Raw genomic sequence first — 72,089 nt, 5'->3', positions numbered from 1 at the left:
GTTTATAACCTTAAAACACGTACACATATGAAAATGGCTTATCTAAATTGTTTTTGATAAGTAATGTTATCCTACATTTATATAACCAATATTTGTGTAGCAATAATAATATTTAAGTTGTCACTATAATCTATTGTAATTAATTGATCCTTTGTTGATTAACAATTATAACATTTTTTTAATAAATAAAATAGCCTAAAATCATAGAGCCAAATTGATTATTACTATTTGGTTTTGGTTTCGTTACGTAACTTCAACAGTTTGTTCTAGTTCCAAATTTTCTGATACCATTCATCCCAATTCTACCCCGAAATCAGACTAATTTTGGTCCATAAACACCAATAATTGTCTACTAGTGTTGTACCCAGTCAAGCTCCCTACATTTTAAATAGGGTTATTTCACTTAAAACCCATATATTTTTATTAAAATTTTATTTTGAACCCACTTTCAATTGTAATGGTCATGGTTGTTTGGTTTTGGTTTTTAGAAAACACTTTCAGAAAATTTTTCTTTTTATTTTTCGTATTTTATTTTGTTTTCAATGAATTTTTTAAATATTTTAAATAATTTTTTTTTAAATTTTTTTTAGACACGTCTAACATAAATACACTTAAAAATATATAATATTTGTAAAAAAAAATCTTTAAAAAATTCACTAAATACCAAGAATACAAAAAAATTACAAAAATTCAATATATTTTTCATTTTTTTGTGTATTTATTAATTTTTTTAAATATTTTTTCACAAATATTTTACTATTTAAATACATTTAAGTAAGGTGCATCTAAAAAATTATTTAAAATTTTAAAAATATTCACTAAAAAAATATGAAAAACAAAAAACTCAATTTTTAAAAAATTGAATTTAAAAAATTCAAACCAAACATATTATTTTGTCGGAAAAAAAAAAAAAAAACTTTTATGGTTTTGTTACGAGGTGAATACCCTCTATAACTTTTTGGTATGCACATAGTAGCTTTTCTTTTAACTTAGTTTTGTACCCACGATGAGCCCACAAATCAGAATTACACAGTTCAGTTACTTTAGTGGATTGGACAGAAACTAAACTTTTTTTATTCAGTAACGCTAGATATCATGAAAAGTCTTTCATGAAAATGATCATGAAAGATTTGTGACCTTTGGATTACACTTACAATAAAGTACCACACACTAATTAAGGTAATCTAAGGGTCACAAATTTTTCATAATCATTTTCATGAAAAAATTTTCATGATCCCTAACATTTCTCTTTTTTATTATTTTGTAGGAAAGTGATTCGTAGCTCGAATTTGAGCCCCTGAATCCCCCCCGAATTCAAAAACGACGTCGTTTTCGTCGTTTTTGATTTTTTTTTTCAGAAGAAGAAAATCAGAAGAAGAGAAGGAAGAAGAAGAAGAAGAAGCAGAAGAACTGGACTGGAGGGGCCAACAAAATCGGGCTGGAGGCGGGGGCTGCTGTTGGGATCGAGGATCCCGCCCAAGACCTTATAGAAATCATACCAAGCAGAAAAACACACCCACACAGAAGGAGACACCATATTTAACGTGGTTCGGCGTTAAAGCCTACGTCCACAGGAGAATAACCGGTTATCACTATACCAATTGAGAGATTACAAAAAGATTACAATAGAGGAGGAGCTCATACTCTCTTCACTCAGCCACTCTCCTGTCTCCCTCGCTCACACCGAGAGAGACGGTCTCTCCGCCTCACATCTCTCACTCTTTGGTTTGTTCTCTCGGTTTGCTCACTCTCAACTCTCCTCTCAACCTCTCTATATATACACATTACAGATGAAGGTGGAGAGGCTGGCCTTGCACATGGCCAGTTCATTTCTTCTCCTTTCGGTGGCCGTCTTCCTTGATATGGTTGGTCGCCTCCATTCTTGACATGGTTGGTGGCCTCCTTCCTTGACTTGTGTGTGTTCCCATGGAGAAGAAAAAACATCACCCCCTTCACATGGGGTGATATAAACAAATCATCCCCTCAACCCATGTGAGGTGATCTACTGCACACACTGCTACTAATCTTGTCACGCCCAAATTCAACATAGTCTGCATCTCCTTACTGAGACGCTTACATCCCCTGAAGCTAGAGATAATACACTAGAGATACAAGAGGAGGAGGGAAATCCTACATCCTCAACTCAACTCACACCACTCTCTGATTTGGAGAGAGCCTCTGCTCCTATCTCCCACAGATCTCTTCCACGCTTCTTGTCTCAGATGTCTTCAGCAGCTATGCTTGAACTTGCGTAACCAAGATATCCTACACCCCCTGATTGGATATCCTGCACCCCCTGCTGGGATGCCCTTGACTGTCATGCCTTATCTCACAGGACCAGTCATAGGAGCAATAGAAAACTCGTTGTTTATCCCATCAATGTCCTCGGTCTTCTTTGCTTGGAGCTTTTCCTCTAAATTATCAGCGTTTGCCCTCTGCACTTTTGAACAACCTCCCAGCGTTTCCACACACTTATTGTTCATGCCTTTTGCAATCCCTGATCTCCAGTTCAGCGATACACGTTACCTGCGTATCTATCACTTGTACTACCAGATGATGGTTGACAGTAGCTCTTTCTTCCAAAGCAACTTCAACAGATCTATACAAGTCACCAACTATGCAACACCTAGCATAGTACCTGCGCCCATACTTCTTGAGTGCTCATCGTGGCTCCATCTCTCCTCCTGTGCTCGAGCTCGCCTGAGAGATCCGCAACTGCTCTGTTTCATTAAGACATGTGTTCGCTGCCACAAAATCAAAACTGATACGATAACCCAGGTATCCAACAATTCAGTCAGAACTGAATGCCAGCTGCTGTACAAAACACAAGTGATTTTTCAAAAAAAACACAGCAGATTCCATTGCTCAAAATCACATTGAGCCAATGCAAAGAACATGCAGAACCAATCGAGCTAGCTCTTCGATTTTCTGCAACTCAAGCTCCACTATAGTGCCAAGTTCCGATTTCCATAGGCGCCAAACAAGTTGTCCTTGACAACTCCAAACAAAACATGGTGAGCAACCCGCTTGAACCAATCCTGAGGAGACTAAACAAAAGAGGCTTCAAATTCTCCGTCAAAGCAACTTCAAAAAAACGGTACCAAAAAACATCATGTCCGATCAACCATCGAACATAATACTGCTCTCTTTAAGCTCGAATTAATCAAGAGAGCCAAACAAGTTCTACGAGAACTAAGGCAAGTTCTCCACCAAACAAAACTGGACTGTGGATGCAGTTAGGCTCTAACCAGTTTGGAAGTATCGGAACAAACTTCATATGAACTGATAAAATGCCAAGAGCCAAAAAATTCTGAAGTGTCGAGCAAACTCTAGATTTCTCCAACTGCAATTCCAACCGACAGACATAAGATGATGCACCATCTTCACAGCTACCAAAAACCGCCCAAAGGCGCGTGCCCCGTAAATGCACAACTCCAACAGTCCCCGCTGACTCCACCGAGTCTGCAAACGATCTATCCCGTCCAAATCCAACGGCAGATTAAGGGATGAATCCCAACACATGAGATTCACAAAACCACCATCTTCACGTTTCTCCGCAGCAATCTCTTCCAATCTTCAATGAACACCAATGGTCAAACCGCTTCTAGAGAAGCAAACACCCGGAGTCTGAATCGTCACCTAGACTACCAATAGCTGATGTCTTCGAATATGGAACAGATTGCGAAAATGAAAATCCACAAGAAGAAACAATCAAGTCTCACAAACCGGAGACACCCTTGGATCTAATCAGACACGATCATAGATCCCAATTGTGATGATGAATCTCAATAAACCACGACTCTAAAAATCGCCAATAATCTGTGAAAGACTGCCAACAACAATGCCTCTAATAGACATTGAACAAAAAATGCCAAAGCTCCACCAAGATCTAAAGTAGATTGTCACACCTTCTTCAAATCGACAAATGCGGAAACCAAGGCTCCACCAGATGCGAGTCTTCCAACAACGATCCATGAAGAATCTCCAACGCCTCCACAGAGGCCAATGCCAATAAAGTACTACTAATTGGACTTATTACATATGCCAAATCTCCTTAGTACACACTGCCAATGCTCGTTCTCTCTATCCCCTAGAGAAAAACCCAATGAACTCTGAAGTTCTGTAACTAATCCAAGAGTCTCCAAATGAACTGATAACTTTTGCAACTGACTCTAAAAGGTCTTCAATTGGCTTCCAATTGGCTTCAACTGGGTGAACAAAATTTTTCACCCCCATCACCCACATGGATGATAAAACACCGTTGTACAAATATGCCTCCATTCCACCGAGTATCCGAAGTGAATCTACACATCCTACTTGGAATGTCTTCAACTGCCACACATCATCTTGCATGTCTCGCACCTCTATCACCACGTACTTGCATCCTCCAATAGAATGCTCACCGTTTCCCTATTGAGGTGACTCCACCCAAACTCTCTGGGTGCCCATCGCGACTTCACTGCCACAAACCAGATTCAGGACAAAGAAAGAGATTTGCCTCTCCTTGGGTGTGCACTGCATCGTCTTATCCCTTTCAATTTCTTTGTCTAGAGCTTTTTTTTTTTTTCTGTGAACTAGTTGATGCTACCAGGCCAAAATCCGGCACACTGCACCTTTGTACGATTCTGCTGCGTACTCTTGCACTGTTGTATACCTGCACCTTGTATGACATTCCTGCGAACTCATCTGTGCTATTGTGACTACGTGCTCCTACACCTTATGTGTGCACTACTGCAGCTGTTGCTCTTCTACGCTTACATATTACCAGTACTTCTTGTATTATGTTTGACATTAGCTCCAACTGCCACAACATTCCCCTGAGCCTGCACTGGTTGCCAATCATCTATCTGATGAAGTGGACTTTTGATTGAACTAGATCTTCCGATCACATCAACAACCAGGAAAGTTCCCAGGAAAGACTGGTGGGGTCACAATCGGTCCCACTTAAGAACCAGTCTCCTTAGACAGTGTCTTTTTGACAGAACTTTCCTAGACATTGTTGATCTTGAGATAATCATATGCAATTCTTCTGATCTCCCTTGACCAATCCTGATCTCCATTGATTTTTCATTTGATTAAGCTTGATCTCCTTTGGTCTTCAATGATCTATCTCGATTTGTATCTGGTTGTCTAATCTGGTTAGAATCTGCCCATTCTAACCTCTTCAGTGAATCCGCAGCGTTCTACAATATCCGGCAACCTTCCTTCGTCTATTGAAGATGACAAACTCCCATATTTTGACAATCTTTCAAAACCGTTCAGAATTTCACTATTCTGACCTCGCGGTTGCGTCCGGAACGGTCCGTTTAGCTAGGACCAACCATCGCTGCACTTCCGGGGACCTCACTGAAAAATATCCCTGAAAGTTGGGCTACACCACAATTTTTTGAAAATTTTGGGCCAAATTGCAATTTTTAGAAGTTTAGGGAATATTCGGTGTACCAACAGAATATTCTGTCCGCTGTAACTGATGCCGTCTGCCACTTTAATCTGCCTTCTTTTTACAGAATATCCGATTCCAAAATCTGACCGTACGGATGTGTCCAGAATAGTCCAAATAGTTGGAAACCACTATTGGATCACCAAAAATAGACTCCAAATGGCTTAGTTCAAGCCAAAACATTTTGTACGCCTCAGATTTGCAGTTGCACCATAGCCGCAGCACACTGGATCACTCCTCATGAGGCTGCACCTTAGCCGCGAAGCACTGGATCCTTCCTCAGGCGGCTGCACTTTTGCCGCGTCACACTAGATCCCACCTCTGATCGATGACGTGGCAGATGACTGTGCTGCCATGTGGCGCTGACTGGTTGATGTGTCGATGACGTGGGACGCCACGTGTCGATGACTGGACACCATGTGTCGATGTCGTGGATGACACGTGGCAGTGGTGCTGACATGCTACTGCTGACGTGGCTGTTGGCGCGGTGCCACGTGGCTGGCGCGTGTCCCACACGGTTAATCCTTAGTCACCTTCTTCCTCGCGTCGCGCTTGTGGCGCGTGCACGAGACTGAAACAATGCACCGTATGTCTGCACGGTGTGTGAAGGCATGTGCCGAGACTAGGCCTCACGCGCCATTTTCAGGAGGCGCGTGAAGGTGTGTCCTTGCTCCTCTAGGGCTCTTCTTTGTATGTTTGGACTCCTCTCATCGAGCCCTTGCTCCTGGTATGCTCAAAATCTGATTTTGAGCAATCTGATTTCTGGGCTGTTTCAAACAACACACTGTTTTTGTTCTGAAATGTCACCGACGAGGCTTGATACCAATTGTTGGGATCGGGAATCCCACCCAAGACCTTATAGAAATCATACCAAGCAGAAAAACACACCCACACAGAATGAGACACCATATTTAACGTGGTTTGGCGTTAAAGCCTACGTCCACGAGATAGTAACCGGTTATCACTATACCAATGGAGAGATTATAGAAAGATTACAATAGAGGGGGAGCTCACACTCTCCTCACTCAGCCACTCTCCCGTCTCCCTCGCTCACACCGAGAGAGACGGTCTCTCCGCCTCACATCTCTCACTCTTTGGTTTGTTCTCTCAGTTTGCTCACTCTCAACTCTCCTCTCAACCTCTCTATATATACACATTACAGATGAAGGTGGAGAGGCTAGCCTTGCACGTGGCCAGCTCATTTCTTCTCATTTCGGTGGCCGTCTTCCTTGACATGGTTGGTGGCCTCCATTCTTGACTTGGTTGGTGGCCTCCTTCCTTGACTTGTGTGTGTTCCCATGGAGAAGAAAAAACATCACCCCCTTCACATGGGGTGATATCAACAGCTGCGAGGTAGAGGCGGAGGCGACGGCGGGGCTGCGACGAGGCGACAGTGGGGCGACGATCGGCCGGAGGGGCTGCCATCTCTTCCCCTCTCTTCCTCCTCTTCCCCTCTCTTCTCTTTCTCTCTTCTCTTCTATCTGATTCGGGGGATTCGGGCGGGGGGAGGGGGGGGCTCAAATTCGGGGAAAAAAACATTTCCCTATTTTGTATTGATTAAATGACGTGAAATTAAATTGATTTGACTCAAACTCAAAATTTTAAAAATGAAAGTGACAATTAGAACATAGGGAATTATTACAATATGGAAAGTTATTTTAAAGAGAATAATATGTATAAAACCAATGAGCATTAGGTTCATAACATTGTATTCTTCTACTAATCTACAAACATAGCTTTTTCTTAGTGATGGAGTCCATTCTAATGATGCCAAAACTTCCTCAAATATATCCCACAATTTGTCACTTCTGACTGGACAATTATCTCATCATATGAATTTCAGGTTGGAAGGAACATCAAATGTGAGAGTTCCATGAGAGTGCAAGGAACAGATCAATCTCTGAAAATCTGAAGGCAAAACCATAACCAAACCAGAGAAATATCTCACAAGGCGAACAATATGTCGGACAATCTACCACAAGAAGTGGTGTTTGATATCTTAGCAAGACTACCTGTGAAGTCACTATTACAAATGAGGTGTGTATGCAAATCATGGAACTCTCTAATCAACAGTCCCAATTTCATCACATCACACACAAACCAAACTCTTGCAAACAACAACAATGAATTACTAATACTTAGGCACCACACTGATGACAAAGATCAGTTCACACTCCACTGCAAAAACAACGCAGTCAATGAGTGTACGACATTTGATTGCCCATTTACAAACTGGACAAAGTACTATTTGAGGGTAGTGGGTTTGTGTAACAGATTAGTGTGCTTGTCGTCTCATGATCAGACTACCATTTTATGGAACCCATCAATCAAGAGATGTTTGAATCTATGCCTCATGTTACATGTAAGTCTCATGGTTCTTATATGTTTGATCTTGGGTTTGGCTTTGGCTTTGATCCCCTAAGTAATGATTTTAAGGTGGTGATACTTGTGTATTTTCACGAGCGCTTTGGTTACAGGCTTCCAGCAGAGGTCGATGTTTATATGCTTAGCATACGGGCTTGGAGAACAATTGATACTGTTCCCCCTCATATAACTTGATGCAATGTGTTTCGCATGTTTTTGTGAACCAGGCTTGCCACTGGATTGGTTTTGAGGCAATGACGAAGGAATAAGGTGCTATTTGATATTGTCATTCGACATTGGTAGTGAAGTGTTCCATGAGATAAAGCTGCCAAATTGTTTTGCTAATGTGTTTAGACGAATTGCATCAATTGCGGTGTATGAGGAATCGATTTGTTTGTTCCATTATGATACAGATTGTGGATATCTAAGTAAGAATTGTGATATATGGGTGATGAAATAGTATGGTGTGGTTGAGTCATGGACTAAATTGTTCACAGTTGATTTCGGGATATGCAAGGTTGTAGGATTTCTAAATAACGGTGAATTTTTGGCAGAAGATAGAGAGAGGAAGTTGGTTACTTATGATTTCAAGATCGGGCAAATGGAATCCATGGGTTGAAGCGATCGTTTCATTTGGAGGATTACATGGAAAGCCTACTTCTACTTAAAGAAGGAAATGAAGTTTTCAAGGAGAAGGAAAAATCTAGTAATGTCCTTGACAAGGGTATAGCAGAAAGGTCGGAGTTGAGGAGATGCATTAATCAACAAGGAAGTCAGTCACGTGGTAGGTTCTTTGGTAGTGCAATGCCTGGCCCTCTCAGAAAAATTGGACTTCCTCGACCTTCTCACAGAAACTTGATTGATCGTCCACTTGAATTGGAAAGAAACCTATCCCAATCAACAATGCTAGAGGAAGCAGAGAATGATAGGAAGTTGTAAAAGTAATTTACTAATCGGTTGTTTAGGCAATTGGACGTGGTAGGTTCTTTCAATTTTCTACGTAGAGATGTAATTGTCTTGTGCTGCGCTGATATGTTTGCCTTTTGAGATTCATTATCAATGTAAAACTTCAGCTATGAGAAGATTTGTTTGTTAGATCGTGGTTTATCAGATCATTATTTAATGTTTTAAAGTCTTGATTTCAAAGTTTTTATAATTCAAAATAAGGTGTGATTCCGATTTGAAACATTGTAAATTTCAATTTCGTGTCATACTTAGCACTGGAAGTGGACATCTTCTCTGTTGAACTCTAGCCATTTTTAATTGATTTAGTAGTTGTATGATCAATTGCATAAGACAAATTAAAGCCTTAGACTATTAATTTGGTGTCACTTTAACCTCAATGTTTGAAGTGGTTCAGAAACAGAAGTCAAATGCAAAATCTATTGCATTCTTGACAATTTCTATGTGCGTATTGCTTTGCAATCCAATTAACACTTCGTTTGTTTTTATGGAAAACATTTTTCAAAAAAAATTATTTGGCATAAAATGTTTTTTACTGTTTGGTTATGACTGAATTTGATGGTGCCAGTGGTTGTTGCGGTAGCGGCGGAGGTGGTGATGGTAATAATGGGGAGGCAGTTGCAGGATGGTGATGGTAGTGTACTAGTGTTAGTGGCAGAGAGGTGGTAGGTTGGTGGTGGTGTAGAGTTGGTAAAAATGAATTTCAAAAAAATTAAGCAGGTAAATGTAATTCATCCAAAATTAAAAGGTGTCTAAGGTTAACGTGAGCTTGTAACATTTACCATAAATAATCCACACTCAACACTGTGTTTGGTATAGGTTAACTTTCTGAAAATTAAGTTTTTTCTTATTTTCGTGTATTTTTGTTTTTAATGAATTTTTTTAATAATTTATATCTCATTTGTTAACATTTTCAGCTTACAAAAAGGTAAGAAGCATTTTTTCGTTTAATTTTTGTTAAAAAACAAAAACAGAAAACTTGTTTGGTGTACAAAAAAAATATTTTGAAATCAAATAAAAATAAAAATAGAGAAATATATTTGATGTGTTGCTGGATTTGATGGTTGGAGATGGACGGTGGACGGATTTGGTGACCGATAGTGACGGGTAGCTGAAAGTTTCCGCTGGACTTAGTGGTTAGATGTCGTAGAGGACATGATATTACCCGTGAAATTTTATGTTTACACATTTTGCTATAATTTCCCCTGCCATTACAATTACTACTTATTACTTAATACATCACATTGTTCAAAAGTTCAAATTCAAATTACAGAAACATCATATTGTCCAAATAATTCTACTTTCACAGCCTTGAAACCGTAAGAAAATTAATCATAGCTCAAAGAACATTCTCACTCCATGAAATTCCAACATGCACAAAAGTTGTCTTTCTTTGACGGTGTCGCAATAACCCCTATAGAAAACATACAAAGAAATTTGTGAACATATGGTTGGGAAGAAATAAATTAAAGGACATATTTTTTTAATTTCATTGAAAGGGTAAAGGGGCCAAACCCCTTGAACACAGGCATAGGGATTTGTAAGTCGGTCTCAAAAAAGCCTCAAGTCATATGTTTTATCTTACGCCCATCCAACATTCTTTGTTGTCTTTGTGAAATGAAATACATATAGTAATAATGCCATAAAGTTAGGGATTCTCTATATCCAAAATCTCATATTCCTGTACTTAATGAACAATCAACCGTATGATGTGCCAAGAATCTTGAAATAAAGAAATTTAAAGGCACGATTGTGCGATTGAGAGTGCTTTGAATACACGGGAATAGGAATTTTGGGTAAGACAATCTGTGCCATTCCATCAGTACAAGCCAGAGTTGCATGATTTTATCTAAAAATAGATCACAAAAACATTATAAATAAACAATACAATAAATCTAAAAACGTACCTACAAGTATAAACTTATTGCAAAACAATGCCTTATCAACTTCAGTTTCCTTGCCTCCTCCTTTTCTCTCTTCTCGGCTTCCTTTGCTTCCTTCCAAAAGTCTCAATGAACCATTCGTGATACTTTGTGGTTATTGTGTGCCCAATAACCATCCCGACCATTATCCCACTCACATATCCCATGCATATGATAATCCAATCAATTGCACTTGGGAACACTGAATCATTATCTTGTTTTGAGTTCAATGGTGGTGATGGTGATGGTGGTGGTGCCTCTGACATTCCACATTTTGTTGACAAAGGCTCTCCGCACAATCCTGAATTCCCCTCATAAGAATTGTTCTCGAACGTGTTGAATTGCTTCCCTTGTGGAATGGGTCCAGTGAGATGGTTATTTGAGACATTTAAGAAAGCAAGGAAAGTGAGAAGCACTAGTTGCTGGGGAAGCTCCCCTGAGAGCTTGTTTTGAGAAAGGTCCAATGATTCAAGCTTTGTTAGGTTCGCTAAGTATGATGGGATGCCACCACTAAGGTCATTGTTGGAAAGGTTGAGTAGCTGGAGCCCCTTGAGGTTTCCAATAGATTCTGGAATCTCCCCTTTGAATTTGTTGCTTGAGAAATCAATGGCAATGAAGATATTCAAGATCTTCTCATACTCTCTATTTACACCTTTGTTTGTAATGGTCATTGTGTAGTAATAGCTTTCTCGGCCCAATATGTTGTTCTGTGCTGGGAAATTTGTGAGTGCACGCATATATGTCATATTGTCCATGTCAAAAAATTTCATTGCGTTCCAATTTCGAAAGTAATTTACTGGAAGGTCACCTGTAAAGCCATTATGAGAGAGGTCAATGATGCGCAAATTTGGTAACACCAACTTAGTTTCACGACTTCCTATTGCACCATAGAATTTGTTGGATTGCAAGATGAGAACTTGCAACTTTGTAAGAACTTCCAACCAAAAGGGAAAAGTATCTTCAATAAGATTATTTGAGAGATCAAGAATCTCAAGCACAGTACAACTAGCCAATGATCTTGGCACCTTCCCTTGTAATTGATTACGACTGAAGTCAATCATCTTCAATGTGTTTCCTTTATTGTACGGGTGAGGAATAGGACCATGAAAGTTGTTGCCTTTGAGATTCAGGATTGATAGAGAATCACTGAAATTGCTCAAACATGGAGGAATAGTTCCAGACAAGTTGTTATTAGACAAATCAAGTGTGTGAAGAAAACTCAATCGACATAACAATGGTGGGATTTTTCCTGTCAATCTGTTGTATGAGACTCTGTAAGTTTGGGTGGATAATGGTGGAATTGGCAATGGTCCTTGCAACATGTTATGGCTAAGGGTTACCATGATTAAATTAACCCACGGAAGCATATCTGGATGCTGCTCAAAGCCTGTTAGAAAGTTTTCCTTAAGGTCTAAAAGCCTCAGAGTTTCTTTACTTGTGTTGGAAAACCATGATGGAATTTGGCCATGAATATTGTTTTCATGAAGATACAGAACCTCAAGTTCGTGTTGGAAGTGTATAAAATCTGGGAACTCCCTCAAGTTGCATGAACCTAGTAGTAACATCTGAAACTTTGGAAGAGTAGTATTAGTAGTGTTTTTGGGCAGCGATTTTATTTGGCTACCAGACAAATTGAGCTCAGTAAGATTTTTAAGCTTAAAAAAAATTTCAAGCTCAGAGACGCTGAGATTATTGTAAGAAAGATAAACAGCTTTAAGATTCTTTAGCTCAGAGAATGAGCCTGGGATTGGGCCTTGCAATAGATTATACGAAAGGAACAGATCGGTTAGTTGTGTTAGGTTACCAAGTGAAGCTGGAATGGACCCTGAGAAATAGCATTCAGTGAAATCTAAAGTCTTCAAGAAATTAAGATTTCCAATCGAGTCTGGTAGCTTGCCAGAAAAATTGGTGACAGCAAGTTCTAGATCCTGAAGGGGGCTATTTAGGTGAAATATGGGCAAATGGCCAGTGAGATTTTCATTATAACACAAATTGAGAACTTGAAGCTTTGGTAGATGGAATATGCTTACTGGGAATTCACCACGCAGCCCACAATCTTCTAGAACGAGAGTTGTCAAGGAAGTTAAGTTGGTCAATGTATGAGGTACTTCCGAAGATATGATCACCTTACTTAGATGAAGCTCTTTGAGGTTAGTCAAGTTTTGAAGTAAGCTTCTCAGACCAAACTTTTCAAGTTTCAATAGTCTTGCTTTTGATGAGTGAATACTGTCAGCAAAACTAACATCATAAAGAGGATCAAAATTGTAAGAAAGATCAAGCAAAACCAATTTTGACAATTTTGAGATCTCTGGAGGGATTTGACATGAAAATAGAGATAGGGAAAGGTTAAGACTTGTTAACCTTGAGAGATGGCCAATTTCTGATGGGATACAAGAGTAATTGAAGTCATTGTCGGCGAGGTTAAGTCTTTGAAGGTGAACTAGGCTGAAGAGGCTGCTACTTGAATTCAGAAAACCATAGAGGAAACTGCTGCTGAGGTCAAGGCCAATCACATGACCTGTGTCCTGGTCACACTCGACACCATCCCATGAGCAGCAATTGCTACTTTCTTTTTTGTGCTTCCATGATGCAACCTTCGGATAAGAAGAAGGATCACTAGAAGCGGATTTGTCAATTGAAAAGGTTTGCTTGAATTGCAACAGGGCCGAGGTCTCATCAGCACTGGGTAGTGGCTGCACGAAAGAGTTAGAATCAGAGCCAGATGTTATTATAAGATGAAAGCAAGAGACTAGGAAGAGTAAACGCATGAACACAAAGGGATACAAAGAGGAACCCATATTCCGTTAACTATATAGATCTCCCTAGAAGTATTGGATGAGCAAGAGAATGGTAATTAGTAGGAGCTTTTATAGACAAGATTTTGAGTGTTGGATTTGCTAAGATAGATCATAAGCTTGCACATTCTTGAAAATAGACCTCTTCACCGAGTCTTTAGTAGTGTCCTTCAAATTCCACTTCTATTCTACAACGAAGACTAACATTGTGTTTAGTTGGGGGATTTGGAAAAGGAAAGGGAAAAGGCGTGTGAATTTAGGTGAAATGTAGGTATATTTTATTTACATTTCGCTTGCTTTTTTCATTTTTCTTTCCCTTTCCCTTTCCAAATCTCTTCCCAAATCCAAACAAACACAGCGTAAGGGACTGAAAAAGGAGATGATGTGTGATAATTACATGTTCATAATAGTCTTCACAAGACTCATTCAAATTTTGAATACCATTCAAGATGGAAACTGCAAAAGGGACTGTTATAAATGCATTTCGTTTGTGGTTGTGTTGGTTTTAGCTTTCACTGTTTTGAGTTATGTTAGTAGTTGTATAAGCTTTGAATGAGTCGACTACAATCAAGATTGGTTAAGTGTTCTTTGGTTTTGAAAATTGGGTGATTGGGAGTGGAGTATTTCAACTTTATGATTTCATTTTTCATTACCTTTTGACTTCTCTCACTTGGGCTGGTTGGGTGGGTGGGTGGGTGGAGTGTTAGCATCACTCACTTGTGCTGGTTGGGTGCTGGGTAGAGTGTTAGGGAATCTGGTGAGCCCACATACAGGCAATAATACTGGCCCAATATATCAGAGATAAACTTTAGAACCCACACGTACATAATACTAGAATCCACATATAGGCGCTGTTTGGGAAGGAATTTTTTTGGTTTTTTTTTACTAAAAGACAAATTGGTTATAAAATCAAAAAAAATAAATCCAAACAAAATATCACATCAAACCCCATAATCATTTCACTTTTTCTCTCACAAGTATCACATCCAATCACAAAAAAACTCAACTATCTTCCCAAACACAATTTTTTTTTTTTCTCCAATAATATCCTACAACTAAAAAAACCTACAAAAAAATCCACTTCCCAAACATCCACACATTGTTTGAAACTCCTACTTACTTAAAAACTTAAGCCGTAAGAGGAGAGTTCATGCAATATATTAAGACTCTTCTCTTTTTGTTCTTTATTCGATATGAGATTCTACCATGAAGATACTCCAATATAGAGAAACATGACTTATGGAATGCAATGTCAGGTACATAGGTCATGCATACAACATATATACAAGATGCATATTATATATATATATATATATATATATATATCTTAGTGTTATTAAAGGCGATAGGCGCACTAAAGCGCCAAGGTTTCCTAGGACCTAGGCGCAAGGCGAGATCCAAACGAGGCTCATGTTTACGATAAAAAATAGATAATTTAATATAAGAAAATAATTCAAGATTCAACATAAGTAAAATGTAATATTAAATATTTTAAATATAAATACTAACAAACTCCAATATTTTATTATAGACAAATAATTCAAGGTTGCACATAAACACAATCATCTAATTCATAAGTTATAAACATTTGAAAATAGCGACAAAATCGATGTGTCTTACAAGATAAACATAGAAAAGGAGAAGGAAATTGAGGAGATGAAGAAGAGTAATGACAACTATTAGTTTGGTCAAAGAGAAAGTTCTATCCAACCAGCGTCTTTGTATAATTAGGGCTAAAAAAGTATCGGGTCGCAATGTATGCTTAATGGTTTATCCCTTGTAGTAGCATGTAACAAAAAGACAACGAGATTACGTGAAATCAAGGGTATATAATAAATAAACATTTTAAAAGAAGCGCAAAAATTGTGCGCCTTGGGCCTAGGCCCAAAGTGCAAGCTTCATGTGCCTTTATGGGGCTTGTTTTACATTGCCTGGCCTAAGATGTTCCGAAGTGCATTGATTGCACCTTGATGAGCCTTGGGCTAGGCACACGCCTAGGCGAGCCTCTAATAACACTATATCTAAGTTATATATCTAAGTTATGATAATTGGACTAGTAAATTATCAATTCAAAATTGGTTCATCCTATTAAGGTGTTTGGTTATATCCTAAAGTGACGGTGTTGTCCCTTGGTATTGGTGGGCAAGGCCGTCACCTGAGACCTCAATTTTTTTGATGAAATTTAGGATCCCAAAAGATTTGGCCCTTGTACTAGGTCCTTTTTTTTTTTTTTTTTTTTTTTTGCTTTACTTATTAGGCTTCAAATAAAAATTACTTGAAAATTTATCTAGAAAAGTGATGTGGAACCCATATTTAATTAATGTATGATACAATCCGCATTTGAAATGTATTTTATCCACACAATGTTTTTTTAGAATAATTTTCTCTGTAAATTTTTGTAGGTCCCTAGTATTGTTTAAAAATTATGCAAAGCAAAGGGTCTCAAAATGTCATTGGGTTGCAGTTGCATCTAAGGACAGAAGTGTTGGAAATGGTTATAAAATTCTGGGTAAAATCAGAATTTTTTCCTAAGTTTGGTCTATTTTTTAGGTGGGTTCCATGCATCGATTTTCACGGGTTAAAGTGGTAACGCGTTCTATGCCGCGTTGTGATTCACGTGGTATATTTGGTTGCTCAAAACCATTACCGAGCGAATAGAAAATTGAAGCCAAAATATGCTCCATGGAAATGGAGTTTTGGTGGAAATTCCTTAAGGTTGTAAAATGGCTTGTCCCACATTGATTTGGTGGGAAGTTTTGAATGGGTTTATAAGGCTTGGGTTTGGTACTTGGGATGTGCCTCAAGGGGTACCCAAGTGTTTTAGAGGGAGAGGTTATGGGCAAAATGGGTTAGACACATTGGATCCAAAAATCATCACACGCGCGCCCCCGCCGTCCGCTTGGGCGGGCTGGGCTTGGGTGCATGGTGTGAGGTTGGGTTGGGCTTGGGCTTGTTCGGCCCAATACTAATCTTTTTGGGCCAAAAACATTTGAATTTTATTTTATAAAATAATATAAAATTCAGAATTCAAATTAAACCAGAAATAAACTGGTTTGGTTTTACTGTACATCCAAACAAGGCCGTTCCCGAAATAAACTAGTCTGGTTTTTAACGTACATCCAAACAGGGCCCTTCCCATTTTTGTATCTGTTTAAATTATGAACCTAACAGATTCAAATCTGTTTGAATTCAAAACCAACAGGTTTCATACCTGTTCAATTCAAAACCAGTAGCCACCTTTATATCTATGAATAGACTAGCCTCCCATTTGGATTTCACTTCGAATTTTCGTACTCCATCTTCTGCTATAAATCTCTGTATTTTGCTGCATTTAATTTTTAAAAGAAAGAGTGTAAACACTTAGTGTGTTCGTAAGGCAAACAATTTGTAGTGCTACTATTGTTTGTAGTAGATCATTTCATCCTGAGAGATAGACGTCCAAATTCTGAAAGCACCGTGGAGAGGACGAATCTGTCTTAAGGACACAGTGTCAAACACTAAACTTGATTAGATTATAATTCGAATAAATTAAATCAAGTAAGTTATTTAATTTATTTTCAGTGTTATTGTTATTTATTTAAATCAGATTTTAATTTTGTTTTTGTAACAAAATAAAATCTGTTTTTATTTATTTATTTTTATTTCAAGTTTGATTTTTGTAATCAAACAAATTCTCTCCTTTCCTTTAGTTCTTTATATTCTGGTTGTTGTTTAGTACACAACAGAATTTAATTTTTTTAAATACAGTGAAGATTGACCAACAATCTTAAGACATAATTTTTTTTTGATATCTTCATTGTATTTAATTTTCTGTGATTTCATAAGACATATTTTGGTTGGAAAAATAAATAGTGGTTTATGCTATTTGACAGATAGTAGTAATATACTGTCTCTTTTCTTTGACAACTTGTAGTAATATACTGGTGTCATTAACAATTGCAGAATATTAATTTGTGTTACAGAAAATTATTGTGATATTTTATTTTTCTAGTTTTAGTAACAAGGAAAATAAAATTATTTTGTGTTATAATTTATTTTCTTGTTTTAATAACTAGAAAATTAATTTGTGTTTTACTTTTTTCTGATTTTTGTAATAAGAGATTATGGCTACTACAACTGAAATTGCATCTGGTAGTGGTACTCCTATTGTTACACCAACACCAGTTCAGAACCATGTTTCATGTACCAATCAATCATGGATAAAAATCGAAAAAATTTAACGGTACCGAGTTTAAGAGATGGCAACAGAAGATGCTATTCTATCTTACAACTCTTAATTTGGCCCGGTTTCTCCATGAAGAGGCTCCAGCACTTAAAGAGGATGAAAGTGATCGGCAAGTTGTTGCCGCTGTAGATGCTTGGAAACATTCAGATTTCCTGTGCAGAAACTACATCCTCAATGGCCTTGACAACATGCTGTATAATGTATACAGTCCTTTGAAGTTAGCAAAAGAATTGTGGGATTCTTTGGATAAGAAATACAAGACAGAGGATGCCGGCACGAAGAAATTTGTCGTCGGTAAATTTCTGGATTTTGTTATGGTAGACTCCCAAACGGTAATATCTCAAGTTCAAAGTTTTCAGATAATTTTGCATGATATTCATTCAGAAGGTATGTCTCTTAGCGAGTCTTTCCAAGTCCCTGCTTTAGTGGAAATGTTACCACCGGCTTGGAAAGATTTCAAAAATTATTTAAAACATAAACGCAAAGAGATGACTATGGATGAGTTGATTGTAAGATTACGAATTGAGGAAGATAACCGAAAGGCTGAAAAGAGGAATGAGAAAAATCCCATTGAGTCCAAGGCTAATGTGGTTGAACAAGTTCATAAACCACATAACAAAAAGAGGAAGTTCACGGGAGATGGTCCTAAACAAGGCGATGGCAACAAGAAGTTCAAAGGAAAATACTATAATTGTGACAAGACTGGACATCGAGCTTCTGACTGCCACCGCCCTAAGAAGGATCATGGAAGTACAAGTAAGAAGATCACCAATCAGGCCAATATAACAGAATTGGATTATATCTCTAACGGAGTGAATGACATCAACCTCTCTGCTGTGGTGTCTGAGGCTAACTTGGTTGGAAATCCCAAAGAGTGGTGGGTTGATACTAGAGCAACTCGTCACATATGTGCGGACAAGAAGATGTTCACTACCTACAATGAGGCTGCAAATGGTGAACAACTTTTCATGAAAAATTCTTCTACTTCTACTATGGCTAGACAAGGAAAAGTAATCTTGAAGATGACATCAGGGAAAAAACTGACCCTCAACAACGTACTGCATGTTCCTGACATTCGGAAGAATTTAGTTTCTGGTTCTTTGTTAAGTAAAAATGGTTTTAGGCTTGTATTTGAGTCTGATAAATTTGTATTAACAAAGAGTGGTATGTATGTTGGTAAGGGATACATGAGTGATGGTCTCTTTAAGTTGAATGTAATGACAGTTGTACCAAAAGTTGCTATGAATAAGAATAACACATCTTTTGTTTATATTCTTGAGTCAAATTTATGGCATGGTAGATTAGGACATGTGAATTATGATGCTTTGCGTAACTTAATTGGTTTGGATTATATACCAAAGTTTGAAATTAATCCTAATCATAAATGTGAAGTTTGTGTAGAAGCGAAACTAACTAAGGCTCCATTTAAATTGGTTGAAAGGAAAACCGAACCTCTAGAATTAATTCATACTGATGTATGTGATTTAAAATTTATTCAAACTAGAGGAAGCAAAAAGTATTTCACAACTTTTATCGATGATTGCACAAGATATTGTTATGTTTATTTACTTAGAAGTAAAGATGAACCCTTAGAAATGTGTAAACTCTACAAAACAGAAGTTGAAAATCAACTTGGTAAAACCATTAAAATGGTTAGAAGTGATAGGGGTGGTGAATATGATGCACCATTAAATGAATTTTGTGCACAACATGGCATTATTCACCAAACTACAGCACCTTATTCTCCACAACAAAATGGAATTGCTGAAAGGAAGAATAGAACCCTAAAAGAAATGATGAATGCCATGTTACTAAGTTCAGGCTTACCACAGAACTTTTGGGGGGAAGCAATATTGTCTGCTAATTATGTTCTTAATAGAATACCCCACAAGAAAACCACAAGCATTCCTTATGGATTGTGGAAAGGTCGACCACCTTCCTATAAATACTTAAAAATGTGGGGGTGTTTGGCAAAAGTTGAAGTTCCTGTTCCTAAAAAGACTAAGATTGGACCAAAAACAGTAGACTGTGTGTTTATTGGTTATGCTCAGAATAGTAGTACATATCGGTTTCTGACTTATAAATCAGAAATACCTGATATAAATGTGAACACTATTATAGAGTCAAGGAATGCTGTGTTTTTTGAACATGTCTTTCCTTATAAGAAAGGACATGAATTAAGTTCACAGAAAAGAACTTATGATTGTACACAAAGTCAAGAGACTAATGACAATCAAACACAAGAGACTAGTAATGGTCTCGACCAACAGGATTTAACTGATGATGCACTAAGACGAAGTAAGAGAGCGAAAACATCAAAATCCTTTGGTCCAGATTTCCTAACATACCTGTTAGAAAATGAACCTCAAAGCTTTAAGGTAGCAATGACAGGTCCTGAAGCACCTTTGTGGAAAGAGGCTGTTAATAATGAAATTGAATCCATTATGCAAAATCATACTTCGGAATTGGTGGATCTTCCACCAGGTTCTAGACCTCTTGGATATAAATGGATATTCAAGAGAAAAATGAAAGCAGATAGTTCAATTGACAAGTATAAAGCAAGACTTGTAGTTAAAGGTTACAGACAAAAGAAAGGTCTGGACTATTTTGACACATATTCCCCTGTGACAAGAATAACATCCATTCGCATGCTTATTTCTATAGCAGCGTTGTTTAATTTAGAAATACATCAAATGGATGTTAAGACAGCTTTCTTAAACGGTGATCTAAATGAAGAGATCTATATGGAGCAACCCGAAGGGTTTGTAGTATCGGGGCAAGAAAAAAAAGTTTGTCGACTTGTAAAATCCCTTTATGGATTAAAACAAGCACCTAAACAATGACATGAAAAATTTGATCATGCAATGCTTACTAATGGGTTTAAGATAAACGAATGTGACAAATGCGTCTATGTTAAAAACACTGACCAAAGATATGTCGTAGTTTGTCTTTATGTGGATGACATGTTTATCATTGGAAGCAGTCAAAGCATGATCAAATCAACTAAGCAAATGCTTAACAAAAGATTTGATATGAAAGATATGGGGGTCGCAGATGTTATATTAGGAATGAAAATTACTAAAACATCTGACGGATATGCATTATCTCAATCACATTATATTGAGAAAATTCTTGATAAATTTATCAAGGATGATATGAATTTTACTAGAACACCTGTAGACGTCAATCTTTATTTATCAAAAAATAAAGGTGATGCAGTGTCTCAGTTAAAATACTCCCAAATTATTGGAAGCCTAATGTACCTAATGAATTGTACTCGTCCTAATATAGCTTATGCTATCAGTAAATTGAGTAGGTACACTAGTAACCCCGGAGAAGACCATTGGAAAGCGATCATTTGGGTTCTTAGATATCTAAGATTCACCCGTGATCATGGTTTGAAGTTTACTCGATATCTAGTAGTACTTGAAGGTTATTGTGATGCAAATTGGATATCGGATACTAAAGATTCAAAATCCACAAGTGGATATGTCTTTACTCTAGGAGGCGCTGCTGTTTCTTAGAAATCCACGAAACAAACATGCATCGCATGATCCACCATGGAATCCGAGTTCATTGCTTTGGACAAGGCAGGAGAAGAAGCATAATGGCTTCGTCACTTTTTAGAAGACATTCCAATGTGGCCAAAACCTGTGCCAGCTATTTGCATTCATTGTGATAGTCAATCTGCAATAGGCAGGGCACATAATCATATGTATAACGGTAAGTCACGACATATTCGTCGTCGACATAATACCGTTAGGCAGTTGTTGTCAAATGGAATAATCTCAATAGATTATATAAAATCTAAAGAGAATATTGCAGATCCGTTAACAAAAGGTTTGACAAAAGAGCTAGTGCATAGTTCATCAAAGGGGATGGGATTAAAGCCTATTACATAAGAGTCGTCATAATAGTAACCCTACTTATATGACTGGAGATCCCAAGAACTAAGTTCAAAGGGACAACTAAGTTATGTATGGCTCGCCAGAAATCACCAAAGGATTAAGTTCCTACTTATTCCTATGGTGAGAGTGATATCTGCAACATATGTTGTATGCAGGGGTATAAGGATAAGCTTTGCTTTTAATGATTACTTATATCTTGATTAAGGCATAAAATCAAGGCGAGTATAAGGAGATACTCACAATAAGAATCACCTATATGAGTGTCGAACTGGGGCCGGTTCTATGAGAATGCAAAATGCTAAATTCTCTAGAAACACTCATGAAAACCAAGCGCGTTCAAGGCCAAAATGAACACAACAGTGAGAACCACAATGTGTTAAAAGATATTTTGTGTGAAATCTGTTGTCTTGGCTTACACAAACGGCTGAACAATTCAAGGCATCGCGTCCATTTGTTAGCCAGTAAGTCCGATAGGTTATCACTAGGGAAGGTTCAAGGCTGAAAGCTACCCATCCTGATGCAAGATATTTTCGACTTATACTCTTTCGATAAAGTCTGCATATTGTTGCATTTAAATTGTCATCAAATTTCGTTCATGTGGGGGATTATTGGAAATGGTTATAAAATTCTGGGTAAAACTAGAATTTTTTTCCTAAGTTTGGTCTATTTTTCAGGTGGGCCCCGTGCGTCGATATTCACGGGTTAAAGTGGTAACGCGTTCTATGCCGCGTTGTGATTCACGTGGTATATTTGGTTGCTCAAAACCATTACTGAGTGAATGGGAAATTGAAGCCAAAGTATGCTCCATGGAAATGGAGTTTTGGTAGAAATTCCTTAAGGTTGTAAAATGGCTTGTCCCACATTGATTTGATGGGAAGTTTTGAATAGGTTTATAAGGCTTGGGTTTGGTACTTGGGGTGCGCCCTAAGGGGTACCCAAGTGTTTTAGAGGGAGAGGTTATGGGCAAAATGGGCTAGACACATTGGACCCAAAAATCACCACACGCGCGCGCCGCCGCCACCGTCCGGTCGGGCGGGCTGGGCTGGACTTGGTGCGGATGCGTGGTGTGAGGTTGGGTTGGGCTTGTTTGGCCCAATACTAATCTTTTTGGGCCAAAAACGTTTAAATTTAATTTTATTTTGTATAAAATAAAATTCAGAATTCAAATTAAACCGGAAATAAACTGGTTTGGTTTTACTGTACATCCAAATAGAGCCCTTCTCGAAATAAACTAGGTTTCATACCTGTTCAATTCAAAACCAGCAGCCACCTTTACATCTGTAAATAGACCAGCCTCCCATTTGGATTTTACTCCGAATTTTCGTACTCCATCCTCTGCTATAAATCTCTGCATTTTGCTGCATTTAATTTCTAAAAGAAAGAGTGTAAACACTTAGTGTGTTCGTAAGGCAAACAATTTGTAGTGCTGCTATTGTTTGTAGTAGATTATTTCATCTTGGGAGATAGACGTCCAAATTCTGAAAGTACCGTGGAGAGGACGAATCTGTCTTAAGGACACAGTGTCAAACACTGGACTTGATCAGATTATAATTCGAACAAATTAAATCAAGTAAGTTATTTAATTTATTTTCAGTGTTATTGTTATTTATTTAAATCAGATTTTAATTTTATTTTTGTAACAAAATAAAATCTATTTTTATTTATTTATTTTTATTTCAAGTTTGATTTTTGTAATCAAACAAATTCTCTCATTTCCTTTATTTCTTTATATTCTGATTGTTGTTTAGTACATAACAGAATTTAATTTATTTAAATATAGTGAAGATTGACCAACAAGAAGTTTTCCAAAGTTCAGGCTGATCGTATCTTACCTTTAGTTAACATGTCACAGAAAAGATTGAATAAATTAACAATATTATTGATGGGTCATTTCACACACCAAATATAAATACTAAACTATACCCAATTCTTTAGAATAACAGTAAGTCCATATATTGATCCACATGGACAAACGAGACATTAAACTAATTTAATTGTTAAATTCCTAAATTAATTTTGATGAAAAAGATGGTTGTTTATAACCTAATAATAATTAAATTAAACAAAGCGATTAAACTAGCGATTAAAACTGAAATTGGAATTCCTGATAACTTCTTTGACTTCTCACCATGATTAACTAGCATTGTCACAACAGGAAAGAGGGGAAGGCGTAATTGCAGCCACCACACTAGTACTCGTTTGAGTATTAGTTTGATCAGTTTCAGTAGTCATGAATTCTAAATTATAAAACAAAATTATAATTAGAATTTTGTACTACACAGAAAATTTAAACCAAAACCACAGAATTAAATTTGTAAAATAAAAGAAACAAGAATTGTAACTTTTATTTTCAATTAATTTGAAAATAAAATAAAATTTTATTTAACCAAATTAATTCCACACAGAAAATTAAATTTCTGTAACACTTCAATAATTAAAATAATGAAACATAATTTTAATTAATGAACATTCAGAAATAATTTGTAAAAACCAAAATTAATTTCTGATAAAATTTCACAAATAAATATTCTGAATTGTTAATGATACCAGTATATTACTACTAGTTGTCAAAGAAAATAGACAGTACATTACTACTATCTGTCAAACAGTATATTACTACTATTTGTTTTCTAACCGGAATATTATTTTGTAAAATCACAAAATAATTTCTGTAAGAAGAAGAAAGAAGAAAGGAAACAAACGAAAAATTCTGTTTAAACAAAATAATTCGAATCTGTCTTAAGATTGTTGAAACAATATTCTGTGTAAAATAAATAAATTGAAACAAATCAAACAAATAAATAAATTACGTACCGAATTTATTTTACCGAACCGAATAAATATTTAAAGATTAAGTTGAGTGTGTGACACTCTGTCCTTAAGACAGATTCGCCCCGCTACGGTGCTTACGGTTAAGTAGCGTCTATCTCCCAGGATACAATGATCTTCACAAATTGTAGTAGCACTCCAAACAACTTGTACGGTGAACAAAGCCTTGTGTTCTATACTCTCTTTATTTTTCTTAAAAAAAAAACTAATATGAAGAGTATTTGTAACAACCCAGATTTTTAATTATTCTGTAGAATTTATACTAATATTATTTAATCTCAGTTCGAAAAATATATAATTTATTATATATTATTATGTGTAATTTTGTAGAATAATATAATTATTATGAATTTAGGGTTCAAGTATATATAAATAAATAATAATAATATGGGTGTGGTAGTAAAATAAATAAATAATTTTTTGTTAGTATACAATAGAGTGTAATTTAATTAGGAATTAATTTATTTATATAATTATATTAAAATATTGGGTCAAATGATAATTATCTTAAATGTCTATTAAGGATAAGAATGAATTTATATAATTATGAATTATATCTTAGTGAAAGTGATGCGTAGCCACGTGTTGGCCCACGGATGGCCTCACCTCCCAATAAATAGGGAGGCGCTCACTTGGAGAAAAAGAAAGAAAAGAAGAAAGGAAAGAAAGAAGAGAGAAAGGAAAGGAAAGAAAGAGAGAAAGAATGAAAAAATGATGGAAGTTAAGAGAGTCTTTGATAGTGGAAAGAAAGAGTGAGGTATTAAAGTTAAGGTGAGTTATATTATACTTTGAGTCATCAAAATGTATTTTACGTATGTTTTGACTTATCATATTTATTTTATACAAGTTATATTTTATAAATTATTATAAACTATATTAATATTTCAGTTACATGGATTATTTTCTGAACCCTATTTGCTTAAAAGGAAACCCATGTATATGTTTATTTATATTTTAAAGAATATTTGGCTATGATCTTATATACAATTATGTTTTGTAAGTACCACCATGGGAGTCCCACGCATTGGGGGATTTAAATAACTATTGGCTTCTATTTGGTTACTTTGTGACCCTCTATCTGTCATGGATCCATTGACCTCTGTTCTGTGCAGAGCAAAGTGCTGTGCGGAGCTAAGTGCTACACTATTGTGGGAGCCATCTCTAGAATCCGTACGAGCCACCTCTTGAATCCGTACCTCTATTCTGACTGTCACTTCTGTGACCTCTGTTCTGTTCTGTTCTGTACCGTGGTTATGGTCATTCACTTACATAATTTATGTATTTCAGTTTCTGATACTTAAATGATTTATTTACCAAACTGAGTTATGTAAATGTTTTGGCCTAATTAACTATCCATGATTACTTCGTGTCTCTTATACTCTTGGTATAATATTTCTTACTATGTCATGTGCTTATAGTTGTTTACAAATTTTCAGGAAACAACGCACTTCAGAAATAGCTTTTGGAAAGTCTTAGACGCGGGGCTGCGGAATAGACACACACACAGCACTTTTATTGATATTTTTCTATGTAAATATCGGCCTTTTTGGTCAGTATAATTTTGTAATAAAAAATAGAAGCTCCAATGATTATTTTGGTACCCTCATTTAAATATTACTTCCGCTCGCGTTTATTGATTTGTTTAAGAATTGGTCATAGGTAACTTCAGTTACTGGCCATCACGATGCTTAACCCTTGGGTACGGGAAGCGGGTCGTGACAATATTTATGCAAAGAGCAAAACTGGACAACAAAGTGAAACTTTTAGATTATTTTTTGGATGATCAAACTGCTGGAACAATGCTGGTATTTATAGGCAAAATAATCTGCCCGAGCAAATTTTGAATAAACAGATGCAATCCAAAATTCAACAGATCTGCTGGATAGATTGATCTGTTTGAACTGTGCAGTTTCTATTTGTGTAACTGCAACAGTTATGAGTAGTTTCCAGCAGTTAACCTATTGGAAATTTCGGACTGAAGGAGATAAAAATGGATAGAAAATTAATTCAATTTTTGGCACAAATTAGAATTTAATTTTATTAAGAATTTTGGAAAAATTCAAATAATTTTTTGTCCAAAAAATTAATATAAGAACTGACCCGACCAACACTCGCGCCAAGCCAGATGGATGGTGGCGGCGGCACGTGTGGTAGTGGTTTAGGCTAAGGTTTACTTTGTCCATAATTCCTCCCTTCTATAAACTTGGGGTGCCCATTAGGGCCCAACCCAAGCGTTGCAATATAAAGCTTATATACATACATAAGTTTTCTTCAAGTTTCAATGTAGGACATGTAACGCCCTCAAATTAAACCCATAATACACACAATAACATGCATTAATAAAAGAAACGAATCATTTGAGTTATTCATCAGAGTACTTTTATTGAAAGTCATTACATATAACATCAAAATAAATGCCCTAAGGGCTTACATCTTTCCAAGCTATCACTTGGACACAAAAGAATGAGTACTAGCTCATTTACAAGTTAAGCCCTTGGCTTGAATGTTTACATGTAATCTCAAGAAAAACAAATAACTAAAGACAAGTCTTCAGAATCCAAAAATTTAATCCTTCCAAGCTAAGTCCTTGGAGGTAGCTTATCACCTGAACCTGAAAAATGATGTTCCCATAAAGGGTGAGCCACAGCCCAGTAGAAAAATGCTAAACCAAATATAAGCAATGAATAAAGCTATGGCATTCAATAGATGGTTAACCAAGATAATCAATTACATCATTATACAGTTTCATGACACTAATGTCTACGACACGTTTCACTTTTATTTATTATCAACATGGCTCAGAACCTGGCCAAACTTACAACAGTGAACTATATATGTTATATCCACATTACTTCCAATATCAACAAACAAATGAGACTCAGGCCCATATCAAAACACTTCATACTTCCCGTTTGATACACATTTTAGTGCTGCATCAACAACATGTAAAAACACTTCAATAAAATAAGCACACATAATAGTGATGCTAATGGAGTCCATCCCCTATCTCCTCCCAAACAAAAATCCGGTTTAGAGGTCCATCCCCTATCCTCCCCTAAACCGTGGAGTACATCCCCTATCTCCTCCCACACAATATGCAAATGCAATGCTCAATCCATACACGTATTTTCTGTATTAATTCAATAGTCAAAATTAATGACTTAATCAATGTGATTAGTTTCAGTTATTGCTAGTCCACATGCAATGTCTACAACAATCACGACTATCCTCCACCGATAGCCCAAAACAGTTATTTCTAGACTGGAAATAAATATATCAACAATTCAATAGGCGAGTGATTTAAATTATCCAATTACACCATTTAATCAATGAATTCCTCAATTTCATTAATTTAACCAAATTCCCCAATTTCCTTAAATTAATTATAGAAATTAATTTATTAATACAACTAGGGTTTTTCCCAAAATTACCAAAGTATCCCCAACATATCAAAATACCAAAACTTAGAACAAAACTTATAGAATGGAGTAGGAAATCCCTACCTCGAAGAAAATAACCCGAATGGAGAAGACGAAGATGAAGACCCAAATTCCAAAGTGCTCCAAAACACCAAACGTTCAGATTAAATGGAAGCCCTCGACTCACACTATCTTTTTAATAAAGGATCTGGGGTAGAAACTCACTAAAAGGTGATGAAACCTAAGAGAGAAGGTGAGTAGAGGGAGAGAGAACTCGGAACTAGGGTTTTAGGATCAAAAGAATGTAAAAAAAACGTTTTAAAAACCGCTGCTGCGTATTTAATCCCGACAGGCTCGCTCGAGCGAGCGACCAGACACAAGAAAACTCGCTCGAGCGAAGAAAAGCTCGCTCGAGCCACAAACTCGATGCTTCAGGTCTGCAACCCAGAAGCTCGCTCGAGCGACTAAATTCTCGCTCGAGCGAAGAACTCGAAAACATACACCTCTCTCGCTCGAGCGAAGGAAATCTCGCTCGAGCCAATAAACATAACTCTCAGGTCTAGAGTCCAGACGCAGTCTCTCGCTCGAGCGACCAAACCCTGGGTCGAGCGAAGGACCAAAAACAACAGCTCGCTCGAGCGACCAACTACTCGCTCGAGCGAAGGTCCAAAAATCTGGACAGCAACACTTGGTTTCCAACCCAACCAATCCTGAAACAAACCTGCCCAACACATCCTATCACTCCAAATGAGAAAATAAAGGACGACAACAACAATTATACAATGACAGAATCTACGGAACCTAAGTCCGGATACAATAATCAAATGGAAAAAGACCGGGGTCGCTATAACCTCCCCCCCTTAAAAGAATTTCGTCCCCGAAATTAGGCAGAAGTTTTTTAAAAAAAACAGGTTGTTTTTTTTTTTTTTTAAAAAAAAAAAAAGACAATTCAATTGTAAACAACTTGACCCAATACTAGTCATTTCATCTCTTATCAAGAAGTATCTCATAATGTGTATATAAAACAACATATATTACTCTCCACATCCGTATTAAGCATTGTTCCTTTCAATTTCAACAGTTTTCAATATCATATTCAATTTCATACCAGAACTCTAATTCAACAATATATTCACCATATTCAAGTTACTAAACTTCCATTATGAGGCAAGTTCCAAAATATTTTCACTAACCAAACATTCTCAATGTTTAACAACTTAAGACATATATAAAGCTCTTAAGTTCAACAATATTACAAAATCTAAATACAAGATTACAAATTGATAAACATGTCCGGGTATTTCTCGCGGACTTCCAACTCACGTTCCCAAGTGGCTTCCTCCACTCCGTGATGCTTCCACAGAACTTTCACCAAAGGGATGGTTTTGCCTCGCAAAACTTGGTCTCGCCTATCCAAGACCCGAACCGGTCTCTCCTCATATGAGACATCCTCGTCAACCACTAAATCGGTCCAATCCAACACATGTGATGGATCCGGCTCATACTTCCGAAGCATACTCACATGAAACACGTCATGTACTCCGGACAACTGCGGTGGTAAAGCTAAACGATAAGCAGCCTCGCCAATCCTCTCAAGGATCTCAAAAGGACCAATGAACCGAGGGGACAACTTCCCGCTCTTCCCAAACCTCATCAATCCCCGTCTGGGTGATATCTTCAGAAAGACATGATCACTCACCTCAAACGCCAAAGGTCTCCTCCTACGGTCAGCATAAGATTTCTGACGACTCTGGGCTGTAACAAGCCTCTTACGGATAAGCTCAACTTTCTCCGTCGTTTCTCTGACCAACTCCGGACCCAACAGAGGTGCATCACCCACTTCGGCCCAACAAACAGGAGATCTACACGGTCGGCCATACAAGGCCTCAAATGGTGCCATACCGATACTAGACTGGAAACTGTTGTTGTAGGCAAACTCCACCAACGGCAAGTGCCTCTCCCACGACCCACTAAAGTCTAGAACACAACCCCGAAGCATATCCTCAAGGATCTGAATAGTACGCTCGGACTGCCCGTCAGTCTGAGGATGATAAGCCGTGCTAAAGGTCAACTTAGTGCCTAAGGCACTCTACAAACTCTGCCACAACCTGGCAGTAAAACGAGGGTCTCTATCTGAGACGATCGTCACTGGGACCCCGTGCAATCTCACTATGTCCCGAATATATAAGTTGGCCAGATGATCGACTGAATCTCTAACACGCATAGGAATAAAGTGCGCCGACTTAGTCAACCGGTCTACAACCACCCAAACAGCATCACTACCCCGCTGAGTCCTCGGAAGACCTACAACGAAATCCATAGTGACATGCTCCCACTTCCACTCAGCAATAGGCAAGGGTTGTAACAAACCCGCTGGCCTCTGATGCTCGGCCTTCACTTGCTGACAAGTAAGGCACTTAGACACGAAAGCTACCACATCTCTCTTCATACCCCGCCACCAGAACTGGCGACCTAAATCTCGATATATCTTAGTGCCTCCCGGATGCACCGCAAGGCGTGAATGATGAAACTCTCGGAGTACCTCCTCTCGGCAAGACTCCGGCACAAACAGACGGTCTCGGTATCTCACACTCAGGTCGGAATGCACCGTCAAACCTTTCTCAACCTTCCCAGCGGAAATCTTCTCACGGAGAGATTCTACCTCAAGGTCACCTCTCTGAGCCTCTAACACTCGAGTCACAAGTGTAGGTTGTGCAACAACAGAAAACAAGGCCGCAGCCTCAACGGATTCGCCCAGAAGTAAATCAAACTCCCCAAGTGCACCCAACATCTCCCATTCTCGGATGGCTATACTAGCTATGTCACGAACAGGTTTCCTGCTAAGGGCATCGGCCACCACATTAGCCTTTCCCGGATGATAATGTAACTCAAAGTCATAATCCTCAATAAACTCCATCTACCTCCTCTGCCTCAAATTCAAGTCTTTCTGTGTAAACAAATATTTCAGACTCTTATGATCCGAGAATACCTCGAACCTCTTACCATAAAGATAATGCCTCCAAATCTTCAAGGCAAATATTACAGCTGCTAACTTTAAATCATGCGTAGGGTAATTCTTCTCGTGAATTTTCAACTGACGTGAGCCATAGGCAACTACTTTTCCTTCTTGCATCAACACACAACCCAGACCCTCTCGTGAGGCGTCACAATAGACTGCATAACCCAACCCTTTCTCTGGAATAATCAAGACTGGAGCGGTGGTCAGTCTAACTTTCAACTCCTGGAACGACTTTTCACAAGTCTCACTCCAAACAAATTTGACTCCCTTCCGAGTCAATCTAGTCAAAAGCGAAGCTAACCTGGAGAAATCCTTCACAAACCGGCGATAATACCCAGCTAATCCCAGAAAACTGCATATCTCAAACACACTCTTAGGCTGTGCCCAATCTTGCACTGCCTCCGTCTTGGATGTATCAACAGACACCCCTACCCCAGAAACTACATGGCCTAAGAACTTCACCTCTTCTAGCCAGAACTCACACTTCCCAAACTTAGCATAAAGCTTATGAGCTCTAAGTAACTCAAGCACCACTCTCAAGTGTTCCTTGTGCTCTTCCTCAGAAGGTGAATAAATAAGAATGTCGTCCACGAAGACGACTACAAAACGATCTAAAAATTCCCGGAATATCCGGTTCATCAAATCCATAAAAACTGCCGGTGCATTGGTGAGCCCAAATGGCATCACCAAAAACTCATAATGGCCATACCGCGTACGGAATGCCGTCTTCGGAGTATCCTCCTCCCTGACTCTCAACTGATGATAACCCGATCTCAAGTCTATCTTCGAGAAACAACGGGTTCCCTTCATCTGATCGAACAGATCATCTATACGAGGCATAGGTTACTTATTATTAACCGTAGCCCGATTCAATTTCCGGTAATCTATACAAAGTCTCAAAGCACCACCTTTCTTTTTAACAAAGAGGGCCGGTGCTCCCCATGGCGAAACACTAGGACGTATAAAGCCCTTATCTAGCAACTCCTGGAGTTAGATCTTCAACTCAACTAACTCAGCTGGGGCAAAACGATAAGGTGCCATAGAAATCGGCGCCGTGCCGGGCACTAAGTCAATAGAGAACTCAATCTCTCTGCGAGGTGGCAAACCAACAAGGTCCTCGGGAAAGACGTTGGAGTACTCACAAACCACACTTGGCAACACAGTCTGGGTCTCATTACACTCACTACTCTCAAAGCTAGCAAGTAGACCACTAAGCTCACTCCGCCCTCGTAGATCATACCCCGGTGGCAAAACACTACCAACCCGGTCCCCCAGAAAATCAAAACACTCCCCGCTCACGGTACAACATGTGACCCTCTGGCGGTAGCAATCAATAACTGCCTGGTATGACGATAACCAGTCCATACTCAAAATAACATCGAAGCCCTTCATGGGCATAACTACAAAAGGAAACGGAAGTCTATGATAGTCAACCTCTATATCACAACCCCTAACACCTTGTTTCAAAATCAATTCACCCCCAAGAGGTGACACTACACAAATAGGAGATGCTAACTGTGCTAACTCTAACTCCAAAACAGATGCAAATGCAGCAGACACAAAGGAATGAGATGCACCCGTATCAATCAAAACACTAGCAACCGAGTTGCAAAACAAGAAGGTACCTCTCACAACTGATGGTGCCGGCACAAGATCCTGTGCGGTAACAGCGTACACGCGCCCAGACGACCTCTGATCAACCTGCTCACCCCTAGGAGCATAAGATTGCTGCACCGACTGAGACGATGAAGCCCCCTGATTGGCCCTCGAGGCCTGACCCGACTGAGCTGGCTGCTGACCCTGAATCTGCCTCAAACCAGATGCACCAGATGTGCCACCCAACTGCGGGCAATACCTCTTCATATGCCCTGGCTGACCACACTAATAACACGAGAGTGGTTGGCCTCTACCCTGACTCTGGCTCTGAGATCGAGCCGAAGATGATGCTGCTCTCTGCACTCCTCCCCTCTGGGGACAAACTGGAGACTTGTGGCCCAGCTGGCCACACTTAAAACAGGTAATGTCTCCCTGACTGCCTTTCCCCGAACTAGCACTCGGCACAGGAAAAGTCGATCTAGAAAAGCTACTCTGAGACTGCTGAGGATTAAAACCCTTCTGTCTCCTACCATCATTCTGACCATCCTGACTCCTCTTGGAGCCCTTCTGTCCTTCCTCCTCCTCCTGCATCATGATTTCCATATGGGCTGCAGCATCAACCATACGCCCATAATCCCGAATCATAGTTTCCCCAACTCTCAGCTTGAGGCCACGCCTCAACTTCTTCTCAAACTCGATACAACGGCGTTCCTTAGACGCCACCAACTCAGGTGCAAACCTGGACAAACTAGTAAATGCAGCCTCAAACTCGGCCACTAAAGAACTCGACTGCTTAAGCTGGCAGAACTGGTCTCTCAGCTTCTCCCTAACTGCTGGAGATAAGAACCTCTCCTGGAAAGCATTCACAAAAGCCTCCCATGTACCTCCTATCCGACCCTTAGTGAACTTCCACCACTGACCCGCATTCCCCTTCAGCTGGAAAGATGCCAAGGTCACTTTCAACCCCTCGTCTTCGATGCCAAGCATCTCAAACGTCTTCGTTGTCTGTTCGAGCCATTCATCTGCTTTGAGCGGCTCTTTAGGATCACCCACAAATTCATCCGGGTTAGACCGGAAGAACTCCCTCTTCAGAAAGGAAGGTCCTGCATCCGCAACAACAACCCGAGCTTGATTCTCAGCTCTGAGAATGCCTACTGACTCCCTGAATGCCCCTGCTATCTCTCGGGCTAGAGCGCCCATAGCCTGCTGGCCTACTGGCTCGGCCACATTGGCCTGGCCAATTCCCTCCTAAACTGCCGGAATCTCCTCTGGCACAGGCACCTCCTGCCTACTCGGCCTACCACGCCTACCGCGTCCTCGTCCTCGTCCTGACATCCTAATAAAGGAAACAAAGATGTTAGCACATTAATAAATGTGCCGAAGTTAAACACTCGCGGCCTAAAGCATTGGACAACAATAATTCATTCTACGTAAGCACATAATCACATAAGCACCTACGAATTTCATTCTTGGATGATGATAGTCCCGAAGCGTTACTATAGTTCTGGTTGGAAGCAGCATTGATCAAGTGCCTTTCCAACAAGACTACTAGAAACTCAAGGGTCCAATCAACATCCTAGGAACTACATTCCATACCCACATAGTCACATAAACATGTTGTAAAAAATATATTGATATAGAGAAAGGAGAGAATAAATTGTATGTATTATTGATTGATATATATTGATGTACATTACAATGATTCATGATTCCTATATATAGAAGAGGGTGAGTGTGTAGTAGGTAAGGAGTAGGTGAAGTGGAGGTGGTAGTGGTGTAGTGGGTTAGGTTTAGTGGAGTAGGTGAGGTGGTAGTGGTGTAGTGGGTTAGGTTTAGTGGAGTAGGTTTAAGTGGGTGAAGGTTTAGTGGAGTAGGTAGATTTTAACAGCCCCCCGCAAACTCAAGGGGGATAGGAACTAACCAACTTGAGTTTGGAGAGAGTAACAAAACAAGAAAATACATAAAAATAAAAGAGGATAGGAGACACTGTATGGTCGTGTCAGACCATTGGTGAAGACACTGGATGGTGGTGTCATAACGTTGTAGAGGACACTGTATGGGGGTGTCATAACGTTGTAGAGGACACTGTATGGTGGTGTCATAACGGTGTAGAGGACACTGGATGGCGGTGTCAGACCGATGTAGAAGACAGTTTATGGGGTCATGTCGGACCGTTGTAGCAGACAATGTTGTGACAGTTTACGGAGTCTTGCTGGACCCTTGTAGAAACTAACCGGAATCAATGTCGGGACAGTTTACAGAGTCTTGTCGGACCCATGAAGGAGCTAACCGGAATCAATGTCGGGACAGTTTACTGAGTCTTGTCGGACCCATGAAGGAGCTAACCGGAATCAATGTCGGGACAGTTTACAGAGTCTTGTCGGACCCATAAAGGAGTCGCACCCTCAAAAGGTGTGCCCAATCTTTCAAAAGGCGTGCCATCAAAAGGCGTGCCCAATCCATAAAAAGGCGTGCCATCAAAAGTTGCGCCCTCAAAAGGCGCGCCCACTTCATCAAAAGTCGTGCCCGACAGAAAGCGTCGAGCCATCAAAAGGTGAGCCGGAGACGCGGCGAGGCACGTGAGCGACAGAGCGGCATGTCGGCCGCGTCGTCTGTGTCAATATAAACCAATGCGGAGGCAGAGGAAACCAAACCAGACTGAAACCTCTGAACTTGTTATTCTGAAACAATCTGTAAATACTCTGTATCCAACCCTTATCGGAAACACTCAGCAACCCAAAAAACATGGCCTCTTCTTCCCGTTCAGCTACCCAGAATATGGCCTCTTCATCCCGTGGTCTACTCACTCTCTTTCCCGACCTCAATGAGTCAACAAGAGAGAGAACTGGTGCGGTGGCCAGTGAACCTCAACCAAACACCTCTGTGTTTGCTCCGTTGAACTTTCCGATGCGGTCGGTGGAGCATAAAATGGCAGTGCAAACTGATATTGAGGCCAATCAGTATACTCTGAAGTCATGTGTGGAAACCATGACTGCGGTCACAAACTTGTCACACCGGCTGCAGAGCAGGACAAATGAGGTGCAACAGTTAAACTCCCAGCTGGCTCTGCTCCAACGCATGTATAAGGATGCGCGAGCAGAGATAAGTGTGCTGAAGGCAGAAAACAAGGAGCTGAAGCGGAAGGCCACCGTGATGTTCCGATTCGGAGGTCCGCCATATGCTGCAGTGGAGGAGCAGGGAATAGTGATCGTGCCCAGTGGAGTGGGAAACACGGAGGCAACACCGTCAAGGGCCGCCCAGGACGGAGGCAAGAAGAAAAGACCGGCGGAATAGGCGAAGAAGTGAGGTCGGTGGGTGGCCGTCTTGGTGTTGTGTTTTGGTTTGTTGTTGTTGTTGTTGGTTTTTTTTTTTTTTTTTTTTTTTTTGGTGTAAAATTGTGATCGGGGTTGATCCCTAATATAAATAAAACAAAGTTGTTGTGCAAATCTGTATTGTTGGTTTTTTTTTGTTTTTTTTTTGTTTTTTTGTTAATATATATATATATATAGGAAAAAACGAAAATGATAAATACGGGGATAAGAAGAAAAAGAAAAATAACTTGTCAAAAGGTTGAGGGACATGCCATGTGGGTGGATTTTTTTTTTTTTTTTTTTTTTTTTGATTACGAAAAAAGGAAGATAAAATAAAATAAATAAAAGGAAAGTGGGGTGCAAAAGGTGATTAAAAGAAATAAATAAAGAAAGAGGGTGATGATGGATATGGGTATAGATGTAATAAAGGAATGAAAAGAAAGAAATAAATAAAGAAAGAAAAGAAGAAAAGAAAATGGGTTTGGACTATGTGCTGCTGTGTGTGTCCCCTCCATGTGCTGTCTCCTCCTGTCATCATACGAAATGGTGGGAAAGTTGACAAATTGGTGGGTGTCATTTATAATAATGGAAATAAAGGTGAGGTAGTGGATGTGTTTGGGAACTGCGTGGAAAGAGAGTGCAGAAATTTAGTGGTCGCCTATTCAGATATTAGAATACGAACCACTAGTTCTCACAACATCAAAAGACCAGCAGTGGCCTCTCATTCATTTGCAGCTGCATCATCTGATGGAGTGTTCTCTCCTTCACCATCTGACGGACCACAAGGCGATTTCCGGTATCGGGTTTGCTGTTGTGTTGGCTGCAGTTTAGGTTGAAGTGCCTTGAGTGGTCCTTTGGGCTTCTCTCCACCTTGCTTCCCCAGAGCCCAATTAGCAGAGTCAAAGTAAGCACGTTCATGGTCCTTACAAATAAGTGGTGGTTTCTTGGGCCCATACTTGCTCTTAACAGCTTCCTCCTCCTGTTGGGGTGATGGCATGGCCTTTTCAGAGTCCTCTGGGACATCTTCATCCACACCTTCATGCTCTTTGACATCTTCCTCCTTGCCTGACATAGTGTTCTTGCATCAATCCAATGTACAGCAGCGGTAAAAACAAGCTCTCGAGAGAAAGGAGAGAGAGCTTAGAGATCTCTTCTTGCAGAGTTACGGCTGTGGAGAGTGGAAGGTATGTGTAGAAAATAAGCGGAATAGATTGAGGTCCGGCGGACGGCTAAGGTGAGGTTGCCGCCCGCCGGTGAAGCGAAAAATACTAGGTTCTAAACCTGCTCTGATACCATGTAAAAAATATATTGATATAGAGAAAGGAGAGAATAAATTGTATGTATTATTGATTGATATATATTGATGTACATTACAATGATTCATGATTCCTATATATAGAAGAGGGTGAGTGTGTAGTAGGTAAGGAGTAGGTGAAGTGGAGGTGGTAGTGGTGTAGTGGGTTAGGTTTAGTGGAGTAGGTGAGGTGGTAGTGGTGTAGTGGGTTAGGTTTAGTGGAGTAGGTTTAAGTGGGTGAAGGTTTAGTGGAGTAGGTAGATTTTAACACATGTTATCATGTAAGCATATAACATTACACTAAATCTCTATCAAACGAGACGAACCCATTGTGATACTAATCACTTCCCACGTACCGAAAGTATTCAAACCCGGTACGCTCTGATACCAAGTTGTAACGCCCTCAAATTAAACCCATAATACACACAATAACATGCATTAATAAAAGAAACGAATCATTTGAGTTATTCATCAGAGTACTTTTATTGAAAGTCATTACATGTAACATCAAAATAAATGCCCTAAGGGCTTACATCTTTCCAAGCTATCACTTGGACACAAAAGAATGAGTACTAGCTCATTTACAAGTTAAGCCCTTGGCTTGAATGTTTACATGTAATCTCAAGAAAAACAAATAACTAAAGACAAGTCTTCAGAATCCAAAAATTTAATCCTTCCAAGCTAAGTCCTTGGAGGTAGCTTATCACCTGAACCTGAAAAATGATGTTCCCATAAAGGGTGAGCCACAGCCCAGTAGAAAAATGCTAAACCAAATATAAGCAATGAATAAAGCTATGGCATTCAATAGATGGTTAACCAAGATAATCAATTACATCATTATACAGTTTCATGACACTAATGTCTACGACACGTTTCACTTTTATTTATTATCAACATGGCTCAGAACCTGGCCAAACTTACAACAGTGAACTATATATGTTATATCCACATTACTTCCAATATCAACAAACAAATGAGACTCAGGCCCATATCAAAACACTTCATACTTCCCGTTTGATACACATTTTAGTGCTGCATCAACAACATGTAAAAGCACTTCAATAAAATAAGCACACATAATAGTGATGCTAATGGAGTCCATCCCCTATCTCCTCCCAAACAAAAATCCGGTTTAGAGGTCCATCCCCTATCTTCCCCTAAACCGTGGAGTACATCCCCTATCTCCTCCCACACAATATGCAAATGCAATGCTCAATCAATACACGTATTTTCTGTATTAATTCAATAGTCAAAATTAATGACTTAATCAATGTGATTAGTTTCAGTTATTGCTAGTCCACATGCAATGTCTACAACAATCACGACTATCCTCCACCGATAGCCCAAAACAGTTATTTCTAGACTGGAAATAAATATATCAACAATTCAATAGGCGAGTGATTTAAATTATCCAATTACACCATTTAATCAATGAATTCCTCAATTTCATTAATTTAACCAAATTCCCCAATTTCCTTAAATTAATTATAGAAATTAATTTATTAATACAACTAGGGTTTTTCCCAAAATTACCAAAGTATCCCCAACATATCAAAATACCAAAACTTAGAACAAAACTTATAGAATGGAGTAGGAAATCCCTACCTCGAAGAAAATAACCCGAATGGAGAAGACGAAGATGAAGACCCAAATTCCAAAGTGCTCCAAAACACCAAACGTTCAGATTAAATGGAAGCCCTCGACTCACACTATCTTTTTAATAAAGGATCTGGGGTAGAAACTCACTAAAAGGTGATGAAACCTAAGAGAGAAGGTGAGTAGAGGGAGAGAGAACTCGGAACTAGGGTTTTAGGATCAAAAGAATGTAAAAAAAACGTTTTAAAAACCGCTGCTGCGTATTTAATCCCGACAGGCTCGCTCGAGCGAAGACTTAGTCGCTCGAGCGACCAGACACAAGAAAACTCGCTCGAGCGAAGAAAAGCTCGCTTGAGCCACAAACTCGATGCTTCAGGTCTGCAACCCAGAAGCTCGCTCGAGCGACTAAATTCTCGCTCGAGCGAAGAACTCGAAAACATACACCTCTCTCGCTCGAGCGAAGGAAATCTCGCTCGAGCCAATAAACACAACTCTCAGGTCTAGAGTCCAGACGCAGTCTCTTGCTCGAGCGACCAAACCCTGGGTCGAGCGAAGGACCAAAAACAACAGCTCGCTCGAGCGACCAACTACTCGCTCGAGCGAAGGTCCAAAAATCTGGACAGCAACACTTGGTTTCCAACCCAACCAATCCTGAAACAAACCTGCCCAACACATCCTATCACTCCAAATGAGAAAATAAAGGACGACAACAACAATTATACAATGACAGAATCTACGGAACCTAAGTCCGGATACAATAATCAAATGGAAAAAGACCGGGGTCGCTATAGGACAACTCATTTTAAGGAAACCCAAATTTACTTTTTTAATTGTCCATTCCACAAACCCGAAAACGACGTCAACTTCCCATTCAAGCATAAATGGTTTTGATGAATCGCCTTCACCGTGTGACTTGTCACGTGGCAAGGAACATGTCACCTTTTCGGACTCAACCCAAAAGACATTTGGGGCCCACTCAATTTTAGGCTCAAAGTTGGCTCAAAATAAGCCTTATAAAACCAAATTTTCCAACAATAATCAAACAGGAAACCTGTCCTACAAGATTGTATGGATTAAATATGATGCAAAACTTGAAGGGAAAATTGTAGTTAAATGGTAACAACTCAATATGGTGCAAGTGTGTCTCCGGTGCAAGTAAAACAACTCAATAATTGCACTTTCATAGAAGTGCGATGCAAGTGGACCTATGTCAGGTGCAAGTGAAAGTTGTGGCATGGGACAACTTGCTCTGACTTGCAGCTCCATGAAAATTTTGAGTTGTTTCCATTTAAATGCAATTTTCCCACAAGTTTGCTAGAATGCAACAGCATTGTTTACCCATCCATTTCCGACATTTGGAGATCCATGAAGCAAGCATCGAAGTTGTGGGGTGGCTTAAGCTTTTCTAAAGCAGCCTTTCCACTATCTACAGAGGTAACAATTGCTTCATACATCTTTAGAACACCTTCAGCCACTTTCTGTTAATAACATTGTCATCCGCCACCATGATTCTCTTGTTTCTTAGAAGGTTTCCAGTCAAGGGTTTTCCTCTATTTCGTTGCCTCTTCTTCCCAATTCCAAGCACTTCTTTAAAGCAGAAAATTAGCATATTTAATCGAAGAGGCTTCATTAGCACATTATCTACTAAACCTGCTAATTTGAGTTCATTGCACTCGGTACTGCTTATGGAGGTTCTTAAGAGAAATATCTTTGGCAGTCTTTCTGGGACTTCTTTCTTCCATTTGATCTGAGCTCTTCGAGTAGACGATGGAATGGAAGACTCGCATCCATCCCCCGAACATCTTTGTCAATAACAATCATGGCTATATGTGATGGTACACTGGGCATTATTATAACCAACAAAGTCATTAGCATGATCAAAAACAAACTGCGTGATTAACATTTTGAAAAACTATTCATAATTCCATAATCCAAAGATCAACTACATTTTATTAAAATTACTTTTCTGATAATAAAACAATACTTTTACTAATCACATGGATATTCTTCAGTATTTAACAATCAGTTTGTTTCGGCAGAATTTTTTTTCTCTATTTTCTGACATTTGGTATGACACAAAAAAAAAAAGGAAGAAGGAATTCAACGAAAAATGTTTTTTAAAAAACACCTAAATCATTTTAAATTATAATCAAAGTCGTTACAATGGACCGTAATCACATTTTAAAATATAACTGTGGGGATATATTTTCTGAATACCAACACGTGGCATGGTGACGCCGACGTGTCAGCCGAGGTGCCACGTGCCTTGGTAGTTTATGCCGAGGTAATCACGGAGAAGCCGAGGTCATCTCCGAAGATATCGGAATCCGAGATAAAGGGCAAGAGTCCTAAGGGAAAGAGGGGACTTAACCAAGATAAGGATAAGGCTCTTAGGGAGTTTATCTTTATCTCTTGAAGAGTCCAGAGTAAACAGTAAATTGGAATTCATAAAAGTCATACTTCTAGTAGGACTTGGATTGAGTATATTATAAAAGAGAGGCACCCCGTGGGTCTAAGGTATGTAACTTATACTTTGAGTATTCAATTTAATACTTGATTATCTTTGAGAGATATACTGACTTGATCGTCGGAGTGCCCCCGGGTGGAAGAACCACCGCCGGAGCCTTTTTCTTTCTGTTTCAGGTTGCTTAAGCCATCTATTCTGCTTGTGCTCTCCAGCTGATCACTAAACGGGCAGTGTGGTCAGATTTTCACCCACACAATAACTAAACACCACCACAGCTCATAAATGGAAAACAATTTAGACTATAATTTGCATATGATAAACATTGTGTATTGCATTACAGGAGTGCGAAAGTATATTTGAATGTGTGAATTCTTATAATTTTAAATTATTTTAAATTTTTTAATATGATATTTTTTAAATTTTCGAGGTGCAATCACTCCCCCTTCACCTCTAGATCCATCATTGCTAGTGGTTGCAGCTTGGGGCCTGAGGATGTGCTTCCTTCACCCGCCAGCTTTGTCTAAAATTTGTCTGATTTACGTGGATGAGATATTTTATGTGAGTCTCAAAATTAGTTATAATGCGCATAAATTGATCCAAATACCTACTTAAAAATTAAAAAATTAGAAATTAAAAAAAAAAAACCTGACTATATGATTGACATATGGAATTCCACTAACCGTGTTGGTGTTTCCCACAATAAAGCTTCGGTTGCAGAAAATTGATCCAGAATGGTAAAGTGTGATTGGAATTCAATAGATATTTTGTAGAGTCTATCTACAAAAATTTGAATCGCACGTTGATAATTTTAAATAAAAATCCAAGTAAAAATTGTTTGCTTATAAATGGTAGCTAACGATAGGGGTAAAATTCATCCAAAATCAATAGTTTATATGTAAAATTGATATTATTAAAAGAATAGAAATTGAATTGATTTTTGAGTGATAATTTGAAAACAAAATTATATTTCCTCTGTCATTTTTCACCAGCTTGGCTTCATACAGTCGAGTAACATGTTTTGGGGTAGTTGCCTAGTAAATACAGTAATACTATCTAATTACGATTTTTACTTGGATTTTTATTTAAAATTATCAACGTGCGATTCAAATTTTTGTAGATAGACTCTACAAAATATATTGAATTCCAATCACACTTTACCATTCTGGATCAATTTTCTGCAACCGAAGCTTTATTGTGGGAAACACCAACACGGTTAGTGGAATTTCATATGTCAATCATATAGTCAGTTTTTTTTTTTTTTTAATTTCTAATTTTTTATATCAATTTTACATATAAACTATTGATTTTGGATGAATTTTACCCCTACCTTTAGCTACCATTTATAAGCAAACGTAAATTGCTGACATGGCACCGAAATTTCATTTTAACCCCCAAACTTTCTCTAAAATATCAATTAGATCCCGAATTTCATTTTATTCAAAGTCTAATTGATATGTTGGGATAGTTTGGGGGTTAAAATAAAATTTGAGTGCCACCTCAACAACTTCCGTTTGATCATAGACGAGAATTGGCAGTAAAAATAAAATTGATGTAAAATAAAATAGTTAGGTATAAAATTAATATTATTAAAAAAAATAAGGGTTAAAGTGATTTTTGAGTAATAATTTGAGAACAAAAATGATATTTTCTCAAAATGAAATCAATAAAGAAGCCATACTATGGGCGTTTGACATAATAATTAAAAAAAAAAAAAATTGTTACAGTTTTTAGAAACTATTTTTAAATAAGTTTTCGTTTGTATTTATTGAATTTTTTTTTTATATTTTAGTTAAATTTTTTTATTTTGTAAATATATTAAGATTAGATGCATCCAAAAAGTAAAAAAACTTAACTAAAATAAAAAAAAAATCATTAAAAATAAACGAAAACTATTTCTAATGATTTTTAAAATATTTTAGTTAAATTATTTTACTTTTTAGATGCATCATGATTAGGTACACCTAAAAGATATAAAGAATTGATTAAAATATTAAAAAAAATAACTAAAATTAAGTGAAAACTCATCTAAAAATAATTTTTTAAAAAATCAAACCAAACAGACGCAGTTTTGCCAAACAAGTTAAAAAGTCCCTAAATTGTTTGTTATCAGCTTATAAAAATCAGATATTGCATCAATTTTTTATTCACAAAAAAAAAAAAAAAATTTAGCCACTTTCTAAACACATTAATTGATTTTTTTTTTTTAAACTTTTAAAAATGCCAAAAAGCCACAAAAACAATTAATCTAAAACCTGCACAACAAAAAGCAAGTATGCGTTATCTCACATCATTAAAATAGAATACGAATTCGAAGAAGGGACACAAGTGACGACATGACTAAAAAAATACTACTTGGTATTCCATGGAATTTAAAAGTCATGGATTACGTTTCTTTGATTGATGGGATACGGAGGGACTATAATTTATTAAACTAATAATTTTACGATACAAAGTTCTTCAACTATTTTATTGAAAATGATATATAGCCTAGGTTTGGAAAGTTGAGGTTTGAAATTTTTTAGTTAAAATGATCAAAAAAAAAAAAAAAAACAAAACAAAAAACAAAAAACAAAAAACAAAAAACTTAACAAGACAAAATATCACATTTAACTCATAATTATTACATTTTTTCTCTCACAAAAATAAAAAAAAACACATCCCAAGTGAGAGTTTTTAACCCTAAGCTAAAATAACCAAAAAGCTAACCCACTTCCCAAACAAATCCATATTCTATTAAGGGATGACTTTAGAAATTTTTAGAGATGGTCACCTCGTATGTTCAAGTTTCGCAAATTTTGGAGGGAAAATAATAATAATAATAATTATCTAAAAGTCCTATTTAGAAATGTTATAGTGACTTAAGTCCTATTTAAGATTTATCGAACCAATAAATTATATTGAGTAAAGCTAAGAATATTATCAGTTTTTTTTTTTAAAATTTTTAAACTTAAGAACATTATCAATTTTGCATAGTAATATTTCAGATAATTATTTCACTAACTGATGAGGAAAAAAAAATAGAGCTTGAGAATAAACGTTTTTACCATTCTACTTATTATTTTGATTCAACTATCTAAAAAAATCGAGAACATTAACAATTTTTTTCTAATTTTAAAACTGAGAACATTATCAATTTTTTTCATTTTTAAAGGTTTTTTTTCCTCAGTTTTGTACATTAATGTTCCATAATCATGCTCCTTTATAAACACAAAATTTTTAATTTTGCACAAAAAACAATTCAGTATTTTCAATTTTTTCAAAAAAAAAATTTTTGCACGTAATTTTTTTATTTTATTTTTATAGTTTTTTCCAATTTGAAAGTTGATACCTTAAAGTTTTGAAAATCAAAATAAATATCAAATCATCATGTTCTTTTATAGATAATCATAAATAATGAACAATCATTATTTGATGGACAATTTCGACTATTAAAAATGTAATGAAACTTAAAGGTCTATAAAATCTTAGTTAAGACTAATGGAATATAAGTTCATAAATAAGGACTTGTGTGTAAAAAAAAAGAAAATAAAGAAAAAAACTTTTAAACTAAGCAATATTTAGACCTTATTTGAAAATTTGACTTTTAGCTCAAAAATTTAAAATAAAATAAAGTAAAATAAAATTTTAAAAAAAGTAGCAAAGGTAGCATTTGGTTAAGTTTTGGAATCATAATTCCAATAAAAAAATTTCAAAACTCATAACTAAACGCTCAATTCAAAACCTTCCCAAAACTCATAACCAAATTCTTTTCAAAACTCTGTTTAAAAAAAAAATCAATTTTTTTTTTATTTTGTTTTTTAAAATTATGTTTTATCTTTTATTTTTTGAAAAAAAATTAGAAATATATATATTTATTTTTGAATAATTTTTTATATTATTTTATTTTTTTGAAAAAAATATTTTGTTATTTTTGTAAGTATTGGCCAAATAGTTTATTATGATTTAGATATATATGGCTGATTCAAAATTTTATAAAATTTTAATTTTTTTTTTAAAACAAGTAAATATTTAAAAAAATTTAAATATATAGTGTACAAATGTAGTAAATACAGCATACATTAAAAAAATTAAAAAATATTTACAATAAAAAATATTTATCCTAAAAAATAAAATTAAGAAATTTTTAAACATTGTAAAAAAAATAATCCCAAATCAATTTCAAAATACAACTCAAAACTCAAATTAAAATTCAAAACTAAATCTTTTAAAATACAACTCCACACTTAAATTATAATTCTAAAATTAAATCAAACAATTTTTTAAAAAAAAAAAAATTACAAAAACAAAAAGTTATAAAGGCTACTAAAAAAACAAGTCATACATACCAATCATTACGTTTTTTCATTCAACCAAAAAAAAAGCGATTATCAAATACTTTTGACTTTTTCTCCCTTATAAAACAACAAAAAAGTTAAAAAATGATATTAAAAAAGCCAAACCCTATTTTATTTTTATAACTAAACATCTAAAACTTGAAGTAGAATAAACTGCAAAAATGTTATACTATTTGTCTTAACAAAAAATAATATAAACTTGGGTAAATTACACTTTGCACCCTACACTTTGTATTAAATATCACTTTGACTCTTACACATGAAATCATGACAGTCAATCCCTTACACTTCTAGTCAAATCCCATTTTGATCTCCACACATAAAATCGTAACGGTTAACCCCCTACACTTTTGGTCAAATCCTACTTTGATCCTTAGCATTGTCTATAAAAAGCTCCATGTGTGCATTGTCTTTCTTTCATCCAAGAGTGCTTAGAGAAGTCAACTGAATATGGGTTCCTCTTTGCATCTCTTTTTGTTCATGCATTTAGTCTTCTTATCACTCTCTTGCTTTCATCTTATAATAATAATGGCTAACTTTTTCTTTGCTGAGCAATCACTATGCCATGCAGACGAGAGCTTCGCCTTGTTACAATTCAAGCAAACCTTTTCAATTAACAAATCCGCTTCTAGTGATCCTTCTGCTTATCCGAAGGTTGCATCATGGAAGCTCGAAAGAGAAAGAAGCAATTGCTGCTCATGGGATGGTGTCGAGTGTGACCAGGACACCGGTCATGTGATTGGCCTTGACCTCAGCAACAGTTTCCTCCACGGTTCTATCAACTCAAGCAACCGCCTCTTCAGCCTAGTTCACCTTTAGAGACTTAACCTTGCTTATAATGACTTCGATGATTCTCACATTCCATCAGAAATTAGCCATCTCTCAGAGCTAATAACTCTCAACCTTTCCTCCTCTGTATTTTCCGGTCAAATCCCTTTGGAAATCTCAAAATTGTCCAAATTGGTTTCCATTGATCTTCCTTGCAATGTTGACTCATCAAATTCCAGACTACTGAAACTTGAAAAGCCTGGTCTGAGAAGCCTACTTCAAAACTTGACTAATCTCAAAGTGCTTCGTCTCAATGACGTAAGCATATCTTCTGAAGTACCTGATACATTGGCCAACTTAACTTCCTTGACAACTCTCGTCCTGGAAAATTGTGGGTTGCGTGGTGAGTTCCCGATAAGCATATTCTATCTACCAAAGCTTGAAATTCTCAATGTGTGTTTCAATAAAAATCTCACTGGTCATTTGCCCAAATTTCACCAAATCAACCTTCTTCAGCATTTGACGCTTTCTGACACCAGTTTCTCGGGGAAGCTACCAAATTTGATTGGTAATCTTCATTTCTTGAATGTATTAGATTTCTCTGACTGCTATTTCTCAGGGACCCTTCCAGCATCACTTTGTAATTTGACCCAACTCAATTACATGTCGCTTTCATCCAACCAATTTACTGTAGGGACCCTGCCATTGCTTGGTAAGCGTACTGAACTCACTGAATTGCACCTTAGTGACATCAATCTATATGGTTCGAGTCCATCATTTCTTTCAAACCTAACTCAACTTATTTTGTTAAACCTGTCCTCCAATCACTTAAGTGGTGAAATAACATCTCAGTTAACGAACCTAACCCATCTAATTTCTCTTGACCTTGATGATAATCAATTGGAAGGCTCAATCCCAGGATCATTCTTTGAGCTAAAGAATCTTGAAATAATTCATCTTGCTTCCAATAACCTTGGCAACTTGGAACTTGAAAATTTTCTGATGCTCAGAAAACTTACTTATCTCAATTTGTCCATAAACAAATTAACAGTGTCAAGCAAAACCACTTCCAATAGCACTCTTCCAAAGTTAAAGGTTTTAATATTGGATACATGCAATTTGATGGAATTTCCAAATTTTTTGCGCTTCCAAGATGAACTTGAGATGCTATCTCTTCGTGAAGACAAAATTTATGGCCAAATTCCGGCATGGATATTGAACACAAGTGTAGAAACTCTAGAGATTATACGTTTTCAGAGAAACTTTCTAACAGGCTTTGAGAAGCATCTAAATATCCTTCCATGGGATAATTTAATCATTTTGCACCTTTCTTATAACATGATGAAAGGACCACTGTTAATTCCACCACTATATCCACCCAGTCTTATCGTGTCACATCTAGCGGATTAACAGGAGAACTTCTGCCACTGATCTGTCGATTGAGATCACTTTACACACTTGATTTGTCTAATAACAACTTGACTAGAACTATTCTGCCATGTTTGAGTAACTCAAGTGATTCTCTGTTAGTTCTTGATCTCAATGACAACAACTTTCAAGGTCCCATTCGTCACTCATACAAGAAAGGAAACAAATTGAAAATGATTGACTTTAGTGGTAACAAATTGCAGGGGAAGGTGCCCAAATCATTAGCAAGTTGTACTGAGGTTGGGGTTCTTGATCTCTCACATAATTTGATTGAAGATACATTTCTTTTTTGGTTAGGAGATCTTACAAAGTTACAGGTTCTTATCTTGCAATCCAACAAATTCTATGGTGCAATTGAGAGTCCTAAAATCAAGTTAGAGTTTCCAAATTTGCGCATCATTGACCTCTCTCATAATGGTTTTACAGGCAATTTGCCAGCAAAATACTTTCAAAATTGGATTGCAATTAAATTTTTTCATGTCAATAAAACGACATATATGTACGCACCCATAGAAATTCCCCTAACTATCAGCCTTCCATAGATTTCTATCTATAACTTCAACATGAATATTACAAACAAAGGTGTAAATACAGAATATAAGCGGATCCTGAATATCTTCACTGCCATTGATCTTTCTGAAGGGGAGATTCCAGAATTTATTGGAAACCTCAAGAGGCTTCAAGTTCGTAAGCTTCCCAACAATGACCTTAGTGGTAGAATCCCATCATGCTTGGGAAACCTAACAAACCTTGAATCTTTGAACCTTTCTCAAAATAAGCTCTCAGGAGAAATCCCTTAGCAATAGCACTTCTCACTTTCCTTGAATTTTTAAATGTGTTATGAGAGAGAGATTTATAGGCCGGTTTGGGCCGTGGTAGTAGCCGGGCAAATCGAGGGCCGAGCTAACTTGGGCTTGTCCAGGGGTGGTTTTGCTCGGTCGAGGCCCAGGACCATGTTTGGACCGAGCTACTTAGGCTTGTCTGTGTCTAGTGTCGGTTTTGTTCGGCCAAGGATCAGGTCCCGTGTTTAGGCTGAGCAAAACTTGGCCGAGATGATCGCCTGCCAACCCGGATTCCATGGTTCGCACGTTTAGCTCGGCGGAAAGGGCTTTCTGTTTACTGGCTCGACCTGTCTTGAACTAGGCTCTGCCGGAATGCTACTGAGCTCGGTTGTTATGGAGCTCGGCGAGTAGAGCACTCGGACTCATTACGCAGCCCGGTCGTATGAGGCCCAGGTGATTCTGTCGATCTGCCGAGATCCCATTAATGTTGTCTGGCAGTTTGGTTAGGTGGTGATTGCGGGATTTGGGCTGACAGATGGGAGAGCAGCTCCACGTGTCAAGAGACTAATGAGAGCAGATATAAGCGTAGAAAGTATATAAGCTTGACTGCACCCCCCATGCGGGGGATGAAACATCATTTGGTGAGATACAATTTGATATTGATTAAGTTCTTCTCTCTCTCTCTCTCTGAGTGTGTGCTAACTTGACCGCCGGAGGGGTTTTCCCGCAACACACCGCTGGGTAGCTCACCGCCGTTGCGTTCGCAGGTTGATCAGATAGAAGCGAAGCTTGGACGAAAGGAGTACGGGCATTGTGGAATATTTGCTCTCAGTACAATTGGCGCCGTCTATGGAAAGTTGACAGACAAAACCAAGTCCTCCAAGCTTCTTCGGTCATCTTTTATGGCGAACACGACAACATTCCGTTGTTTGCTATCGACGGTATCACGCCAGAGTCCGTTCGGCGTAGAGATGGCCTATCCGTCATTCCGACGATGGCTGATTTGGAGACCTCCGCACAAGGACTTCCCAAGGATGCACGAGACAAGCGTGCAAGGAGTTTTGGGCGCTCTGTCATTCCAAAAGAGCGTCGTCGATGGCAAGATTCACACACTCAACACTTGGAAGACAAGCTGAGAGACCGAGATACCATCATCAAGAAAATGACGATGGAGATGGAGGCCATGAGATGCCAGATGAAGGGAAAGGGCGTTGCTGGAGTGGGAAACCACAGTGAGCACGCCCATTCTCGTCGTTCCGGCAGTCTTAATAGACGTTGCACCCCTTCACTCTCCGTTACGAGAAGCTTCAGAGCTGGAGACTACGTCGTGCCGGCGATGATATCTCGCACTCAGGACAATAGTTACCACCGCTCACGCCCGATGATGGCGTTGATATTTTCTCACTTTGACCGTTCGAAAGACTTGAGGGATGTGTTGGAGGAACGCGTTGGCTAGCAGGAGGCGCAAAAGGTGCCTGCACTACAGCGTCTGGTCCCTAGAGGGAAAGCTATTGAAAAGGTCGCTATGCCACAACCATGCTTAGCGGCACACGCGCCACCAGACAGAGAGTTGGCAAGGCTGAGCGCCACCCCTTTTCCGTAGAGATCGAGAACACACCGCTCCCCCCCGGGTTTCATCAACCAAAGTTCACGCTCTATGGCGGAAAGACTGATCCATATATGCACGTAAGCCACTTCCGGTAGGTTATGGTTGGGTACAGGCGAAATGATGCGCTCATGTGCCTTGTTTTTCATCGAGTTTAGGCGAGTTGGGCCTAAAATGGTTCGAGAGGCTGCTGGAGGAGAGTATAGAGGGGTGGCAACAGTTGGCAGAGGCATTTGTCACCAGATTTAAGACAAACGCCAAAACGCCCAAGGAAATTGACAATCTCTTGAGAGTCAAGATGGAGCCAGGCGACTCTTTGAAGGCGTATAACGCTAAGTATTGGAAGACTTTCAACAAGATCCTTGATTGCCCGACCAACCTTGTAATCACTCAATATAAGCGCAGTCTTCCAGTTGGACATCGACGGAGAGACTCGCTCACAATGAATCAACCGTCAACGACGGAATTGCTCATGCAACACATTAATTAGTACATCCGAGTTGAAGACGATGCAGCTGCAGCTACCGTGACGACAAGTCCGGCAGCAGAGAATAAGAGTTGTGCGAAAGGTTCACGCAGTCGGACAGGATGATGGCCATGCAAACCACCATGGGAGAGATATAGGGAGTTCAGTTTTTGGAAGACGTCTATAAGAAGGCCGAGGAAAAGGGGCATAAAACTCACGGAATGTAAATGGCCGATCCATTTTCAGAACATCGAACACTGCTAATCTAAAGTTTTGTTCTTAGTTCTATTTTTGTAACCCTTTTTGCCATTGGCACAACGAAAAAAGTAGACCATTTTCTTGAAAATTGTTGTATTTTTGCCTCACCAAGCAGATTTAGTACGGTCCAAGGGGCAACTAACAATCATTTTGATAGAAAGATCAAAATTCCTTGCAGGGCGGATTTTGCTCGGCAAGAGATTTGTTGATGATTTTGATCAACTTTGGAATTCCTTGCCGGACGGATTTTGCTCGGCAAGAGGTTTGTTCACGATTTTATCAACTCTGGAATTTCTTGTTGAATGAATTTTACGTGGCAAGAGGTTTGTTGATGGTTTTAATCTTTAGAATTCCATGCCGAGCTGATCTTGCTCGCCAAGAAACAAGTCGGCAAGCTGACCTTGCTCTCCGACCTAGGAGTTCCTTGCCGAGCTGATCTTGCTCGCCAAGAAAAAAGTCGCCGAGCGGACCTTGCTCATGAACCTTGGAGTTTCTTGCCAAGCTAATCTTGCTAGCCAAGAAGCAAGTCGCCGAGCGGACCTTGCTCGTAGACCATAGAGCTCCTTGCCGAGCTAATCTTGCTCGCCAAGATGTAAGTCACCGAGCGGACCTTGCTCGTGACCTTGGAGTTCCTTGCCGAGCTGATCTTGCTTGCCAAGAAGAAAGTTGCTGAGCGGACCTTGCTCGCGACCTTGGAGTTCCTTGTTGAGCTGATCTTGCTCACCAAGAAGAAAGTTGCTGAGCTGACCTTGCTCGCCAACTTTAGAGTTCCTTGCCGAGCTAATCTCGCTCGCCAAGAAGCAAGTCGCCGAGCTGACCTTGCTTGCCGACCTTAGAGTTCCTTGCCGAGCTGATCTTGCACGCTACGAAGAAAGTCGTCGAGCTGACCTTGCTCGCCGACTTTAGAATTCCTTGCCGAGCTAATCTCGCTCGCCAAGAAGCAAGTCGCCGAGCTGACCATGCTCGCGACCTTGGAGTTCCTTGCTGAGCTGATCTTGTTCGCCAAGAAGAAAGTCACCGAGCGGACCTTGCTCGCGGACCTTGGAGTTCCTTGCCGAGTTGATCTTGCTCGCCAAGAAGCAAGTCGCCGAGTGGACCTTGCTCGCGACCTTGGAGTTCCTTGCCGAGCTGATCTTGCTCGCCAAGAAGAAAGTTGCCGAGCGGACCTTGAAGTTCCTTGCCGAGCTGATCTTGCTCCCCAAGAAACAAGTCACCGAGCTGACCTTGCTTGCGACCTTGGAGTTCCTTGCCGAGCTGATCGTGCTCGCCAAGAAGCAAGTCGTCGAGCTGACCTTGCTCGTGACCTTGGAGTTCCTTGCCGAACTGATCTTGCTCGCCAAAAAGAAAGTCACCGAGCGGACCTTGCTCACGGACCTTGGAGTTCCTTGCCGAGCTGATCTTGTTCGCCAAGAAACAAGTCGCCGAGCTGACCTTGCTCACGACGTTGGAGTTCCTTGCCAAGCTGATCTTGCTCACCAAGAAGAAAGTTGCCGAGCAAACCTTACTCGCGGACCTTAGAGTTCCTTGCCAAGCTGATCTTGCTCGCCAAGAAGCAAGTCGCCGAGCGGACCTTGCTCGCAACCTTGGAGTTCCTTACCGAGCTGATCTTGCTCGTCAGGAAGAAAGTCGCCGAGCGAACCTTGCTCGCTGACCTTGGAGTTCCTTGCCGAGCTGATGTTGCTCACCAAGAAACAAATCGCCGAGTTGACCTTGCTCGCCGACCTTGGAGTCCCTTGCCGAGCTGATCTTGCTCGCCAAGGAGAAAGTCGCCGAGCGGACCTTGCTCGCGGACCTTGGAGTTCCTTGCCGAGCTGATCTTGCTTGCCAAGAAGCAAGTCGGCGAGCTGACCTTGCTCGCCGACCTTGTAGTTCCTTGCCGAGCTGATCTTGCTTACCAAGAAGAAAGTCACCGAGCAGACCTTGCTCGCGACCTGGGAGTTCCTTGCCGAGCTAATCTTGCTCACCAAGGAGAAAGTCGCCGAGCGGACCTTGCTCGCGGACCTTGGAGTTCCTTGCCGAGCTGATCTTGCTCGCCAAGAAGCAAGTCATCGAGCTGACCTTGCTCGTCGACCTTTGAGTTCCTTGTCGAGCTGATTTTGCTCGCCAAGAAGAAAGTTGCCGAGCTGACCTTGCTCGCTAACCTTGGAGTTCCTTGCCAAGCTGATCTTGCTCGCCAAGAAGCAAGTCACTGAGCGGACCGTGCTCGTCGACCATGGAGTTCGTTGCCTAGCTAATCTTGCTCGCCAAGAAGAAAGTCGCCGAGCTGACCTTGCTCGCCAACCTTGGAGTTCCTTGCCGAGCTGATCTTGCTCACCAAGAAGCAAGTCGCCGAGCGGACCGTGCTCGTCGACCGTAGAGTTCGTTGTCGAGTTGATTTTACTCGCCAAGAAGCGAGTTGACGAGCTGACTTTGTTTTGCCAACTTTGAGGTTTCTAGACCGAGCAAAAAGTCCAGCCCGTCTTTGTAATGTAATTCTGGTCACACAAATGCAGACAGAATTAAGGGGCAATTGAGAGGGAGATTTATAGGCCGGTTTGGGCCGTGGTAGTATCTGGGCAAATTGAGGGCCGAGCGTGTTTGGGCCAAGCTAACTTGGGCTTGTCCAGGGGTGGTTTTGCTCGATCGAGGCCCAGGACCATGTTTGGACCGAGCTACTTGGGCTTGTCTGTGTCCAGTGTCGGTTTTGTTCGGCCAAGGATCAGGTCCCGTGTCTGGGCCAAGCAAAACTTGGCCGAGATGATCGCCTGCCAACCCAGGTTCCATGGTTCGCACGTTTAGCTCAGCGGAAAGGGCCTTTTGTTTACTGGTTCGACCTATCTTGAACTCGGCTCTGCCGGAATGCTACTGAGCTCGGTTGTTATGGAGCTTGGCGAGTGGAGCACTCGGACTCGTTACGTAGCCCGGTCGTATGAGGTCCAAGTGATTCTACCGATCTGCCGAGATCCCGTTAATGTTGTCTGGCGGTTTGGTTAGGTGGTGATTACGGGATTTGGGCTGACAGATGGGAGAGCAGCTCCATGTGTCAAGAGACTAATGGGAGCAGATATAAGCGCAGAAAGTATATAAGCTTGACTGCGCCCCCCACGCGGGGGATGGAACATCATTTGGTGAGATACAATTTGATATTGATTAAGTTCTTTTCTCTCTCTCTCTCTGAGTGTGTGCTAACTTGACCGCCGAAGGGGTTTTCCCGCAACACACCGCTGGGTAGCTCACCGCCGTTGCGTTCGCAGGTTGATCGGATAGAAGCGGAGCTTGGACGAAAGGAGTACGGGCATTGTGGAATATTTGCTCCACGTACATATATGTACGCACCCATAGAAATTCCCCTAACTATTAGCCTTCCATGGATTTCTATCTATAACTTCAACATGAATATTACAAACAAAGGTGTAAATACAGAATATAAGCGGATCCTGAATATCTTCATTGCCATTGATCTTTCTGAAGGGGAGATTCCAGAATTTATTGGAAACCTCAAGAGGCTTCAAGTTCTCAACCTTTCCAACAATGACCTTAGTGGTAGAATCCCATCATGCTTGGGAAACCTAACAAACCTTGAATCTTTGAACCTTTCTCAAAACAAGCTCTTAGGAGAAATCCCTCAGCAACTAGCACTCCTCACTTTCCTCGAAATTTTAAATGTGTCAAATAACAATCTCATTGGACCCATTCCATATGGGAAGCAATTGAACACATTCAAGAACAATTCCTATGAGGGGAATTTAGGATTGTGTGGAGACTCGTTGTTAAGGAAATGTGGAAAGCCAAAGGCACCCCCATTGAACTCCAAAGAAGATAATGATTCAACGTTCCCAGGTACAGTTGATTAGATTATCATATGCATGGGATATGTGAGTGGGATAGTGGGGATATGTGAGTGGGATACTGGTCGGGATAGTTATTGGGCACACAATAACCACAAGGTATCACGAATGGTTCATCGAGACCTTTGGAAAGAAGCAACACAAGCCGAGAAGACAGAAAAGAAGGGGACATGGAAACCTAAGTTGATAAGGCATTGTTTCGCAATAAGTTCTATACTTCTAGGTACGTTTTTAGATTTACTGTTTTGTTTATTTACAATGTTTTTGTGATCTATTTTTAGATAAAATCGTGCAACTCTAGCTTGTACTCACAGAATGGCACGATTCTTTTTTCCCAAAATTCTTATTCCCATATATCCAAAGCATTTTCAATCGCACAATCATGTCTTGAGACTTTCATATTTTGAAGGGAATATGAGATTTTGGGTATAGAAAATCTATAACTTTATGGCATTATTATTATATGTTCTTCGTTTCGAAATGACAACAAACAATATTGGATGGGCTGATGCAACAAGTATGCCATCATTTAAAAAACATTATATGATTCATATGAACATAAGGTAGGTTTACAAAAAGAGTAGTATTACACTTAACTTAAAAGTTAGATATTTTTTTTAAACCTGATAATGTGGTAGTCTATTCAAATATTTAAGGCAACTCTCTCTTATATCTTCTGTAATTATTATCCAATCATCTGTTTTACACGTCACTAAGTTTTAAAAACTAATTTAGAAAATAGATTCTATATCATTTTCCTTACAAAAATTCTATTAAGGATTGAGAAGTGAGGCTCATTTTCCCTTTCGCTTTTTCATGAAATTTAAAAAAACAAAATAGAAAAAATTGATAATAAGTTCTATTTTGCTCTTAAGATTACTATTGAGTCTTATCAAGTTTTGACATGGACAACTAAGTCCTATTTGTCGTAAAATGTTGGGTCATGCTTAAGTGTGCAGCCCCCTTAAGGTTGCACACCATATGCAACCCAATTGTTACCCGTTAGATTACAATAATTGATCAAGACCATTGAATTGTTTAATCGGGAAAAAGTTGAAACCGGGGCAACCGGTTAATGCTTGTATTTGAATGATTGCATCCCACTCACTCTCTGTATTTCGTCTCTATCTCTCTCTATTCTCCTCTCTGTGTAAGGTTGAGTTAGTGTAACCGTTGATTTCCATTAACAGGGAGAAGCCCCTGTTGGGTTCGTTCCATTGACGAAGCTCTGTAGGGAACAGTATAACGGGCGATTTCCAACAACAACGTAACTAGAAGGCTGTGTTGGTTCCATTGCTGAAGTGAAGCCCTTCTCTCGAACTAGATATGAGGTATGGAGCTGTCTCCCTCTCTCTGTCTCCCTCTCTGTCTCTCTGGCCCGTTCACTTCAGCTATTTTCGCTAAACTAAACCCCCATCCTAACTTCAACCGCTGTACGCTTCGCTCCAACGGAAACCCTTCCATTGGCAGCTAACCTTTCTCTTTCTCTTTCTCAAGCGAGTGTTTGTGTTTGCACAAATAGGTAAACCGTATGAAAATGTCATGTTTGTGTTTGTGTTAACAATTTTCGGTCATCAAGTAATTGTTTGTAGTAATGTCATGTGCAGTATGGCCCCAGCGGAAGTTAAAAGGGAATGTGATGATTATGACATTCCAAATGAAGCAGATGACATTCGTTTGATGAATGAAAGTCGGGCAGAACCTGATCATGGTTGCGAAGCTGGTCCGAGCAATGAAGAAGCAACCAACATGAACGTTGAAGATGGCGGAGCCGATGTGAAAAAAGAAATGGTTGACGATGCTCATCGCAATGACATGGTTGGTGATGTTGAACGTGCTATTCTGGAACAGAAATTTGATTCGGTCGAAGATGGAGAAGATTTCTACAATGCGTATGCTAAAGCCAAGGGATTTAGTATACGAAAATCCAGATTTAACACAAATAAAGAGGGAAAGGTCGTTAGTAGGCTGTGGTTGTGTTCAAGGGAAGGTCAGAGATTACCAAAATACTTAGACCGTGTTGCTGAGAAGAGTAGAGCTCCCAAGGCACTAACAAGAGTAGGTTGCAAAGCCCAATTTCGCATACGGTACGATGCGGATGCTGGTGAAGGGGGAAAGTATGTTGTGACTCACTTCGTCGCAGACCACAACCATGAATTGGCGGAACAACACTGTGTGATGTATCTGAGGTCACATCGCAGTTTAAACAGCGCTGACAAAGCTCAAGCAATGGCTATGCGCAATGTCGGTGTGAAGACTAGCCAAATCATGGACTATATGGTAAATCAGTCCGGGTCTTATGAGAATGTTGGTTTCATTCGTACGGATCTGCACAACCATATTCAAGCCGAACGTAGAGCAGAAGTTGAGGATGGTGATGCGCAGGGTGCGTTGGTTTACCTATGCGCAAAACTTGATGTTGATGCACGTTTTTTTTACAAGTATGATGTGTGTAACGATAACAAGTTACAAAATCTGTTCTGGGCAGATTCGAAATCGCAGGCCGACTACGCAAAGTTTGGTGATGTGTTGATATTTGACTCAACTTACAGAACCAATGCATACAAGAAACCTTTTGTCATGTTGGCTGGTGTGACTAGCCACTTTAGGACCACGATATTTGCATGTGTTTTGCTAGCTAATGAGACAATTGAGACATACACATGGGTTTTGGAAACATTTATGGAGGCGATGGGCAATAAAGTACCTATGTCCGTACTGACAGATGGGGATAAGGCGATGCGAGAGGCAATCAGAAGAGTATTTCCAGATGCAAGACATCGATTATGTAATTGGCATCTTGGGAAAAATGCTATTTCAAATGTTCACATAAGTGGCTTTGCACATGCTTTCAAGCAGTGCATGGACATGGAAACGGATGAGACAAAGTTTGAGCATGGCTGGACGACAATGGTCGAAAAATTTGGACTTCAAACCAACAGTTGGGTGTTGGAGACATATGAGAAGCGTCATATGTGGGCTGAGGCATATATGCGTGGACATTTCTTTGCTGGGATGAAGAGCACTCAGCGCTCGGAGTGTATGAATGCTTATTTCAATCCCTTTCTCCAACACAAATTGAAGCTATATGAATTTGTTAGGCACTATGATCGGGCTATTGCAAGGATAAGGTATAACGAGGCTGGAGATGATGCTGAAACAAATAACACTTTTCCGGTATTGATTACTCCATTGCGAGATATAGAGAGACATGGAGCTGAGCTATTCACCCGAAATATATTTAGAATGTTCCGTGATGAAATCTTAGAAGAGGGGAAGTTGAATGTGAAGGACGTGTTCCCTTTGCCGGATGGTCAGAAATGCTACTATATTCGTAAGTACAAAGTGAAGGACATATCATGGATAGTAACACACAGTCGAATGGATACTGCAATGAGATGTTCTTGCATGAAGTTTGAGTCGTTGGGGCTACCTTGCTGCCACATGATATGTGTTATGAAAGCTGAAAATTTAATGCAAATTCCCCCAACTTGTGTGTTGCATAGATGGACAAGGGCTGCAAGCAAGGATGGCCAGCAATGGCCTCAACCCTCAATTGATAGCACTACAACACAGACAGCCCGGTATGGGATATTGTGTTCTTCCTACAACGAAATGTGTTTCTATGCCTCGCAATCAACGGAAGGTTTCAAGAATGCTAGGGATGCATGTCTTCCGATGACGAGCCGGATGAAGGAGTTATATGAGAGGAATTTGAACGGTGGGAATGGAGACAAAGGGAAACATTCATTCCGTCGACAATTTGGAGTAGAAGATCCTGATGTTGTGAAGACAAAAGAGAACCCAGGACGGGCCTCGTTCAACTGTCGAAGACCAAGAAAATGTGGGAATTGCAAATGCATTGGGCACACAAAGCGAACGTGTCCTAAGGTTCGGTTTAGCTGAACAGTGGGTACTAACTCAGATGCAGATACACCCTACATAACTGACCGTGAGTACAATGCAGAGTCATTGCCCGTTCGCTGCAAAACTGGGTTGGTGGATCCAAGTACACCGCACATTAAGCAACGACGACTATTTTTCGATGTTTCTCCTGATTCCAAGAAGCCTATGGGCCAATACGGTAGTGTTGAAGCAGCAGTGTGGAAAAATGATTCGAACACAATTGATGAGGTGAATCAGGTAATTGTATAATTTGTATGATTTACTTATTCCCTTAATTTATTAGGTAGACAGTACTAGCTATTGAAAACACATGGAAATAATGTATGTAGTTTTCATTTTGCATGGATTGCTGTACGTAACGTGTAAATAATTGGTTATGTACAATGCCAGGAAATGGCACAACGTTACTTATGTACAAGGCCACGAGTTGTAAATTTCCCATATTGTTTAGAGTGATGTTGTCATTTGCGTTTGCAGTGACTTGTCATTTTCAAAACTAATTGAATGTGAGGTGAGATATATATGGGTTGTCTGTGTGTTGTTTTGGGTGGGAAATTGGCTTATGTCTGTATTCCAAGATTCCTATTGCGGGTTACTTGTTTCTGTTCCATATTTGGTTGGATCTAACTGAAGGGTTTTTTGCGGTGTGGTTTATCAACTAACGATGTGTTTCGCTTCGTATTGATTTGTTATGACTTGTGTCGGTAAATTAGTATTATATTTCGAGTAAAATACGAATTTTGTCCAAGTGGGTTTGCAAAATTACATACCAGCACATGCATTTTGTATATAATCCAAGTGGCAGTTAATTTTGGGTGTTACTTGGAGAAAGTAACCCAACAAACTCGTTACTTTATCTCCATGTCGATTGGTATATGAATTACGAGTTACAAACAGGAGTTGTGAAATTATTTAATGTTTACTATGGAAGTATGGGTTTATTGTTAGTAAAATTATGGTGGGCCTATATGGACGGCAACGACGCAGTAATTTAAAGTTGACAAGTTCAAGAAGAAAATCAAGCAATTGTGGTATTGGTTCAAATGCCTGAAATGGATGAAGACTTCTTTCGATGAACTGATGGTAACAAAGTAGAAAGTAGAAAGTAGAAAGTAGAAAGTAGAAAGTAAGTTGTTGTGTTGTTGTGTTGTTTGTAACAAAGTAGAAAGTAGAAGGGAAAAAACTACACAGAAGTTACAATGTAGAAAGTAAGTTGTCTTGTTGTTCGTGTCCTCTCTCTCTGCAAACATTCTGCCCTTTATAGCTATAAAATTCCCACGACCCCATGATCTGCCAATTCTGCAACTGTTTCTGTGCAACTTCTGTAACTGCACGCTCATTTCCGTGTATTGAAACCACATAAAAGCTTCACTTGTACCTGTCGAAATGCATATAATTGAAGTTGCCACCTGTGCCCAGGTCCTTTTAGCCTTTCCTCGACAGATACAGACTCCCAATTCGTTCATGTTTCCTCTTGGAGGGTGGCCACTAAATCCATGAGCACTGCCAGTAACTGCTCCAGCGTGTAAGTCAGGTGGCATGCAAGATTCAATGTTAGTTGAATGGAGCAGCTGTTGGGAGGATGTGGGAAAAATAGGTGCAAAGAGAAATTTTTAATCTAATATCCAATCAGAATGTAGGTGAAAATATGAGTGAACTTTTTTTAAAAAAAAAGTAGTTCCCATTTTTTTGATTATAAACCCGAGATGTATATTTTGTTTTTGATATAAATAAGTTGTGTATTTTCGTTACGTAAAATGTAGGACAACAATTGTGTTTAAGTCATTACAATACAGAAAAAGGTTATTTCAAACGTATTTTCAAGTTTACCAACATTGAATATATTTTGATTAAATTACAGGGAAAATTCAATATTTGGCAGAGTTTGATGATTCATAGTCAGGGGCAGTAACAGTGAGTGGCCAAGTGTTGCGGTTCATTGACCCAGTTTGCAAGGATTGTGGTTGTGTTTAGTGGACAATATTCTGTCGATTTTTGTCTCATAATGATGAGGGACATGCCCCACAATGGTGAAAAGGAAGGTCGACAGGGAAGAGTCAATATTTGGCAAAGTGGACTTGAAGATTCGAAGTCAGGGGGCAGTTACAGTCGCAGTTATGGTGTAGACGTGTGGGATCATGCAATGATGGGCCACAAAAACAGTATACGGATATCGAAACCAACGATCTCCGTTCTAGGCATTCCAAGTATACTAAACCTCCACTTCTATCTGTCAATCTCCCTTTTGTTGTGTTTATTTCATGGCCACCAACTGTTTGAAACTTCTGTCGATAGAGCAAGGCTCCTGCTTTGTCTCATACTTCCTCCTGAAAGTATGCCCAGTAACTCATAATGATGAGGGGCATGCCCCACAATGGTGAAACGAAAGGTCGACGGGGAAGAGTCAATATTGGTTTTCAGGGGACTTGAAGATTCGAAGTCAGGAGGCAGTTACAGTGGCAGTTATGGTGTAGACGTGTGGGGATCATGCAATGATGGGCCACAAAAACAGTATACGGATATCAATACTAAACCTCCACTTCTATCTGTCGAGCTCCCTTTTCTTGTGTTTATTTCATGGCCACCAACTGTTTTAAACTTCTGTCGACAGAGCAAGGCTCCTGCTTTGTCTCATGCTTCCTCCTGAAAGTGTGCCCACTAACTCCATGACTGGTGGTAAAAACTTCCCCTATCACTTCTAGGTGACCCACATGCAGAGAGCCCACTTTCAGGTTGTGGACAGTCCTTCAGACTTGGCCACATGCCCTCGATTAAGTGGACCATCTATCGACAGAGACTGGCAAAACTTGGTGCAAACAATGGCCCCCATGTTCAAGTTAAATATTGCGGAAGTGATTGAGACCCCCTCCAATCACCACTTGCACCACCACACCCCCCCACACACACACGTGGGGGCTGCTGATTGGAGAAGGAAAAAAAAATAAGAAATTGAAAAAAAATTAAAAAAAAAAGTGGCCAATCAGAGAGAGAGGGGGTCATGGGGGTCCCCCCTTCTGGGGGTCCAAGTCATATGATATTTAACTTCAACGAGGGGGCCATTGTTTGGGCCCAATAGCAAATTTCTTAATACGGGCCCAAAACAAACATAAAGTACAGCCCAATATAAGAGCTTTTAAATATATTGGCCCCATCATAAGCTATAAAAGACCCACCCTTTCAACTTCAAACCACTTCATTTCCCTCTGATTCGAACTCCCCAGACTGTACTCCTTCTTCTCAACCATTGTCGTTCAAAACTAGAGCACCACAAAACCCTAAGCCATGGCGCCGAAAAAATCTCAACCATCTCCATCTGAGGAGAACAATGAAGACCTACTCCGCTTCCCAGACCCTATTAGAGCATGTATCGCTCCTCCAAAATTTGCTGCAACCCTATTGCCCAGCACAAGCTCTGTCGCTAAGGCTACTCTAGGCCCTACCTTCGCGTCTTACTTCCCAGACGAGCTAGCTCCATACTATCCCCTTGGTAATGGTGAGAACCTTCTTCTCAACCAAGCTGGACTCAAGTGGACTAACTGGAATGTCAGCAAAAACCCACTCAGAAGGTGGAGGTCACCAGACTCTGATTGGCGAAGCTGGGCCAGGAGAATTGAAGGTCACGACGCTGAAGTATGGAAGCACCAGGGCATTGCTGAAGCAATTAGACTGTCGACTAAAATCTATGACGTGGAGAAAGGGCTGATTGCTGCTGCATGCTTTTGGTCGCAGTCTAGTAACTCCCTACTCCTCAATTTTGGTATGATTTCCCCTACCATCTTAGATGTAGCTCACTTGACTGGTCTCCCAATCTTGGGCAATCCAATTCATGCTCTCCTTGAGCCTCCAAAAGTGACATTTACTTTAAACACTGACATGTGCTATACAGATTTTGCCAAAAAATACCAAGGCAAGCCTGGTTCCCCTGTCGATGACAAAGAAAGAATTGCTTTTTACTTACTTTGGCTTTGTGAGTTTCTTTTTTGTGTCCCTGGGTACAAGATCACGAAAGAATACCTCCCCCTTGCCTTGTGTATGCAAGACGGCCAACTTATGGCTTTAGCCCCTTATCTTCTTGCCACCCTTTACAAGGCCCTATTTTCCTTTGTCGACAAGAAGATTTCTGGCAACTGTGGTGGCCCTTCTGGCTCTTCCAGGCCTGGTTGTATACCTATTTCCCTGAGGCACGACCCCCACCACCTAACACCTTGAAACCTGTTTGCTACTCCTATGCTGAGCAACTGCTCACTTATAATAGCCATTCAAAACTCACTTTCACAAATCATCTTACCATGTTTTACAACCTTCCTTCGCAGAGACCTTCCAACCTGTACATGCCATTTCAAAACTTTGAATTCTCCTCCAGTAGACTTCGCTTCCTCTTCACAGACCCTTCTGATTTACACAATGAGCAAGTCCAAGAACAAAATGAGAGTTGGAGACACATTCTCACCTCTAGACATGTCTTGGTTGGCTGTTCCATATCCTCCGCCAAGCTATCCAGCTGCAGTTTTGAGACATACTGTCCCAATCAATGGTCCAGGCAATTTGGTCTTTCCCAGGCTATCCCTTATCCTTATTTCCACCCAACCATCCATGAGGAGATTGGGTCCAGAATCCACTTGAAAGATCCTACACAAGCTGAATCCATTCTGACAGAGAACACCAAACTTTTCCAAGATTTTGGCCCCTTCTTCTTCAAACCTGCTTCGGACTGCTCGGCTGCTTTTGACCATTGGTGGGGACTTATGTCTGCCATTATTTTCTGCAAGCCACTTGAAAGCTGCCTTAACGATATTTGTATTCATATTCAGGGCCGCATATCCTCGCCTTCCAAGCTTAAGGCTACAGGTATCCTTCCTTCATATACTTCATATCCCTGACTGTGTCATGCAATTTGTTTTGTTTTTTTCTCTACAACACTAACTTGTTTAACCTTTGGTAGCCAAAATTGGGCCTGCTGCTGAACCATTGGTTAGGGACCAACGTAAAGGCAAGGATCCAATGGATGCAACTACTCAGACAAACACCCCCTCAGTTCCGAAATTAATGGCAGACTCTTTTGTAGCCGCGCAGACACAAGCACAGAGAGGAACTACCACCCGTACCCCTGCCGAGACAGAGGTCACAGCGAAGAAGAGAGAAGAGCCTTCCACTGCTCCTGCTCTAAGCACAGACCTAAGTGAGTGGGATATCCCTCTCAGCCAAATGGTTGGCCAAACAACATCAAATCCTTCAGGGCAGCTCTACCAAGTAAGCCTTCACTTTACATATTTACAGCATCTGAATTTGCATTCACGCCCGACTGATCACTTACTTTTGTGCAGAGAAAAAGAAGGAGATTACTCCTTGCTGCTGCTGATGATAACGATGCTTCCATTTCTCCTCAACACATTTATCAAATTCCCAGTCCAATCAGCAATGTACCCACAGAACCCACTGTACAACCAACTCCACCACCACCTGAAGCATCGCAACAAACTTCCTTACAACCTGCTTCACAGTCTTCGCCACAGCAATCCACACAGTCTGCATCACAACATCCTTCCACTTCTCCTCAACACATTGTCCCTTCTGTCTCTAGCCCTCAACCATCACCATCCAACCCCTCAAATTCCCAAACGTTAAACAAAGAATCACAGAGGATTGAATTTGACATTTCAATCAACAGCCAATCCTCTCCAACAGATGACAACACAAAATCCCCTCAACCAGAAGTTCACCACAACCAAAGTAAATAGAAATACAAATGTTACTGTTCGTTTGGGAAAAAAAACTTCTCTTTAAGTAACCGGTATTTTTCTCCAATTTACAGGGATGGACATAATACAGGACTCATCTCCACGACCAATGGGCGAGACAGAACTTGAAGGTCCTCATGACTTTCCCCTGTTAGCAGAACCAGAGAAAGAGCCTCAAGGCGCTGATGCTGCCATTTCATCAGTACCAGAAACAACTCGTCCTGATGCCACAACCACAGCTGAACAAGGTGAACCGTCTACGTGCACGTTATCAGGACAGGTACTACCATTTCCAACCTCATCCTATTTACTCTTTATTACTTACAAGCATATATTCTCACCAAACTATTAATGTTCACAGGCCATCGGTCCATGCCAGGATATTTGGGCCGAACTTTCTATTCTTCAACAAGATCTAGACGAAATATCCCCATTGCCTCAAAGGCTACATCTGTTTGATGCTGAAACTCAACAAACCTTAACCACCTTCATCAACCTCATTAACACCCCAGTTGAAGAAATCATTCTCCACAAACCTGATGAAACCTTGGCCTGTCTTTCTGCTGTTGTAAACCTCTCCCCTAATCCTTTCAACCCCATTCAACTAAAGCAATTGGCCAAGATCATCACGGAATGGTCAACCCTTTCAGAGATGGTTCAGACTTGCTCGAAGGATATTCAAACCAATAAGGATTTCCTAAACGAAGCCCACACCATATCTACTTCACTCAAACTCAGCCAGCAAACCTCTGCAGCCATTCTTCAGCAACACTCAGCACTTGAACTTGAGGAAGCCAAACTCATGGCAGAACTTGCCTCTGTCCGGCAAAGAAAGGCTCATCTGCAGCAGCAACATGACCAACTTAATCAAGAAGCAAGGATGATGCTCTCCCAAATTAGACATCGTTCTGCATCCATTCAGACAGCTAAAGCTGAGTTGGACCAAGCCCAAGCCATGCTGGCAGATGCTCAATCAGAGTGGGGTGTTCTAGCCGTTCTGTTCCCCAAATCCTAGGCTAGTTTATATATGTATTCTTTTGTATTGCACACCTAGGAATGATTTGGAAAGGTAAGAATGATTGCCTTTTTAATGATAAGATTGTTGATGGGCCTGAATTGGCTGAGATGGTGAAAGTGAGGGTTGCACTTTGCTGTAAGCAAAGTTATAGAGGCCTACAGTATTCAGTGGACGACATATATTGTATTCTGGATAGTATCAAAGTCTAATTTAGGGGGTGGTGTTTGGTGTTTTTTGCTGCAAGGGTGCAGGAGTTTGGTCAATCTGTGGTATGCAGGATTTTGATCAGTCTGTGGTATTACCATATCTTCTTGGTGGCTACTTTTGCTCTGTTGTGCTTCAATGTTGCTATACTTTGCCTTATTTTTGGCTTGTTGCTCTGGCTTAGTTTATGGGGTCAAGCATGCTCATTTTTGGTTGCTGCTCTGCTGTGCTTCAAATCTGCTCTGCTATATATGTACTCTGCTGCTGCTATGTCTTCTGCTGCATATTGGCCTTTTTGCAATTGTTTGAATGATGTTTTGGTGTGCTGTATTGGAAGTCTGCTGCTGGATTGGGGAAAGTTATTGGAGGTCTGCTACGGGCCTTGTTGTAATTGTTGGTCTGCTGCTGTAGTTATTTTTTTTTTTGGAGGTTGAAGGATCAGGCTCAAGTCTCAATGGAGGTTGAAGGTTCAGGCTCAAGTCTCAATGGTGGCTGTATGGTCTGAAGTTTGTTCATGCTGCCTTGGAGTTTCATCTGGTTGCCCTGTTATGTGGTTTTGTGAGGATGGGCTTGGAGTTACATTCTTATTGCTTTCCTTCTGTTTTTGTTTCTCTTCGTTGGTCTCCAACCTCCTCTTTGTTGATGTATCATTGACACCTTGTATGCGTTTTTTCATCAATACAGTTTTTTGTTTTGCTGAACAAAAAAAAAATTGAATATCAATACTCTGTGTTTTTAATGGTCTGTTGTATGGTTGTTTTTATTTTTTGTGCAATTTTTCACCGTTTGTGCATTGTTATGAAGTAATCAATTCCCCTTCAAAGTGCATTATAGTCACCGCTATTTGTTTGTTCTATGGGCTTTTTTTTGCTTTGTTTTGGACAAAATCATGGCATTCAAAAAAATCGAACAAACATAATTCATGTGGTAAAAGCGAACAAACATTACTACTTTCAACTTGCATTGTTTGTTGGACAAATATCACATTGCACTGGACAAACATTACTATAGTCATTTGGGCAAATATGACATTGCATTGTTTGTTCTGTACTATACCCATAACATTGGAATTATGTGTATCACATTACGTACAGGCCACGATAAAAGCAAACAAACATTACTACTTTCCCTCGTTTGTTCGAGTCCCAAACATTGGAATTATGTGTACAATCAATACACGTGGGAAATGGGTGCTGTTATGGTGTGCAACCCCTTAAGGTTGCACACCATATGCAACCAACACAAAAGGTGTAAGTAGAAGGTGTAAACATAAAACAGGACAGCAAACAGAAAGGTGTAAGTGTAAGGTGTAAGTTGCACACTTAAGAAAAGTCCGTGGGAAATTAGTATTATCACAGCTGCGACCTAAAAAGTTGTCACGACAAGCTGATGCAGTAATCCAGTTGTGGTTGGGCATCGAAATTACACTCGTACTGGCAAGCCATGATAAAATCGCTGCCTTATTTGTTGTGATTGCAATTAATCACATGCACGAACGATACTCGCCCATCTTCGTATTGTTCACATCCATAACGAAGTCAAGCACCAACTTCCGGCACACAGAAGGATGAAACTATGTACAGAAAGCGAATAACACAAATCAGGTACAGTTACAGCGGTAGGGAATAAACGGATTTATTTCGCAATTGGAAATTAAGCGGTACAATGTACCTTGTGTGGACCGCTGGGTATATCAGGCCGCTGCATGTACTTGATCACAAACATCCCACAGTCGAAAGCGCTACAAATGAAATGTAACATTCAGTTTCTCGTAAAATATAAGCAGGTTCGTTAAATGAGTGATTCATGAGTGAAGTCAATGTGACGCAGGGTTTGTGGATTACTCGTCCAGCTGTTGTAATGGCCTTTGTTCTAACATGCGGACCTCAAAGGTACGCATGTCTACAGCATATTCATTTCCAAACTGTAGTTGCAGTAAGGCATGCATTGTTTGAACCTGTTGCAGAATGAGACGGTTAGTTTATGTGAAGGATGTGACAGTGTGGAAGTAGATTTGTGAAATTCAACACGACATACCAACATTTTTGCTGTGTTCAGCTTGTTGGTGTCCAGTGTGGCGGATGCCAATGAGTCAAATAGGTACGCCACACGGTCTACCATATCTATTTTTAGGCACACCCAATGTACTCCTCTATAATTGAAAGGCATGTAAATCTACACATAAACACAAGTGAAGACATTGTTTAGAGGGCATGCGAACATGTACGCACTTTCATATTTACATTGACATTCAAGTAAATGGGATCGACATTCATATTACCGACGTTCATATTAAATATACTTGCTTCAATGGGATGGACATTCATATTACCTTCTGACATGCATCAAGCACCCCAGTATATCTGTCATGTCCAAAATATGATTTGACGATATTTTCATGGTTCAGAGGTTGAGTTTTTTGATTTAGTATCAAAGTCTGCATGTTTAGTGTGTAAAGTTCAGTCAGCCAAAGTTTTCTGAAAATATGTCTTCTGCAATACACAACTGAACTAAAACACTTACTTACCGACAAATATACTGGAAAGAACCACGCAGTATGCCTCCCGTCTTTGTGTACTTGTCGCTGTCCGTTAGTCAATTGAACCGTGACCAAGTTGATTGGCTGGAACATTGTAACAGACCAGGCAACTTGCGAAATAAGGTTTGCCATTTGTTTAAATGTAATACGAAATAACAATGTCCCTACATGGATATGTCCATCATGCAAATATATTGGAAATAACATTGTCAGATGCCACGACTTACAGTGTCGGATAGCCATGCCCCTGGTTTCAGCGTGCGCATGTCACGTCGCGTAGCACATTCGCAAGGCATTTCATGCAGATTCATAGACACGACAATGTCCCTACATAAAACGTATACATCAACCAGTAAGAAGCAACCTACAGCCTAGTAAAACTTAAACGTATCTGGCTTAACTCTACAACATAAGATTAGTTTTTTCTGCTGTACAACTATGGCAGATATTCCTTATTCTACTAGGCTCCAATCCAATGAAGATTAGTTTTAAGTTTTTAAAAAACAAAATGAAAAGACAAAGTTTTAGATATTACAACTCATGACATGTCCAATAGTATTTGCTAAAATAATATGTGAAAATTGAAATGCTCATTTACAGGTCAGCAAGTTAAAAAAAAAAGAAACACGTTTTTTACAAACTGGAGCCAACAATATCCCAAAATGATCAAAATAGAAAATGTAAGCAGAGTAGAAGAAAATAGCTGGGGAAAATTGCACTTCATTATAAGTTTTCAAAAAAATTTGCAAATCATTGGTAAACTTTATTAAGTTTCACAATTAAAATTATAAAGGTTTCCATGAATTTGTAAATATTTTTGTGAAAATATCAGTGGTTTGCAATTTTCCCAATAGGTACATGTGTGCAGGATAAGACCAAAAGAAGAAAACTTCTAACAGGAAATTTAGCCACTGATCTTTCCGTAGCCCACTACATTAAATTCAAAGAAAATCCTACATACGACATGGATAAACCCATCATAAACCCATCAAAATCATAGAGAATGAAAAATTAAAGAACTGATACCTACAAGAATCAAATAAACATAGCACGACACATGAAAATTGTGGAATTCAAACTTATTTCACAAATACTACGGAATAGGTTAATTGCGAGTACTAAACTCATCCGTACCTTTCATTGTTTCTGTCGTCAAGTACAGAGTCAACAACTTCGTCTTGGGCCGCTGATAAAACCTCTCTGCTCTCCAGTGTTATCAAGTCCTTCTATCAATATAAACAATCAAGTAACATCAACTCCTCCTATTAATATAAACAATTAAATAACTCACCACTGTTCAGAAATTTAATTTGCAAAGTACATAACACATCCTTATGCATCTAAAATTGGCGAAGCGATGTCTAACCTCTGAACGGAACCGTTTGTCTAACCTGTGCAGTTTGGACAGGAGTTTGTCTGAAATCTGTAAGACAATTGTACAACATTTGTTACTGCAAACTTGCACTAGAATGACAAATATTAAAATACAACACAAATAATGGTTCTATTATGATCAGTAATGCTATCGGCATCAATTGGTAATGAAACATACGAAAGGTGAAGTGATGTGGCGACTTGGGAATTTTTCGGCAGTAAGTCGAGTACTTATTTTGCTATCGTTGCACGAATGCATATCCCCTACGTCTGTCGCTTCAACACCTCTTCCTCTTCCTCTTCCTCTTCCTCTTCCCTTTCGTGTGCCTGTTACAATTTGTCCCGCTCCCAATGTTTGGGCAACCTTACTAGCAGAAGGATGCACATTGTCTGCTTCTCCTTGCATTGGTGGCAAGGTTTGCAAATCATCAAACGAAGATAAACTCTGTTTTGCAACGTTCTTCATGGACAAAAACTGAACTGAAAGAGATTTGCTTTCTTCGCTTGCGTATGTTTCCTCCAACGCAAGGCCACGGTTGTTGTGCATGTCCCCAACTTCTTGGACGATACGCAACTGTCCAACGTGCATATCAATTATCTCATTGGACAACATTCCATTCACATAATTGTCCTCCCAATCCACCCCCTGTAAATCTTGAACATTACCCTCATTTAGGCTACCATAATAATTTGGGAAGACCACGCCGCCATCATGCAACTCGACTCCCATGGTAGGGTCAACACCCTTTTCCTCTAAGCGAGCCAATTGTGATGTTTCCGATAAACCTGCCAGCACTTGCTGCATCATTTGCTTCATTTCAGCAATATGTGTCTGTTCAGTAAACGGTTGTTTCCCAGACAATATAGCTGCAACCAGTTCGTTCAGCATTCCTTTCAGTTCACCAATGCTGGAGGATATGTTAATGTTACAATTTCTTTCAGTCGACTCCACCTAATCACACAAACACATACATTAACCTGGTACGATATTTCATCTTCAAGTAACCTCTGTGAACTGTGAAGCATGTGTACTGATTGCTTTTGCTTACCTTTGCATTGTCAACAGCTTCCTTCCCTCAGAAATTGAGCAACATGTCCCTTATTTCCGCATTGCTGTGAAGCACTTGCTTCATGGTTTCCTTCAGTTCACCAATGTCGGTCTCAACCTTGTTCAAACGAACATCATCAATCCGTGGTTTCTGTTTGTTATTGACATGGTGTGTGTCAATTGCGTCATCAATGTCGTTGCTTTCCGCTTTTGTTGGATGAAACTCCACCTAACATAGTTGTCAAATCGGGATTCAAATCATAAATGAAAATGGTAATGCACTGAATCGTTAATCGATCTCAACTGTGAATCGTAAAGTTTCCGTCTGCTTTCTTAAGTTGCACACAACATATGCGTACACACTTTACATATTAAATATATCTAATAAAAATTAATTACTCCATTCGTCTGAAATGGAAAAAAAAATTGTTGTAAATGATGCTCATCCGGTGTGGATAAAAACTTCACAGTCAATCCCATGTTTACCACTTTACCTTTTCCCAATTACATAAACAAAGAGAAACTTTCAATTACAAACTAACTAACAATAACTGAACGACAATGTTTTGACCTTTTTACAAGGTTAAAAAACCAAAATCTTCAAGCTTTTCCAAAAATCTGACTTCAGGGCTTAACGAAAATTCATTTCGTAACGGAAGTAGTACATAAAATTGATTTTGTAAGGCTACAACATCGTCCACATGGAAACTTCATGTTTCCCCCCCAAAAGTTCGAGTATTTCAGAGTAAATAGGGAGGGACAAACTGAAAATATGACGTACGCTAAGGAATGGGTCACTGTTTGTCGCTGCTTGTCACCTAGTCATAGGAACACAAATTATGTCTGTCACCGTTATCCATAACACAGGTGGGGCAATGCTGTCAAATGTGCAGAACGAATGGGTTGATTACCTCATGTTGCTGCAACATTTGCTTCCTTCCCATAAGTCGCCTCGTCTCCCGTATTTCGGCATCACCCCAATCATTTAGCCGAGGGATGGAGCGTGTAGTAGCCGACGTACTCTTACAGGGAGGGGCAAAACGATCCAAGTAAAATAGCTGCATTGTAAGGGGGAAAAGATATTTACTATACACTTCTGAGCAAACTAATCCGTATTCGCTAACAATGCATACAACTTACAACACAATCATATGTATGTGTTTATGTGTCTCGATGGCAGAATCCTCATGCAGCTTTCCGGTTAAAAAGATAAGCTTTTCGTGGTTACAAAAAATGTGGCCCGTACAGGTATATTTGTCATGCTGTTCAATAACAGGTAAGTTTGTATTTCGCAACGACTGCCATTTTATTGAACCATATGCACAGCAATGGATGAAATATGTAATCGGCATGGTACAAACAAACAACAGTCGATTACGTTACCATTAGAAGGAAAACACAACCAGTTGCCTCGCGCTGAACTTTCATCTTATACTTCCGAACACCTTTGACAAGGAATTGCAGTGTCACCTTTGCCCAATTACATGCCCCCATACCGGTCACGTCCTTCACGGCATGAACGAACGACAAGCTCAACGCGGTCATTGTGGTAGGACACAACATGGCCCCCAACACGTACAACGCAAACTTCCGCCGAAACTCGTCATCCGCACCATCACTCTCAGTCAGATAAACTCTCAATTGG

The 72,089-nt window shown here is 39.5% G+C and overlaps 3 protein-coding genes and 1 long non-coding RNA gene across 4 annotated transcripts; 2 read left to right on the top strand and 2 right to left on the bottom strand.

Annotated features, from left to right (window-relative positions):
• Positions 1–9,926: 9,926 nt before the first annotated feature.
• On the bottom strand, positions 9,927–13,683 carry LOC114286039 (receptor-like protein 7). The gene is made up of 2 exons (XM_028229124.2): positions 10,675–13,683; positions 9,927–10,181 (listed from the first exon to the last, which is right to left on the bottom strand). The coding sequence occupies exon 1, from the start codon at positions 13,485–13,487 to the stop codon at positions 10,716–10,718; it is 2,772 nt and encodes a 923-aa protein (XP_028084925.2). The 5' UTR covers positions 13,488–13,683; the 3' UTR covers positions 9,927–10,181; positions 10,675–10,715.
• Positions 13,684–34,099: 20,416 nt separating this feature from the next.
• On the top strand, positions 34,100–35,783 carry LOC145795371 (uncharacterized). Its single transcript, XR_014336173.1, has 2 exons — positions 34,100–34,928; positions 34,965–35,783. It is a non-coding gene; the product is annotated as an uncharacterized LOC145795371 (long non-coding RNA).
• A 729-nt stretch (positions 35,784–36,512) lies between these two features.
• On the bottom strand, positions 36,513–36,863 carry LOC114309124 (uncharacterized). The gene has a single exon (XM_082881205.1). It carries the CDS (start codon positions 36,861–36,863, stop codon positions 36,513–36,515), a length of 351 nt encoding a protein of 116 aa, XP_082737331.1.
• Positions 36,864–46,010: 9,147 nt separating this feature from the next.
• LOC145796170 (uncharacterized) lies at positions 46,011–48,478 on the top strand. The gene is made up of 4 exons (XM_082881204.1): positions 46,011–46,254; positions 46,351–47,605; positions 47,737–48,104; positions 48,261–48,478. Exons 1-4 carry the CDS (start codon positions 46,011–46,013, stop codon positions 48,476–48,478), a joined length of 2,085 nt encoding a protein of 694 aa, XP_082737330.1.
• The last annotated feature ends 23,611 nt before the right edge of the window (positions 48,479–72,089 follow it).

This window comes from Camellia sinensis, chromosome 7 (assembly GCF_055761805.1).
Source record: "Camellia sinensis isolate YWXY chromosome 7, ASM5576180v1, whole genome shotgun sequence".
Classification (NCBI taxonomy): domain Eukaryota; kingdom Viridiplantae; phylum Streptophyta; class Magnoliopsida; order Ericales; family Theaceae; genus Camellia; species Camellia sinensis.
The sequence above is the reverse complement of the archived record's forward strand: the minus strand, read 5'-3'. Positions and strand labels throughout refer to the sequence as shown.

Excerpts from the sequence above, each read along its gene's own strand:
- LOC145796170 (XM_082881204.1), top strand. The coding sequence starts at position 46,011 with ATGGCTAACTTTTTCTTTGCTGAGCAATCACTATGCCATGCAGACGAG. Across the intron at positions 46,255-46,350 it reads CAGCAACAGTTTCCTCCACG|AAATTAGCCATCTCTCAGAG; the intron begins GTTCTATCAACT and ends ACATTCCATCAG. Across the intron at positions 47,606-47,736 it reads AACATGATGAAAGGACCACT|AACTATTCTGCCATGTTTGA; the intron begins GTTAATTCCACC and ends CAACTTGACTAG.
- LOC114286039 (XM_028229124.2), bottom strand. The coding sequence starts at position 13,487 with ATGGGTTCCTCTTTGTATCCCTTTGTGTTCATGCGTTTACTCTTCCTA.
- LOC114309124 (XM_082881205.1), bottom strand. The coding sequence starts at position 36,863 with ATGTCAGGCAAGGAGGAAGATGTCAAAGAGCATGAAGGTGTGGATGAA.